This window comes from Alnus glutinosa, chromosome 12, assembly GCF_958979055.1.
Source record: "Alnus glutinosa chromosome 12, dhAlnGlut1.1, whole genome shotgun sequence".
Classification (NCBI taxonomy): domain Eukaryota; kingdom Viridiplantae; phylum Streptophyta; class Magnoliopsida; order Fagales; family Betulaceae; genus Alnus; species Alnus glutinosa.
Window position 1 is genome coordinate 23,573,921 of NC_084897.1, and position 71,500 is coordinate 23,645,420.

At 36.2% G+C, this 71,500-nt stretch overlaps 6 protein-coding genes and 1 pseudogene across 10 annotated transcripts in view; 4 read left to right on the forward strand and 3 right to left on the reverse strand.

Annotated features, from left to right (window-relative positions):
• Positions 1-9,082: 9,082 nt before the first annotated feature.
• LOC133851489 (uncharacterized) lies at positions 9,083-15,903 on the forward strand. 2 transcript variants are annotated; one of them, XM_062287929.1, is made up of 8 exons: positions 9,083-9,207; positions 10,383-10,464; positions 11,398-11,593; positions 13,421-13,575; positions 13,817-13,960; positions 14,071-14,174; positions 14,281-14,434; positions 15,575-15,903. In XM_062287929.1, the coding sequence occupies exons 2-8, from the start codon at positions 10,393-10,395 to the stop codon at positions 15,653-15,655; spliced, it is 906 nt and encodes a 301-aa protein (XP_062143913.1). In that variant the 5' UTR covers positions 9,083-9,207; positions 10,383-10,392; the 3' UTR covers positions 15,656-15,903. The 2 variants fall into 2 exon arrangements, with proteins under 2 accessions (XP_062143913.1, XP_062143914.1); XM_062287930.1 differs by lacking the exon at positions 9,083-9,207 and adding an exon at positions 9,307-9,327.
• Positions 15,904-15,938: 35 nt separating this feature from the next.
• LOC133851488 (aspartic proteinase-like) lies at positions 15,939-20,297 on the reverse strand. Of its 2 annotated transcripts, XM_062287928.1 has the most exons (14): positions 20,136-20,297; positions 19,380-19,717; positions 19,260-19,293; positions 19,044-19,138; positions 18,821-18,933; positions 18,548-18,716; positions 18,415-18,454; positions 18,074-18,138; positions 17,809-17,922; positions 17,309-17,373; positions 16,800-16,956; positions 16,588-16,707; positions 16,379-16,467; positions 15,939-16,282 (listed from the first exon to the last, which is right to left on the reverse strand). In XM_062287928.1, exons 2-14 carry the CDS (start codon positions 19,701-19,703, stop codon positions 16,198-16,200), a joined length of 1,470 nt encoding a protein of 489 aa, XP_062143912.1. In that variant the 5' UTR covers positions 19,704-19,717; positions 20,136-20,297; the 3' UTR covers positions 15,939-16,197. The 2 variants fall into 2 exon arrangements, with proteins under 2 accessions (XP_062143912.1, XP_062143911.1); XM_062287927.1 differs by lacking the exon at positions 20,136-20,297 and having other exon boundaries at positions 19,233-19,293; positions 19,380-19,724.
• A 3,836-nt stretch (positions 20,298-24,133) lies between these two features.
• On the forward strand, positions 24,134-25,876 carry LOC133852055 (uncharacterized). The gene is made up of 3 exons (XM_062288725.1): positions 24,134-24,293; positions 24,767-24,925; positions 25,515-25,876. Exons 2-3 carry the CDS (start codon positions 24,778-24,780, stop codon positions 25,655-25,657), a joined length of 291 nt encoding a protein of 96 aa, XP_062144709.1. The 5' UTR covers positions 24,134-24,293; positions 24,767-24,777; the 3' UTR covers positions 25,658-25,876.
• Positions 25,877-29,351: 3,475 nt separating this feature from the next.
• Positions 29,352-33,248, forward strand: LOC133851405 (probable L-cysteine desulfhydrase, chloroplastic). Its single transcript, XM_062287819.1, has 2 exons — positions 29,352-30,882; positions 32,981-33,248. The coding sequence occupies exon 1, from the start codon at positions 29,520-29,522 to the stop codon at positions 30,876-30,878; it is 1,359 nt and encodes a 452-aa protein (XP_062143803.1). The 5' UTR covers positions 29,352-29,519; the 3' UTR covers positions 30,879-30,882; positions 32,981-33,248.
• A 2,074-nt stretch (positions 33,249-35,322) lies between these two features.
• Positions 35,323-40,735, forward strand: LOC133851460 (uncharacterized). Of its 3 annotated transcripts, none has more exons than XR_009895808.1 (5): positions 35,323-35,524; positions 36,421-36,770; positions 36,855-38,821; positions 39,529-39,854; positions 39,947-40,735. XR_009895808.1 is itself a non-coding variant. In XM_062287895.1 (4 exons), exons 2-3 carry the CDS (start codon positions 36,424-36,426, stop codon positions 38,806-38,808), a joined length of 2,301 nt encoding a protein of 766 aa, XP_062143879.1. In that variant the 5' UTR covers positions 35,323-35,524; positions 36,421-36,423; the 3' UTR covers positions 38,809-38,821; positions 39,296-39,499. The 3 variants fall into 3 exon arrangements, 1 of the variants encoding a protein (XP_062143879.1); XR_009895809.1 differs by having other exon boundaries at positions 39,954-40,735; XM_062287895.1 differs by lacking the exons at positions 39,529-39,854; positions 39,947-40,735 and adding an exon at positions 39,296-39,499.
• A 1,048-nt stretch (positions 40,736-41,783) lies between these two features.
• On the reverse strand, positions 41,784-44,322 carry LOC133851120 (putative receptor protein kinase ZmPK1; annotated as a pseudogene).
• A 24,561-nt stretch (positions 44,323-68,883) lies between these two features.
• The window catches only part of LOC133851801 (putative receptor protein kinase ZmPK1), a 2,662-nt gene continuing 45 nt past the window's right edge, over positions 68,884-71,500 (reverse strand). The window contains exon 1 of the mRNA XM_062288382.1: positions 68,884-71,500. This exon is cut by the window's right edge and continues 45 nt beyond it. Within this exon, the coding sequence (XP_062144366.1) occupies positions 69,024-71,426 (2,403 nt within the window). The 5' untranslated portion in view covers positions 71,427-71,500 and the 3' untranslated portion in view covers positions 68,884-69,023.

The following is a 71,500-nucleotide window of genomic DNA, read 5'->3' on the forward strand; positions in this document are numbered from 1 at the left end:
CAAAGAAAAAACAGAACTTTTGCTAATTTCGATGGTCACCATTCCATACAGCTATACAAAGGGGGCATACAAGAGTGCCATTGTCCCACTACTAGTATGGCACCCCTCATGAGTTGTTTCACTTTGTTATACTTTGTGTTGAATGGACATGCATCCAAAAGATGGGGGAATCATGAGATTTTTTTTTGTTAATTGGAGGAACCATTCAGAGTACTAAGTAAAGTGAAAGAAAAAGGAATAATCTCCTAGCCTTGATCTTGCATGATCTGTATAAAAATGATTTAATTACTATTCCAAATATATATTGTTAAATTTTGCATGCATAAATCTTGTGTTCCAAAAAGCAAATTGAACATATATAATAGCTATATGATCAGAACATTTAGAACTATATGCAGGCAAAGTTAAATTCTGCCTAGCTTCTTGTTTAAAATTCCACACTCTTTAGTGATACAGTTTGATGTGAGTACTTCTTGGGCTAATAGAAGCTAATTAAGCAACCTCAAATGGTTGATCATTAATTAGGTTGTGATTAATTAAAGACATAGACACATTGAATGAGGCTTAAGAAAAGTAGTTTGTCCTTTCAACAATAGGACAATATTCAGCTACCAAACATTTCACAAGAATAATGACAGACATATATAGGATGATTCGTTTCAGGGGTCTAAGAGTACCTTGACATTCCAAAGTGATCACTTCATGTTTTATGGTATGATATATGCATGCCAACTGCACATTCTTTTGCATGATTGTCACTGTTTCAAAACAACCCTTGCCAATGGTTTTTTCGTTTGGCCAGTTCTATTCTTGATTTATTACCCAGATATATATATATATATATATATATATATATATATATATGTCCGTGACCCCATAATTATTCATTCATTCAAGAAAAAGGATGTGTACCGTATACGTGCCCCCATCATCCATCTTTATTCTCTTCTAGAAGATGGAGATTAATTGGATTATTCAGCAAAATTCATTTATATGCATGGAAGAAAAAAAAAAAAGGAAAAACTTCACTTAATCTTCTTAAACTTTTATTACATTTGCAATTACCTCTCTAAACTTCAAAAACTCTTAATTCATTGTATCCATATTTCAGTTGCATCAATTCATTAGGGTTTTACGTTAAATCATAACGGAGGGGTGTCAAAATGATTAAAATACATTCTTTTTTCTTTTTTTTTTTTTAATTCAAGGATTTAGGTATTGGTAAAGATTTAACGGAATTTGCAAAAATACCAACGCTTGAATCTTTAAATTTATTTTTATTATTTATAAAAAATGAGTATTTTGAAAATTTTGACAGGATTTAACGGAAAATTCTAACATATGGGTGAAATTGAAAAAATATAAATGACGAATACACTCATTTGAGAATTTTTGAAGTTTAGGAGATAATTGTAAAAGTGACTTATGCTCCATTTGTTTTGGCGTAAAATGATTTCGACATTTTCCGGTGTTTGGTGGGGGAGAAAATAATAGTCAACTGAAAAATGATTTCTGTTTGACAAAAAAAAATACTTAGTAAATTTCGGAAAATAATTTCCCCCAGATGGTAGACGCAGTCGAGCCGCTTTTAAACGACGCAATCGACCTGCATGCTCAAGCAGTAGACCATCACCTGAATTCGGCAACCATCACTGAATTCCAACAAGCCAGATTTCGGCATTGATCGGAATCGGGCCGGTGGCGGAATCTGGAAATTTCTGCCGGAATCTGGCAACGTCCAGCCACCGTCGCCGAATTCCGACAATTTTGTGCCACATTCCGGCCAGAAAGGCCGAATTTCGGCCATTTTGGCTGGGATTCGGTACAAATGGCCAGATTCCGGGCACTTTAAAAATAATTTTTTAAAATAATTTCAATTTGTAAAATATATGATTATTGTTAGTCAATGTGTATATTTTAGTTAAACATAATTTTTTAGTTGTTTTTTTTTTTATATATATATATTATTTTACATTAATATTTTTATGTTGTGAGTAAAAATTAATTTTTATAAGTTAATATGATTGTATGAAAATATAAAAAATATTTGTGATTTTTCATATGTGCCAAACATTGAAAATTGTTTTCTGCGGAAAACATTTTCTTGAAAAACTATTTCTCAAAAAATATTTTACGACGGAAATCATTTTACGTCGAAACAAATAGAACATAAATAAAGAAATAAAAACCTAAAATAAAGGGGATTAAGTGAAGTTTCTCGTTAAAAAAAAACACACACACACACCAAAAAAAAAAAAAAAAAAAAAAAAAAAAACCACAAAAAACACAAAACTTAATGAAGGAATAAAAACCTAAAATAAAGGAGAAAAAAGAGAGAGAACAAAAGCATGTGCCACGTACAACAATTGTTCAGAAGAAACCGCACCCCTCTTCTTGGAATTACGTAAGATTCCAAATTCTACTCTAGCTAGCTACTAACCTGCAGCATATTTTATTTTATTTTTTTGATCGGGATCCCTCCACAAGGCAGCCGTATGGCTACTTTGTGTACCAATTTGTGCCAAGTGCCAGTAAATTTGGGACTTATGTCTTGCATTTTTTTTTCTTTTTAGTATGGATCGGTTGAGTCGTGAGCATCGTCCGAAAATTAGTCTAAAAAATAGTTTGCACTCAGTAAAGTCCCGTGCTTCAACCAACTTACTGAGCCAATCCCATGGCCGGGTTGCTAACAAGTATCTTGCTATGCAAGAAAACTTATAGTAGAAGGGCATGAAGATACTAACTAGCATCTTGCTATACAAGAAAGAATAAATTAAGCATGCATGAAGATAAATACTGCATATTACTCGATTGTAATCTATAGACATAGTGGAGATCGAATACAAAAGCCTTGTAGCTAATTAAACAAATTACTGCTCACATTTTTGATTCAAACAACTTAATTCACAAACTAGAAGCAACACTAGGAGGATGAGGATCGAAAACAAATTACAGCATAAAAGAAAAGAAACAACAAATTAATGATCATGATCAGACGACATGCATGCATGGCCGGTTTTTTTATCACGCGCGCCTCTCCAGCGGGATATGAACCGTGACAGTTTGGTGTTTGCCGTGAGAAACTTCAGACGCCATGGCTTGGCTTTTACGGACTCTGTTGATGAGCTCGTCAGCTTTGGTGTCAACTTTGCGGTCAGCTACAATTCCATAGCTCATGTCATAATCACTTGGAAATACCCTTCTCCCTGAATCCTGATCCTGCCATGAATCGTACACGTCCCCTCTAGCTCCCTGAGTCTTCTTAGGCTTGAAGAAGCTAAAGACAGAGAAGATAGATTTTTTCTGCCTGTTGCCGCCCATGATGGATAATACAGCTTCCAAGTGAGATCGATCGATCGAGGAGCCTTAACTAGCTAGCGTCTAGCGAGAAGAAAGTAAGAATTTTGTGTGATCACTTGGGGTTTTAGTGCATGTAGAGATCCAAGCGCGCTTCGCTATTTATAGAGTCGAAGGTACCTTCTGCCTTTGCCCTTAAGGGCGGAGAATCTGGGAGTGGTGATCAAGACCACCAGACCCATATGAATGGTTGAGATCAAATGGCATATGGAATAGTAAGAAACGGCATCATGTTTGGTAAATTTAAAGCATATCTTCTGTGGTCCGCTACTTTCATAATAATTGACTGAAAAGCCTCGGGTGTTCTACTGTTGGTGTTTCCACGAACTTTCTCATCCTTAGGATACAACTCATTCATTCACACTTTTTCTCCTCTGGGCTAGCTCTAAGCGTTACCTCCATGAAGTTGTCTGATTTTAAGTTCTCGACTGTCCATTTAAAATTGCGATTTTGTAGATAAAAAATATGATTTTAAATTAAGTTATAGAAAATAAATTGTTTAGAAAATACGATTTGAAAAATACAAAAAAAAATCAGTTTTTTCAAATTACAAGTAAGTTTGTATTTTTTTTAAAACGCGAAATTTTAAAAGTTAATCGTACCTGTGCTTTTATAAATCACTTTTTCAAATCCTAAATTTTTAAATCACTATTTTTAAATCGCGAACTTAAACGAATCGGACTCATATATATATTAATTAAATTATCAAATTTATCATTTTTAGTCTGTTTAAACTTATGAGACAATAGATATATTATTAGAACAAATATTTGACGTTCAAATCTTGACTACACAATTAGCTAGTTATAGTACTATAAAAAAAAGAAAAAAAAAAGAAAAAAAAAAAGAAAAAGAAAGAGTGAGAGTAGAATTAAATCTAGATCGTTGTAGTTTTTTTTTTTTTTTAACAGCACATAAGCTAAATCATTTAAATTATTAATCAAATGATTAAATTCATAATTTTCTATGTGCTTAATTAAGTTTTTAGAATAAGTGGTTGTTTAACAATTTTTTCTAGCTTCTTATTTCTTTTTTTTTTTTTTTGTTCTCAATCATATTAGGCCAAGTGGATACTGGAATTTTTTTGTTACTCGATCTACTATATATTACGATAATTTTACCTCTAATTGGCTACATATAGTACTGTACCATATATAAAACCAGATACAAAGGAACATGAACGATCAATAGAAACTTCGAGTCCCCGGCCATAATATGTATATATAATATAAAAGTAACGATGGATCATGGATGGATGCTGGGCTAGCGTTTATTTCACGAAGTGTTTAATTTACTAGATACTACTATGATCTTGACATTAGGGAAATCAACATGTATTATTAAACACAGATTAATGATAGAACCAACGTGTACAATTTCACTGAATTAATAAATATAATTCAGTAGCCAATAATGTTTTTTTAACATGTTTTGTTGATGATAATTAAGCCATATCTTCTGTGCAATTAAACTATAATTAAGCACATATTTTATGGGAGAAAATAAAAGCAAAAAGAGAAGGTTTTATTAATTAAACAAAAGAATGAAGATGGTATCTAATCTAAAGAAGCTTCTAGGTTAGGGTTTCTTTCTGGATTTGGTTCGTGCATGCACTTGTTGGTGAGGTAGGTTGGGCCAGGGGACTTTTCCTCTCTCGAAGCTTCTCTTCAAACAGGAAGTTTAGGGTATATATGTGTTTAATAATGATTTTAAAAAATGTTTTTTTAGTTTTGGTTTGAAAAAGTGTTTTGATGTTGTTAATTAGGTTTTATGAGTGTTGGTAAATTCATCTGTTAAAACATGGTATCTGAGTTGTCATGTTCTAGGTTTTAAGTTAAGCTAATGTCAGTATATATATGTTAAAAAAATCATCTGACCCCCACTCAAACAGCCCATTACGTAGAAAATAAATGCATCCATCATATCCTATAACGTGGCAAGCATATCCAAATGTCATATTCATGAGCTTCACACGTTAAAAATTGTCACTCAATCTCTCTAAAAATATGGAGGATGCTTAGATACGTGTGCATTCAGTACATCAACTTAAGCATCAGAGTGTCTTCACTTCTTGGGGGCCAATAGATTTTTTGTGATAATTTTCTTTATTTTTCAAATAGCTTGTCAGTGGTCCGGTATCGAAAAAAAATCGCTTCAACAGTATAAAAATTAGTTAGAGATCGACGAACAAAAGATTTCAAGAAAATTTAAGACTTCGATTGATGCACGATCGACTCCCTATCAATCGAACCAGTGCAGTACCATTAATTGACGCTTTGATGTAGCATCGTCGATCATTCAAAAAGTAGTGCAAAAGATGGACGGAAATTATATATTTTCAAAACCGCTAGCTACCAAAGGAGGGCGGCGGCCACGAATGAATAAATTATAAATAGCTAAGATTCTGACAGAGCGACGGTCCTGCACATTATATGTAGAAATATCAGACAACTTTCCAAATCTTCAATGGTGTCAAGAGCTGATTGCAGCATTCAAAGGTGTTCGAATTTTGCAGGGAAAAGAGGAGTTTCCATCAACCTACGCCAACATTAATTGATTCATTGCTTGCAAGCTGTCTCGCTTTAAGGTATCTTTCTTTAATTTGAAACCCTGGCATTAGACATTTTAGGGCTATAATTAATTTGCATGCCAAACTTGCTCACCCGTCCACGGAACCTTAATAATTAGTTTTATTCCTTGTTGCTTTTAACATGTTTTTTCCAAGCTAAGTCACTAAGAAAATGTTTTCTTGCTGTATTCACAATGATTAAATTAAAGGCTCGTGTTTTTATTCTGGAAAACGAATAATGTGTGAAATTAGCTACTTGTTTAATGATCGATTGAAGCACGGGCTGGGCCTGCAAAATTATTTAGTGATTAGTTCAATTCAAAAGCATTAACTGGCTAATTATATTGTTAATTAACTAATCTCCAATATCTATCATGACTAATCGATTATCTTTTTTCTTGTTCTTTTTCTTTTCTTTTCTTTTCTTTTTTTTTTTTTTGAAGAGAATCGATTATCGATATAAAGTAGTAAGTTTGGTTCATTATTTACTGATAAAAAGTTAGGTCCCACACATATTTATATGTAAGGAAAGGGGTTCTAGAAAAGTAGTGCTTTTATTGGATTAGGATGCCCTATAATTTTTTTAAAAAAATTAGATTTTCAAATTATGTTAAGTCAGACCCTTTTTTACATCGAACGGCTTGAAAAATGCTATATATTAAAGATATGAGATGTTATTGAGGCAAAAAAAAAAAAAAAATCATTCCAAAATGTTTTTTTTTTTTTTTTTCATTCACTTTTGAAGAAACGCTTTTTCTTTAGTAAACAAAAAGACAATTTTATTTTTTTTTTTCTCAAAACTTTTATACAACATAAAAGTGTAAGAACTTGATAAAAATATACTTAATTCTCATTGTTAACATACCACATTTTAATGTTTTCAGTGCATGAAGCGACCTAAATTTATATAATTTAAAAATTTATAATTTTAAAAAAATTATAAGGAATCCGATCTACTTTTATGTATGTATTGTGACGTATATCTTGAATTTTGAGTAATGGGTAAGCACGGATCACACCATGCATGGATAAATGATATGAATTAATTAAGTAGAAGATTGTGAGCCAATCATATATAGGAGAGATAGACATGGCGTCTTGGCCATTGAACACTAGGAAAGAAAAAGAAAAAGAAAGAAAAAAGGGTAATGCTATTGTAGGTAGCATTTGGTAGAGTTTTCTTAATGACACTCTTTGCCAATAGAATAAAAGGTTAGCTAAAGCCCAAAAGTATCAGGAGACTAATTAGATGATGATAAACATCGTCCGCAAGATATGGCCTTGACGTACACTTCACTATAATGTATTTCAACGTCTCAATTTCAGTTTTAGTTTATCGGATAGGAGAATTCCATCAGACCCGAGCAAGGCCCATGGACCTCGGCCCAATATAAATACGCATCGGCCCACCAATCGTCTATGAATCAAAAGAAAGCACCGTAGGACTAGCTACCACGTCATCATAACCGCCCACTACAGGACAAGGGCAACAACGCATGGGCAAGCTCACCCAATTCAAAGGTGACACCTGACTAAGCGGTTAATTGACTCAAGGTGCCCCACCTAATATAAGAGAAAGGAAAAGAAAAATCCCTCTAGGTAGGAAATTATTCTAGCCATTTTCTTTACAAATATTAACTTAAGCATCAGATTGACCTCCCACTAGCACACCCGATCGACAAATTTCCTTGCTTACCTTCCTCTTTGTTGCAAGTATTATTGACAGGTTGTGCGGTCAACTATATCAACAATATATATAATGAAATATGAAAGGAGTTTGTTAAGTTGGCTTTTTCATTTTAACAATTTGAAGTCATCGTAACACTTCAAACAATTTTTAATTGAAACATATATGCATGTTATTTTGAGGTATTCACGTTTAATTCCATAGTGTTCAGCAAATGCAGCCTGATCTATCAAGTATTAGTTTATATGTTTATAATGTTTGCCCATTATACCTTCTTTTTTTTTTTCTATGTATTTTACTATTTTCGGGACCAAAACCTAGTTTTAATAGGGCACTTTGATTGATTGTATTAATCAATCACCAACCTGGCATCTGATTTGGAGCTTGCCCATCTCTAATGCGGTGAAGATGTTTTTTTGGAAGGCCTACAATAACATTCTCCCCACAAAATAAAATCTCATCTAAAGGAGAGCGGTGAGTGACAATCTTTGCTATATTTGTACTCTTGCTGTGGAAACCACCGCCCACATTCTTTCGCACTGTCCTTCAGCCCAAGATGTTTGGTGTTCGGGTCCTCTTAGTTTTCAGAAAAGCACTGTTGTGAGTTTAAATTTCAAATGTCTTTTTGAAGAAATGATTGACAAATTTGAGTACGAAGATTTGGCTCTTTGGACTATTATTGCTAGGACTATATGGTTTATTACAAATTTAGTGGTGCATGGTGGTTCTTTTAGCCCTCTGGAGAAGGTTATTAGAAAAGTTAGTATTTCAATTTAAAAACGTAAACACACACCAAAATCCAGTAACAAACAAAACCTAAAATTCTCAATGCAAATACCATATTAACAAACAGAAAAAAAAAAAAGAAAAAAAAAAGAATGGTCAAATAAGAGATCAAAGGGTTGGCTACCATTACCTCATCTCTATATTAACTATTTTTGTCTTTCTCTCATCCCTTTTTTTTTCCATTGTTTTTAAATTTTCAATAACTCTAAGAAAGGACTAGCATATTTTTTTTTGTATTATATTTAAAATTGTGAATACCGAAGGAATTTGTTTTTAAAATAATGTTTGGATGATTTAAAAAATTCGAGACAAAATTAAAAAAAATTGGATAAAATTTGAGTAGAATATGAGAACGAAAAGCCCTAAAAAAAATTAGTAAAAAAAAAAAAGCTAATAAATATGCTTTTAAACAAAAATAATATTTGTTTAAAATAATAAAAAAAAATGAAAAGAATATTTAACAGTCACATTTTTATTATAATTGGTTAAAAAAAAACAAAGGCTTTCAATATGCTGCTACTGCTGGAAAAAGCAGAGTATAAAAAGAAAACAAGAAAGATAAACGGGTTGAGCTTCAGTAGTCGAATTTGAATCGGCGCCCAAGAGCCCAAATGGTTTCAGGATGGCCCATTCATTAATAAGTGGGCAAACTGAGCCCAAATTTCCTTTGTTCCACATATTTTTTTGTATTGTTTGCCAAACAAGGCCGAAGCAGAACATCCACACGCCGAAACAGAGCAAAGATCGAGTTCCGAAGCAGAGTCGTTTTGCTCTTTGACCAAAACTTCTATGTTCTCTTAAAACTAAGGTAAAGTATGTCATCTAATTCGAAACCCTAAGTTAGGTTTTGTGATCTATTTATTCTCTAATCGATGATAACTCCCAATTAGAAGTTACTTTACCTGCTTTCGTGGTCTTATTAATCTAGGTTTTTTTATTTTTACTACGATTCAGTTTCTTATTCTTTATTAATTTTTTTCTTTCAAAATTCATTATGTTGTATCTGTTTTTATAATGGGTTCTGGTTTAATTTTATGAAAGTTGCCTTATTTTTGAATTAGTTATTTGATTTTTGATAATTCTGAGCTTGTATATGTCGGGGCCGGTGAAGAATTTGAAAGACGCATGCTTTAGTTTGGGCCTAGTTTAAGCATTTGCTGAATGTTTATCTTCCCAGTTGGAAAAACCAGATTTTTCTGGAGACCCATTTCTGAAATTCAACAAAAACCCTTGGAAATAGCGGTGACTTTGGACTGTATATTTTTTGATAAGTCATTTTCTGGTATAAGCTGAGTTTATCTTTACCAGTAATTCTTCCTTGTTGGGAAATTTGATGTCCTGGAAACCCATTTTCTGAGTTGGTCACAATCTGTTGAAAGTTATATATAAAAAACCGATCTTGTTGATGTTTGGAGCAATCTGTGAACATGATGTCACAATGACTAAGGCATTTTATATTTTCAGTTAATATTTGCAAAAATAATAGATTTTTCATTACCTTGAGTCTGATTAGAACTAGTATCAATCTAAAATGGAGCCTACACAGTCATGTATTATCTTTTTTCCTTGATTTTCATGGCAACCGAGAAGAGGGTTTGGTAACTGCAGATTTTTCTTTACTCTTGAATTTTTGTGCTGCTGTTTACTCTTCTGCCATTTGTTTTTTAAACTAATAGATTGATTACGTAAATTTTTGTTAACTCTATTTGCTTGCATTTGGTGCTATTGAATATGAGAGCTGCTATTTGTATTTCTCCCATACAACTCTTTAAAAATCAGCCATTTGATCTGTGGGACGCACACGGATGTGGGTCATCCAATGGCTGATTTTTAAAAAAGTTACATGAGAAAAAGACAGGAGAAGGACGTTTAGACTTTCTCATTGAATATTGTGCGTTCTTGAAATTGGTCATTGTTATGCCAAATTTCGGAGTAATTTAATCACCCCTTGAATATTGAACCTTTTGTATGCTCATGATTTAGGTGACTGAAAATGGACCATCGATGGGTCAATGGTAGACAGGAAATGACTGCGCGAGATAAACGGCGACTGGGGAAGGAGCATGTAGGTCATCAGTTTATGGATTCATTAGATTTCTTTCCAAGTTAAAAATTGTGTTTGTTAAGGAAATTATTTCGACATATGTACTTCCTGACATTTAATTCGCTCATTAAACTTATTTTTAGTTTTTTAGTTTTTGTTTTTTTAAAAAAGGGGGGAAATTCACAACAAAGTCCTGAGTTTTGGCCCTTCCAAAGTAGGACCTTAGTGTTTTTTTTTTTTTTTTTTTGCCAATTAAGGAGCTCGACTTGGGTCATTCTGTTCAATTTTAAACGGGGCATCTGTCAGGTGGCCTTTTTTCCACGTTAGTCCAATAATGAGAGGTTATTTGTAAAGAGTAACATTTCAGATGTAAAAGCAAATTTTGAAAATAATTTTATTTATGTTAAAAAACAAAAAGATATATAAATAATTTTGTAAAAGAAACAAGAAGGGGGAGAGCGGGGGTGGAGATCCACCCCTTTAAAGGAGGCGGCAGGGGTAGATCTCCACCCCCTCCCCCTAGCCCACCCTCTCCATTCTTTCTTTCTTTCTTTCTTTCTTTTTTTAAAAATAAAATTCTTTTTGTGTTTCTTTTAAGGATAAATAAAATTGTTTTTAAACTTTTTTTAAAATCTGAATGTTGTTCTGTACATGTGGCCTATCATTTGGTATGACGTGGAAAAAATATCACCTGGCAGAAACCTCGTCAAGAATTGGACACAATGACCAATTTGGCATTTGGTCATTAATGAGGTCCTTATTTAGTGAAAAATAAACTGGGGACCTGATATGGTGAAAGGTTAAGACTTAGGGGCTTGGTGGTGAATTTCCCTTTTTTAGTGCTAAATCTTGTTTGCAATGACAACTATTTACTTCTTTGCCAAGACATTATGAATTCACAATAATTTTGTTAACTCCAGTTGTTGAGGTCCGTATCTTAATTTTGTGGTACAGACTTATCAGGACACCCTTATTGATGATTTGGCAGAGGATTTTTGCTTGCCAATCAATCACAAGCCAACAGACAATGTTGATTTGGATAATGTGGAACAAGCTTCGTTGGACACACAGTTGACGTCATCTAATATTGGTTTTAGGCTTCTCCAAAAAATGGGATGGAAGGGGAAGGGTCTTGGGAAGAATGAGCAAGGTATGCTACTAGGGAGATGCTAATAATTGTATTATATTTACATCCTGTACTATGTATTCTTATTTTATTTTGAATCATTGGATGTTAAAACCTTTTTAGCAAAAAAAAGGCACTTATCAAAAAAAAAAGTTCTGAATCATTGTACTTAAAAAAAAAAAAAAAAACCATTTGTCTTTTTTTAGCAACAAATCTTTCCAAACTTCTTGCAATGCCTTAAATTAAACCATTACCCTTCCTTTTTTTAACCTAATATTGCTGCCTCTCAGTTTCAGAATCAGTGTTATTTTCATTCATCTCTTTTCTTTCCAACTCACATCCTTTTTATAGTTGGTGTGATGAATAAATTTTTTACATTCCTCAAGGTTCTTTTCTCATTTGGTTCGATTTATGTGTGTAGGGTAGTAGTCATGACAGAAGATGAATGTTGATAATCAAAATTAAACACTGACCCTTGATAAGAAATTATATGTTAGACCAACTTATAAAAAAAAGAAAAAAATAAATTATATATTAGACCTTAGAGCATTCCTAGTAGTCTCACCAAAATAGCTTTTTAATTATTTTGGTGAGCTAATTTGATGAAAACACTAAAAAATCACTCCCAGCAGCCTCACCACTTTAACCAAAAAGTTTTGGTGAGTGAAAATATTCAGCAATTTTGATGAGTAATATTCACTCACCAACTCCCTCACCAATTTTACTTCTCCTTTCTCTCTCACATGATCAACACACTTTTTTCATTTTTTCTCTCATTTTCTTCTTCCATCTCTCATCTCTCTCACACGATAATGTCCTTATTTCAAGGATATGAATGTTTAATTTTCTTTGTCCTTGACATAAACTTTGTGATTCTTTTTTCTATCTTTTCTTTCTTTCTTTCTTAAATTTGGTTCTCACCACTTTAACCAAAAAGTTTTGGTGAGTGAAAATATTCAGCAATTTTGATGAGTAATATTCACTCACCAACTCCCTTACCAATTTTACTTCTCCTTTCTCTCTCACATGATCAACACACTTTTTTCATTTTTTCTCTCATTTTCTTCTTCGATCTCTCATCTTTCTCACACGATAATGTCCTTATTTCAAGGATATGAATGTTTAATTTTCTTTGTCCTTGACATAAACTTTGTGATTCTTTTTTCTATCTTTTCTTTCTTTCTTTCTTAAATTTGGTTGAGAAGCAAATGAAAACTTCTGTGAATTTCTTAGCAATGATCTAATCTCAAGATAAAGGTGTATGGAATTCAAAAAAAAAAAAAGAAAAAAAGAAAGAAAGACGAAGGTGTATGGTAGCTTGTTGTATAAAAAGATTAAATAGAAAAAGAATATAGAAATCTGAAAAAATGGAATTTAAATGGAATAACGATAGTGAATAGTTAAAATGGTGAGGCTGCCGGGAGAATTTTAAAAAAGTGGCTCACCAGAATAGATAAAAGTGATTTTTAACTACTTTGATGAGTAAAATTTGATGAGGCTACTAGGAATGCTCTTAGAGCTCTTAAAGAAACATATGTAATAGTGTTGCTTGGCTTGCTTTGTGTCTTGCAGTTGAATGCTATAGTCTGAGATTTCATTTTACTAGTTTCTCATCTCTTTTCAGTACTCCTAATGGTTTCATATCTATTGACGGTTTTGAGTCTAGGATTCTGTCTCTTAGTTGATGCAGTGCTTTTTATATGCAATAGTTGTTTCATCACAGCAATCTATACTCATATCTCTCTTTATGACAAATCCTTCTTCTTCTTCTAGTTTTTAGTTATCATAGCTATGTTATTCTAGATTTGACTGTTTTTATTTTTTTTGGGGTGGGGGGGTGTTAATATGCAGGAATAGTTGAGCCAATAAAATCTGGTATCAGAGATCCAAAATTAGGGGTCGGAAAACAAGAAGAAGATGATTTTTTTACTGCAGAAGAAAATATCCAGCGAAGAAAGCTCGAAGTTGAGGTAGATGAGACTGAGGAGCACACAAAGAAGCGGGAGGTATGCCTTTGAACTGTAGTTGCTATAAAATTTTCAATTATTATATAGTATTGAGGTTGATGCTTTACTTTTCCTGGAACCCACACCAATTAGCAGAAGGCTGCATATAGCATATGTGTGTGTCTTTTGACGGGAATGGTATATAGGGGACCGTCAAGTTTGGAGGGTCTTGAGAATTTCCTGCAGTTTTTATTACCTGGTGGCTTCTACTGCCTGCTTCGTGCACATTATGAAAATCCAGGTGTTAGCAGAGCGTGAGCAGAAAATTCAAACTGAGGTGAAAGAAATACACAAGGTGTTCTATTGTGATCTATGCAACAAGCAATACAAATTGGCTATGGAATTTGAAGCTCACCTGAGCTCATATGATCATAATCACAGAAAGGTAAATGGTTTATTTTGACCTGTTACGCTTACTGTTGGCACTCAATTTTGTTGCTCGTGGCATACTTGTCAATTTTGTCTGATTTGGAACACCCTCAATGAGATTTTCAGCGTTTTAAAGAAATGAGAGAAATGCATGGCTCTAGCAGTCGGGATGATCGGCAAAAACGGGAGCAGCAACGTCAGGAGAAGGAGATGGCTAAGTTTGCTCAAATGTATCCATTCTCATACACTTTCCACGAGTTACATTTATTAATTAGGGGAGTCACACGTTAGTTTCCTAATTGCCCTTTTGTTATTTTCCTCCTTTTGGCCAAGTAGGGCAGATGCTCGTAAACTGCAACAGAAGCAAGAAGAGTCTGTGTCTTCTCCGGTTCCAGTTCCCACTGAAGTGAGAGGTGCTACTGCACTTGCAGTTCAGGATCAGCGGAAGGCATTAAAGTTTGGTTTTTCTTCTAAAGGCGGCACCTCCAAGGTATGCCTATCTCTCTGCATCTTGGATTTGTGTTACTGTAACATTGTAGTTTTAGTTGTCCTTTATGCTATGGAGAATGGAAAGAAGGATGACTTCCCATGCACGTGTACATACATAATGTTCATACACAGGTATATATAAAACTGTAATTCGGTGCCAGATTCATCTAATTCATGAGTCTGGTTAATGGTGCACAACTAATTTATCAGCCCTCGGGAAATTTTCTCGGTTTCTGCTCTCTACTCATTTTCTCAGACACATCTTGTCATTTGTGTCAAACAGCTTCCTTTTGGACCCATATCTACTTACTTTCAATTTTACTGGAGCACTTCTTTTTTCCTTGTCCTTCTCGTTTTCATTACCTGCAGGAAGTGTGCAAGTTATGAACATCCTAATGACTCTTAGCATTGAATATACATCTAACCTTTAGTGCCTTTGTATTAGAATACATTTTTTTATTCAACTTTGAGTGTCTTCATTGAAGCAATGATACAGAAGAGCAAAACAAAGTGAGAGGCCAGGGGCAGGGCTTGATGACTGGGAGAAGCAAAACAAAATTAGGAAAAAGAAAATCTCTGAGTACCAATCACCATTTATTATGCTTGATATGACTGTTTTCCCTTACTGCACCAACATATCTACTACCTTATTCACCATGATCATTATTATGGCTAAAATCACCGTCAACATTTCCTTCTATTGTAATGCATGCTTAAAATGATTTCCTGCTTTCGAGGTGAACATGCTTATTATATATATACAGTAATAAATGACAATTGATTTTTTTCTCACCTTTTGAGTATATTAGTGCAGATAACTTAATGGTGGCTGGGGGTTGTATACCAAAATTTGCTGTTTCTTGTTACGTAAAAATGCATGTAGGTTTTACCCATTTGAACAGTGGGATAGATTTAATATGTTAAACCATAACCAGGATGTACAACTGGCCATTCCTTAGGGTAATATGAAGGGCTGTCTATTACCACTATTTCCTTTTCTGGCATCCATTGCTCCTTTCTAGCCCCATGGAGTTTTGAGGCTTGCGCATGTTAACGACGCAAAAATGATTGAAACTAGTTCCAATTCTGGTTAATTAATAGTCTTCTGACTAACTCATTGCTTTTCTTTCTCATTGTGCAGAACTCTTCTAGTAGTGCTGCAAAGAAGCCGAAAGTGGCAGTCGCCTCTGTTTTTGGCAATGATAGTGACGAAGAAAAGTGAAAAGTTAACCCTTGCAGCATCACACTATTGTACCTTTTGTATTGTTGGCCTTGCCTTCTGTTTAACGTCTATGTGACCCATGCCCAGAGTTTTTTATAGACTTGTCTTGGTTAGGGGTAATTCCTTACTGGATTTTTTCATTGAACGAGAAAAATATTGATCCAATGAAATTACCCGATATAAAGGAACTGTCCTTTGGTACATTTTTAACGAAATGTCTCTAAAAAATTAGAAGAATTTAGCCTGAATATTTGATATTTGCAGGAATTTAAATCTTAGATGATTGAGACGTGAAGGCCAAACTTTTGCTAGATATATGAATCCCTCAATATATCCAAGGAAAATTGTTCAGCATGTATATAGTACAGGATAACTTGTATTACATTGCAAATATATATACATAGGCACCTCAACATATTCATAATCATTATCTGTTAACCGTTATGGAGTTGCATAAATTACATTATTTAACCACAAACTAGGATACATGTAGATTTCTTGGAAGTATGATCACCGCCGCCAGAACACGACAGATGCAAACTCTAAGCAGCCTCAGCAAAACCCAGCTGAAGATTACCAAAGTCAAACACTGTGTGGTAAACCCCCATAAATACATCTCCAAGAATCCTGCAAGTATGAGAGATGAAACTTATAGGAGCATGAATCATGCATGTAAGGCATATATGTTATATATAAGCATCAGCAATGGTTGGGATAAGATACCACAGAGGACCCAGTGGAGGAGCGATATCTATAGCCATAAATCCACTGATGCAAACAGTAGCAATGCCGTCTCCAGTTCTCAGAATGTACTGAAAGTCAGGCAAGTACGTAAAGAATGAGGCAAACAACTCAACAAATCGATCTAACAAGAACATCCATGTATCAAGTACGTGGAAAAAAAAAAAAAATCTGTGATATCAAAGCCTAACCTGTTCTGGAGTGAGGACAAAAGATTTGTTCCCAATGGTGAATGCAATGTCTGGCATGTTTGAAATGCTATCACATTCTATTACTGATTCACCCGATGGACTTGGCAGGCTCTCACAGAGCTGTGAAAGATCAAAGCCAATACTTAACATTGCTTACAAATTTATAGCTGGTTTGGCCTTCTATTGGTGTCTGTGGTTTTAGAAAAAGTCACCTCATTCACATATTTAAGTACTTGGTCCTTTGTTCCCTTTTCCCTTAGTTGATTCTGGATCCAAATAACAGCCATCTCACAAAACGCGCACGACAGATCATTCCCAGGCGATGATACCTTCCTGTTTTCCTTTTCAACCACTGTTTCAATTCCAGAGCTGCATAGAATTGGGTTTGACTATCAGTTAGATGTACTGTTTGGGTGGAATACCAATTGCAGCAATATATGAAGCCTTCCATTCAAACTCGATTGAAATGAAAATCAAGGTACATTTGTGGGAAAATTTCCAGAATATTTGCCCTCTCAAGCTATCAATTTTCATGCATTGTTTTCACATGATAAACCCTCCATGAAATTGCTTTACTAGGAAGAATTTCCTAAAAGGATGTAGAGGCAAATATTGAGAAGAAATTGCTTTACTAGGAAGCATTGTTTTCATGCATTGTCATATGGAGTCTAGAGGCAAATATTGAGAAGAAATAACTAATGAAGAATATAAACTCCCTGACCTGACACGCTCTACCCCATTAGAAAGACACAAACCGAGCTGTGAACATATTTTGCCGGGTCGTACCTGCAAATCACATAAATAAGTTGAGATCTAAAATTGGATATGTACATGAGTAATTCTATTTTGTAGACTCCTGTAAAACTGTCATACAATTAGATGACGTGGCAGTAAAAATTAGACATCTGATCAGCACTAGGTTTTTTTTTTTTTTTACAAAGTGCTGATCCAAGGGTAGATTTTTACTGCCACGTCATCCAGTTGTACAACAATTGTACACAAATCTACTAAATAGCATTATTATATGTAGGAAAATGTTAGATTTACAACATCAATACAACAACTGCACAACAACCCCTCACATGAGGGTGGGCCCCACACACTGGTGCCCACCTTCATGTGAGGGGTTGTTGTGCAGTTGTTGTGATGATGTAGTGTAAGAATCAAATCCCTTATATGTAATATAGAGTAAAAAAAGTAGGTAATATAAAAGCAACCCACCTCAGATATCAAGAGATCCCAAATTAAGTCTCCATAATGAGTTACAACTTCCTTACATTCGGCGCTCACAATTCCTTCAGCTCCAATAGCGTGGTTGATTTCAGTCACAATAGACTGGAAATCCCAGTCAGTAAATAAGGATTTAATCCCAAAAGTAACTCACAAAAAACATTAGGAAATGTTATAAGCTGAAAAAAAAGAAAAGAAAAGAAAGATGAAGGTCCTTTTGAAAATAATGTGATTTTCAGAAGATAGAAGTACATACAGTTGGACCAGCAAGTAAGGACGTTCCTGAATCCACAATAGCAGCACATCCCCCCTTGCAAATGCCTGAAGTGAAGTTACTAATTTTCAGAATTTATCAATACTGCAGTAAGGGGTTTAGATGTACACTACAAAAGCAGAGATCAGGAACAAGTTCTGGTTTGTTTATATAAAAAGCCAATCTAAAGTGAGAAATTTTCTGTGCAAGTTTAAGCACCAATTTCCTGCAGCTTTTTAAGCAAAGCATATACCATATAGATATGTATTGGAAAGGTATCTCCTCAAGTACTTATTTATATAAAGATTGTCAATGCTCAAATAAATAAGGTGCTACAAAGTCACCTGTTGAATGGTTCCCAACTAGAAAATCTCCCATTTCAAACTGAAATCAAAGAAAAGAAATTTTGGAAAAAAAACAATTCATCATTTCCAGGGAAACAAGCACATGAAAAGGGACAACTTTTCCTAACATTACCTGCCAGTAGCCCTTTTTAGTGACTGGAATATAAGTATGAGTTCCTTTGAAGTGCTTATGATCAACACCGCCAAAGACAATTTCACCTCCCTCTTTTGCATCCGGATCACGGTTAAGCCAGAATGAGAAAACCTCCTCCTTTACAAGCCCTTGCTGCACCATATTGTACCTGTTTTCTAATCATGAATCAGTCTAACCAAGGCACCAGAGATCTTGAAAAGAGCAAAATGCACTCTTCTTTATTCTGAGGAAACAAAATCTACATAACTTTACCACACTGGCACAGCATTCCCAACCGAAATCTCCTGGAATCCAAGCCCTAGTATTCCATCAAACCTCGCTAACACAAATGTGAAACTGCCCTCTCTTGTAGCCTCAATGAAAGCCTGAATTGAAAAAGGAACAGAGAAAGAGGATTACATGTGTGCCAATACTGCAGCCATAAGAAAAAGCAGTTCGAGAAAAACTTCAAAAGGTTAAATAAAGAAAAACCAACTTGATCCTTGACAACAAGATCCCCAACTTCAACATTGTCTTCACTGAAGAAACCCGAAATCGATCCAGACCCATAATTTATTTCGCAGGATGTTCCTGGATAATGGGTCAACAAGAACAAGAATATCTTCAATTTCATATTAGGAATTGTGTCTGAAAATTGTAAGCAGAATCAAAACTGATTAGTTACCATTCTTTTTGTATGTACTGGACTTACTTGACTTGTACCTAATATGGAAATAGCAAGCAATCTGAAAATTGTTATGGGTCAATACATAATCTTCTGTATTAGTTGCTACTGGAAGATGACAGAAAAAGATCAAGCAAAAAAACTCACAGAAAAATAGCATTTTGATGATGGAACCCACAGATTGGAACTGCCAGTATCAAATATGACTGTGAATGTCTGAGGGGGCGTGCCAATTCCAATCTCTCCGAAATATTGAGCATCCAAATAGTTCTTCAGAGGTACTATATCTTCATTCGAACGACGCATGTCAATTACACCCTCTGCTCTTACCATTCTGGCAGCATTGATACTGTGAAGGTCCAGGCGGCGCTTCTTCAAACCAATCCTCACAAGGCCATCAGAAGAAGCAGGAAGAAGTGAGCATGTTAAAGCCCATAAAAAGAAAGCCACAGAAAAATACTTATGCCCCATGTTCAGTTAAATCCCTGCCATAAGAAAATACCATTTAAAGTTACTTTTTTGAATCTTTGATACTATATTTTAGAGCAAGTAAACAATCATCATATAGACTCAGATGCTTTCTAGAAATAACAAAAGCTTGGTTTTGTCACTAGATCGAAGGCATAAAAGAGGAACAAAATCTGATTTCTAGAAATAAGGGCATCAATACAGTGCTGTGAGCCTGTGATTGAGGATCATCAAACCATGAAGATAATATTGGGTACTAAAACAACTAAAGATATACCCAACCCAAGCCTGCGAAAATTCTATCACGAGTGGAAAAGAAAGAAAGAAAGAAAAAAGGTCAGAAAAATATCTCCCAGAACATATAAAAGATCATTTTATAATCACTTTGCCCATATGTTTCTGTTGTTGATGAATTCAAAAGGGTAGAAGTCAAACCTTACTAAGCTTGAAGGAAGTAAAGATGCTGCTGCTAAAGCCTAAAGCTGAGATAAGAAGCACTGTGAGTATTTTCTAGGCACTCTATCGGCATATATTGGTGAGCCTTCAGGCTTCAAGCCTCAATTTTTTATCTTCAACGACAACCATAAATATCTTCATGACTGTTCAAAAAAAAAAATCTTCATGACAAACGTACGGCTACTTGTCTAGCAAGGCTTTGCTTCCTGATAACAACCTTCTTGCAATTGTCCCAAAGTTGGGACTATACCCATTAATGCGGCGGATATATTCTTGAAGATCATGGATCATGTGCAATATATATATACATAATATTATTTCTTTTCTTTTCTTTTCTTTTCATTTTTTTTTTCAATATTATTTCTATTTTGATTGTGAATGTCAGTTTGGGGTAGGGGCAAAGTTCCCATTCAAATAAAACGTTGGAAAAAGTATACATATTTTCTTAAATTATTATTTAATTGTTAATATCATTTCTAAATTATTAATTGTATCAATTTTCCCTCTCAAGTTTTCAAAAAATTCTATAAGACCAACAAAAAGGCAAAAATGACCCTAAATTTTTTTCAATAAAACAAAAATGTTCTTATAAATTCGAAAAAAAAAAACCTAAAACTCTTGTATATTTTTTGTTATTTAGATATTTTTTTATACTTTTTTTAGTTTTTTTTTTTTAAAAAAAAAAAAATTAATAATTTTATGAAGGGTATTTTTGTTTTTAGAGAGACTGACATTTTTTTATAGTTTATGGGAAACATTGAGACAATTTATAATTTGGAGAGGGACACTAACAACGAGACGATAATTTGAAAAAGTTATATGTACTTTTTCTTAAAATACACGTTAAAATCACGAGACATGTTATATACACATTTTTTATACATTTTTTTTTCTAAATCAACCATTAAATGACTCACACGTGGGTTCTTGTACAATTGGACTGACTCAATGATTAACTTGGAAAAAAATTGTATAATAAATGTCCAATAATCATTTTTCTAAAATAACAAATATTGTGAACAGATATTAATTTAATAAACTGAATGAGAAGAATTTCATGCGTCCACGGTTCGGAGAAAAACTGTTTTAGGGTTTAAAACAGGGATAACCTTGTTTATTTTGTTGTAGGGTTTGGTGTATGTGGCGAAGCAATAGTACTATACTGACAACCGAATTTACGTAGAAGTTTCCAGTAGATGTGAAGATTAATTTGGACAAAAGAGGAACAGGGACCAGGGTGGCATTCAAATGTAGCTCCTCTCCTCTCCTCGCTGTGAAATTGAAAGAGAAATTCTTTGAGAGAAGTTGTCGAATAATGATTGTACTCTTGGAAATTAGGACATGATCTCCTTCTTCTTTAGTCTTCTCCGTCTCTACCATCTGTGCGCCTCGATCTCCTCTACGTTTACCGGTTCCGGCTCCACTATCGACTAGTCTTCGCCCCCGCGCGTGCACCCTACATGCCGCTGTGACGCGCATGGGCTATACGTGTTGATGTCCCTTTTGGCTCTTGCGGCAAATCTCCTCCGTCTCACCTCTTCTTGCTCTTTTCTTTAGAGCTCTTTTGGTTTGTAGGAGCTTCCAGATCCAAATCTTGGGCACAAAAAATTATAATCTTAATACTTTTTCCCACATCACTTCCTCTCTTCTACTTGTTTAGTTACTATTAAATCATATGGTTGAAGGATGAGATGAAAATAATAAAGAGACATAAAAAAATTAACTTACGTTTATAAAGTAAAACCATTTTTTTTTACGAGATCTTTCTTCTTTTTTCACTTAATAGAAACCGTACAATAAAATGATATATTTATTGTTGAATGAGGCTATGAATATAATAAGGGCAGAGCCAGAGTTTACAATTTGGAGGAGGGCCAAATTGAAAAAAAAAAAAATTGGGAGCCAAAACTATAAAAAAAAAAAGGGATAAATTTTTATTTATTTTTTACATTTTTTTTTTTTGGAAAATCCATGGGGCTTGGGGGGCAAGCCCCCTTGGCCCATGGCTAGTTCCACCCTTTTTTTTCTTTCTTTTTTTTTTTTTTTATTTTTTATTTTTTAAATCAGTGTAAATTATAAAAGCATAATCAGGTTGTACATTCATAATCTACTACAACAGCATTTTGGATAATATTAGGACATTCATCTATCCAGTGTTGTTTAGCAGTTGAGAAATAGCATATTTAGCCAAAACATGAGCTACCTGATTTGCACTCCTGCGAACATGTTGCACCTCCACCGACAAGAATTGAGAGAACATACTTTTGGTGTCATTCAAAATTTGGCCATAGGCTCGGAGGCTAAGCTCCCTTACACTCAAAGCAGAAACTGTAACCGAAGAATCTCCCTCCAGTAAAATCCGACTTCCCCCCACCTCACGGGCAAGAACCACAGCTTCCCACGCCGCTAGAGCTTCTGCTGAGGTAGGATCGGTGATGTAGAGAGTCACTTTCGTCCTGGCTGCCAAAACCCAACCAGTAGCATCCCTAATAACCACCCCCACCCCCATTCTATCCGTCTCCTTTGAAATTGCAGCATCCCAGTTTATTTTTCAAACATCTGGAAGATGTTTGGTCCATAAAGAAGGGGATTCCGCCAAAGCTTTGACAGGATTAATCAATATGTAACACATGAGAATTATGAGAGTAATGCACAAGAGTTACAAATGGAATTCAAAATAGCTATTGTACGTTGTCTTCATATGTCTCAATAGTTACCTCTTAATCTCTATAGCTCCCTCAAAAGTAGGATCAAAGCTATAAATAATTTTTTGAGTGCCTTCCGTTATACCCACAACATTCGCCCGCAACAACCAACTAGCCAGCTTTCCCACTTGTTTCCTCCCCAACAAGAATTTCTACTGGGCCTGTGGAAAAGGACCTGCTTTGAATTGCTATAAAAAAATATAGCTCTTTTTTTTTTTTTTTTTTTTTTTTTGCTTTGCATTCTAAAAAATAGAAAGAAAGAAAGAAAGAAAACAAACGGACAATTTTTCAATTGCTTTGTTTCTTTTGGAAATGGGAGAAATGGACAATAAGAGTGATATCCACAAGGTTGTATGATCGTCCCCGTGGCATTTAGGAAGTATATATGATGAACGACTAGATAACCATTACACTCCTGTTATTGGGAAAGACCCATCTTTATATATATATATATATATATATATATATATATATATATATATATATATATATAAAACCCATTACCTGTTAACTTGCGGGTTGGCGGGTCAATTGTTTATTTATTTAAAAAAGAAAGTCTAGTGCACGCCGGATCTGTTGGAATTGGATTGTAATAGCTGTCTCCAGAGAGCGATAGCGAGTCTATTTCAGTTTGCCACTGCGTTATTCAAGTCGATTTGTTTAATTCCTTTTCGGCTTGCCTCTTAGTATCTAAGAAATAGAGATCAATCCCTTGCGGCTTGCAGCAACAGATTGCGACTATGAAGCAATCCCTCTTTGCTGAGGTTTTCTCTTTTGCAAAGAAATATTATTATTTCTAGTTTCACTTTATTTTAAACAATACATATTGTTAGCGTTAATTTTATTTTTTATTTTTCACTTTATTTTAACTAAATATTGCTAGGATTTACGACACCATATATCGGAGAATTAGCATTTAGCAATCATAAGATTTAGTTTTGTGTTTCTGGGTATGGGGTTTATGATTCTGCATATTTATTTTCACCATCAAAAAATTGGGAGGACAAAAAAATCTTCTCATCCAGCCGTCCAGGAAAAGAAAAAAGGAAAAAAAAAAAATTTAAAAACAGTTTTTTTAAAAGAAATGGAAAAAATCTTCAAAAAAAAAAAAAAAAAAAAAGGAAAAAATCTTTAAAAAAGTTAGGCGTCTCGGTTAATATACCCCTTTAACTTGATCGTGTTGAATTTGGATTGGCCTAATTGAATTGGCAGGTGGTCAAGTAACTTGTGAAATCAGGCCTGGCCCATAAATAGGCCTATTTGCAGCCTCGCTACTAAAGACGAACCTTCTTCAAGTCGGATAGTCTTTGACCCGACCAACCGCCCTGTACCCACTGGCATACAACTTCCCATTCCTATACTGAGAACTCAAATCTGTAACTAGGTATAAAGGCTATACAGTCATCCACAGAATCGATCATAGCCCAACAAGGTATAAAAGTTTCTATTCTATCTTTACTAGTTTGTTTCTACTCGTGCAATTTTGAATTTTGTTCGAAATTTATTACGGGAATGAAGCTGTGAAACTGAGGTTGCCATCCAAATGTTTGAGAAAATGCCGCAGTGCGTAAAATTGAAGAATAGATTTTTACTCGAACTTAAAATCAAAAAAACGTTTATTTTTCGGTGTTTCCGATGGTTGTTATTCTTGGACTATGCTTGTAAACCATTGAATATTACAAGTTTTCCCAATTTATGACACTGTGTGTGTTTGTGAATAAGTAGAAGAATCAATAATGAGGAACATATTCAGCTAAGTTGATATTTAATTGCACATAAATACATAATATGACCCTTTAGTGTACTTTCATCTGGGTTTGTGTCAGTTTCCCTTTCCGTCTTAAAAGAATTCAAATTGAAGTTTGGGCATGTTGTTGGTGTGATATAAGCTTTGGTTTGCATCAGGAAAGTGCTAGATGGCATTGAGGCGGTTCTTTGGGTTTTCTGATGGTGAGCTAATGCGGTCGGATTCAAAACCATGTTCCAGATTGACTAGACAGACGGCTGGGATTTTTACCGTTGGAGGAGGATTAGCATTTTGGATTCTTTGTAGATTGCACTATGGTCTGTCCTACATTTTCTGCTGGGTTTTTTCTACTTGTTTATTTATACTTTGTTCGTTGATCTTGAATGCCCTATTATGTTGTCTAACATGATTCTTGTCCTCTACCTAGGGGGAAAATATGAGTGGCTATTATTTTTGTTGCATGAAATGCTAATACTGCTCTTTTTCAATATCTGGTCTCCACTAAGTTTGATAGTTTCATTAGTGATTGGTCTTCAATTGGCAATCTAGGTGGATAACCTGTTTACTCATGTTCAATTTTGGTATGGATTCTCTAACCTTTGCATAAAAGGTAGTTCAAAACTGAATACCTCACAACAAAAGAAATTACAAATGATGTGAACGTATTATCTTGCTTTTGGAGAGATGTTTATAACTCAAGGGACCATTTATGATTTTGCAATGAGGCAACGAGTCTGGATTACTCTTACTATAAAATTCCATCTAACAAGATTAGTCCAATATGGTCTACAGTAACTTTTAAGGTCAAATGCATTTGAAAGGGACTTTCTTATGCTTTTCATTTCCTTCTTCTCTCTTGTAATGTTTGATAAAAATCACAATATTTGTTTTTTTATGCTCATGCAGGTCCCAGAATTACGGTTCCAAGGAGTCTTAGGTGGGCAGCTTGTGGAGCAGTATCTGTTAGCTCAACCTCTGCTTTACTCGTTCGCTTATTTAGTCCTGAATGTGAACCCCAAAACATAGCTGCTTATGACAAGGGAAAGTAGTGGTAGGTTGTTCATGAAGGTTAAAGCTTGTCTTAATCTATTTTCTGAGTCTTTTATGCAGGACCAATCTTATTACCCGTTCCCAAGATAAGCTACCAAGATATAAATTCATGGCATGCTATGCTGTTTGCCTAGAAGTGCATCTGTTAATTACATTATAAGCAGGTTTCTAAAATGTTTGTCTTACATGAGAAAGTTGTTGTCTTTAATTTAGTATAACCCCGTACAATTTCTTTATGCATATTATTCACCGTTGGCTTCTGTTATTAGAAAAAGAAAAAAAAATCCCCTAAGAACACAATCACTATGGCAACTGTTTCCTGAATGATCACTTGACTTTAAATCTTGCACACTTCACCCCTCTTCAAGTCAAGAACTACTAGCCAAAGGTTGTTTTGCACACTGCATCCTCTATCATGGCCTTGAAGCAGCGATTGCTCAGATTTAACAATTGCATACACAAAACGTGACAAACAAACATTTTGTTGTGCTTTCCGCCTTGCTAAAAAAACTTTAGGGTAGTGGATGAGAGAATTAGAAACACCCTTTTGTAATAAATAGAGATATCCTTGTCTCTGTTTACAGTTTACCTTTGTAATGGACTGTAAATTATTTGGGCATTTTAGGTGGCTTGTAAGCCAGACCAGACCTTCTCATTTTAGTTGGGTTGTGTTTCAGTGTAAAGAGAGGACCCAATTGTTTGTTCATGTAATTTTTGTTTGTTGCTTAGGTAGCTACTTTAAGTTAGGTTTGTTCCTAGCTTAGTGGTTAGGAATTCTATATCTCTACTCACTATCTTGGGCCTACGGGCGTGTGCTTGTAGCTATTGGGCTGGTTGTTTGCCTTCGGGCTGTTGTAGTTGCCTTTGGGCTTGTTATCAATGAAAGTTCCAGATCCCGTTCAAAAAAAAAAATAAAAAAAATAGAGATATCAACGTTGTCATAAGTTATTGTTTCCCTCTTTCCAGAGTTTCTTACCAGGAAAGTAACGTTCCACGCAATGTATATTTGAGAGAAGATGCGGTCCTGGGGAAGAAAGTTGATAGGGATTCTTAACAATTTTTCTGTCCAGATTGCTAGCAATATGGATAACAAATGTGTATTTGTTGGGGCATGACTCTACATGGACTCTCTCACATTTTGTGCTCAATTTGTTGAAGATCCCAATTCGGCCTTCCTAGTTTGTACAAAGAATCTTCAATCCCAGTTATGGCCCAATCTTAAGACGTTAAAAATTATCTTCCTCTATTTTTTTTTTTTTCCTGGTTGTTATAGTTTTTCTTTTTAGACATAATCACTGCCATCTATATCATTGTCCCAAATTTCATCCATAAAATGAGAAATGGGACCAAGTGACCAACCTAGATGTAACCTTTTACCTGTCCACTTTCTCGTGTGGACGTTTGAAAAAGCCAAATGATATGCCAATGGCAAAAGTGACGGGTAGAATGAGAAAAAATAGATTGGCTTAATGCCAAAGTATATATGCGGACGGGGTCAACATCAAAAGGCCACAACTAAAATAAACATCATCCTTCATTTATGGAATTTTTTAACACATAAAATAGGATTTGGTTGCCTTGTATTACATGTGTTTGGACCACCATTTTCATTTGCTTTTAAATCCTCCACCGGTTCTTGTCTCTTCCTTGCAACAATGAACCAACATACATTCTATTGGTTAAAGGCCTAGTGGAGTAAACATCTTTCCCTTTTCTTTTTTTCCTTCTTTTTTTTTTTTTTTTTTTTTTTTTTTTTTTTTAAATTTTTATTTATTTATTTATTTTATTTTTTCGGGTTTTGTTTTGTCAAATGTCATAATGGGAACATGGATTCTTATTTGATACGAATGTCATCTAGTGTTATATTGGATGCTTTTAGTAATGAACAAAACCGTCACAATCAATTCTAATGAGAGATTCTCCATTGAAGACATGCATGACTCTTCACAGGCAGATGGGCCATTAATGTCACGTTGCAAGCAAATGGAGTCAAAGTCACCTTACTGGTTTTCTTCAATTTCGCATCCTTTAGTTTATAAGCCACTAAACAAAGCACCAAAAACACACTTCATCCTCAATATGACAATATCCATATTGATGGTATAGTGGATTGCACGACCATATGTGAAAGAGAAATATGATAAGATTGGAGACTTATGGGAGCGTTGGTGGAGTGGCTTCGATGCTTAAGTTAGTAAGGATAAGGGGAATATAGTTATGTATTACTTGCATGGGTGGCATGACTTCCTTTGTACGGTAGGTTTACGGGCATCGTATGGGGTTGGACAGGTGTCACTGGGTGATAAGATGTGACCTTGATCGGGCATAGGGTCTAATGCGTGTCTTTTAGCAGGGCATGCCCTTGGCCAAGCTTCGCTTGTTAAAGGGTGTATGACTTTGACTGATTGTGGCGTTGAGTTTTTTTGCCTCTTGTCAGGTGATAGCCATTATCCGTTGTTGTGTATGAGTGTGTGCCAAATTGCCAATTGAGAGGTTGTGGGTGTTGCCTATTATTCTACTAACAATAATGGGACAATTAGAATGAAGCAGTAAGAGGAGATTTTCTACGATTTCCTCTTGTTGCTGTTTGTGTAGCAAACATCCGGCTCATCGGCTGTCACAAACCAAACTTAACCTTCTCGAGCTTGGGCTTATGTTTTTCCTAGGGTCAATTGGGCGGGCACTTAGTGTTCCCACACATCTAACGTCATATATTCAACTCATTTTAATTCTTTTCATCAACTAACTCACTAATCTACTAGAGTCTAAAAGAATTGAATACATAATTAAGCTTTTTTGGACTTATCGCAATGTGTATCAACATAAACCCAAGTCATATTATAGTCTCACATGAAAACCCATTGACCCACCAAAAATAAGGGCACATTTGATATATTGGAATGATGATTACTTGCGAATAAAAATGGGTATTACCAAAAATATAAGAAGTTGAAATGAAATGATCATTTCTATTAATTCGTTTGGCGACAACACATGAATAAAACCCTTCGTATAGTTTGGTGCAACATGATAAGATACTGGAATGGAATCAAATTTCAACCAAAATTGTACCCACTCCTTCGGGTCGACATAGCCTCCAACCACCCTAAAAAGTATAGTTAGGGGTGGCCAAACACCCAAACAAAAGTACGAACACTGAAAAAGTTCATTAACATTGTAAAGTGACCAAAAGATTTTTGAGAATATTTATTTTTTGAGTTATTTCGTTATTGGGAAGACACGTAGTACAAGCTTTTTTCTTTTTTCTTTTTCTTTTTTTTTTAATTTTTTTTAATTTTTTATGAGTAACTAATTTAAATATGGAAGGGATGGGCATAGATTGAAAAGCCCATCTTATTTAGGTACAAATAGATTCAATTACATTTGTGTGTTATCTTAACACAATTAAATATGTGAAAAAGATATAATTAAGGTAAGAATTAATCATTATAAGATAAAAGAATCATATTCTATCTAATATTACGAAACTCTTAAAAAACCAGAAAAAACAGAAAGTTGTTTAAAAATAATAATAAAAAATAAAATAAAAAAATCGCAATTAAACATTGACCTAGTAATACCTTTGACATGCCCAAGTACACGTGCATGTCACGTGTGAGAGAGAGAGAGAGGGGGGCAAAAACTAAAGTATATGTAAAAATATGGTGGGAGATGAGTAGTTTATTCGGTATTCAGTTAATGGGAGGAGCTCCCATGGCTCCCCACTTGTCCCCATCCCCACTTATTTTTCTCTCTCCTGGCTCCCTATCACTTCTGACCCTTTGCCCTGTTTCTTTCTCTTCATTCACAGGCAGAGCTAGTTGGCCACACCCCCCCCCCTCCAAACCCTAACCCCACACCATGGCCACTCACGACAACCACCTCAACGGTGAGACCGACACCAATTCCAATACCCACCTCGCCAAAAAACCCAAACTCTCTTCTCCCTCTTCCTTCATCACCCTCTCAGAAATCCAATCAGAATTCTCCCACCACGACCCCGCTATCGCCCGCATCAACAACGGCAGCTTCGGCTGCTGTCCGGCCTCCATAATCGAGGCCCAGCAGCTCCTCCAGCTCGACTACCTCCGCCAGCCCGACCACTTCTACTTTAACAACCTCAAGCCTGGCATTCTCGAGTCCAGGACTTTCATCAAACAGCTCATCAACGCCCACCACGTCGACGAGGTCTCCATCGTCGACAACGCCACCACCGCCGCCGCCATCGTCCTCCAGCGCGTCGCCTGGGCCTTCGCCGAGGGCCACTTCGACAAGGGCGACGTCGCCATCATGCTCCACTACGCCTACGGCGCCGTCAAGAAGTCCATCGAGGCCTACGTGACCCGCGCAGGCGGCTGCGTCATCGAGGTACAGTTGCCTTTTCCTGTGAATTCCACTGATGAGATTGTCCATGAGTTTAGGAAGGCCTTAGAGAGAGGGAAAGAGAATGGGAGGAGGAGAGTTAGGTTGGCTGTGATTGATCACATCACTTCCATGCCTTCCGTGGTGATTCCTATCAAGGAATTGGTTGGGATTTGTAGGGAGGAAGGTGTGGACCAGGTGTTTGTGGACGCAGCCCATGGTATTGGGTGCACTGATGTTGATATGCAAGACATTGGGGCTGATTTCTATACGAGCAATTTGCACAAGTGGTTCTTTTGCCCGCCTTCCGTTGCGTTTTTGTACTCTAGGAGGTCACCCAGTTGCTTAGACTTGCATCATCCCGTTGTGTCCCATGAGTATGGAAATGGGTTAGCCGTGGAAAGTGCTTGGATTGGGACTAGGGACTATAGTTCTCAGTTGGTGGTTCCAAAGGTTTTGGAGTTTGTGAAGAGGTTCGAAGGCGGTATTGATGGGATCAAGAAGAGGAATCATGATAACGTTGTGGAGATGGGGCAGATGTTGGCCAAGGCGTGGGGGACGAATCTCGGGTGTCCTCCGGAGATGTGCGCGAGCATGATCATGGTTGGGCTGCCGGCTTCTTTGGGTATCTCAAGTGATTTGGATACTTTGAAGTTGAGGACACATCTGAGGGGTAATTTCGGTGTGGAAGTACCGATATATTACCGGGCACCAAAAGATGAGGAGGTTGGGGTGACTACTGGGTATGCACGAATTTCATATCAAGTCTACAACAAAGTCGAGGATTACACCAAGTTCAGGGATGCAATTAACCAACTTGTTTGCGATGGGTTCACTTGTGCACTGCTTTCTAAATGAAGAGGTATGGTTTGCTTTCTTTAATCCATTCTAATTGTTTGTAAGATGTTTATATTGTCCTACATATTACAATTTCTTGTGTCAGGTTCATCTGCCCTTTTCTTTTCTTTTTTTCTTTTTTTCGTGAAGTAGTTGTTAGTTCTGTGAAATGAGTGTGGTTGCAGAATTTGTATATGTTATTTGAAACCATGGACGTGGAAAGATTGTCTTGTAATCTACAAACAACTCTGACTCATCTGTTAAACCTGCAAATATCACTCTTCATGCATGCTCATTACCTATAGAACAGTACCACCAGAGCAAAAAAGGAAGATTTTGTAGTGTTCTCATAGAAATAGTAGTTTAGGGCCTTTTAAAAAGCAATAGCATTAATATTTGGATTTCATTACTTATGAAAAAAATTATGTTGCGTGACTGGGAAGTCAGTAATTGCTAATTTTTTCCCATAAACCATATAAAGTGTTTTTTCTTTCAAGGTATATGAAAAATGTAAAAAAGGCTATTTCTTGCAATTCAAGTTATTATGCTGCTTATGCAGCTGACCTGTTAGCATTTGCTTTCATTTTAGGAAACTCATTTATCCTTCTCCACCTTATCATAATTGAATATTTTCTTACTCCCCACCTTTAAAAGTTTTTGTGGGCTCTTTCTAATTCCCGGACCCTCCACTTGTTCTGTACCATGTCCCTTATCAATAAGATTTTCTCCCTTACTCAGATATGTTGACTTTAGATTTACTAGTTCATTTTATCCAGCTAACTTACTTATCAAAAAAAAAAAAAAAAATTTATCCAGCTAACTCACTTTAGTACCTTGGAAAATCAAAGCCCTTTATCAAATCTTTCTTAAAAGGAGACATATCTAGTACAAATGTATTTTATACCAGGACACTTTGTCGATGAGATTCAAGAAAATGTACATAATTACTATAATTGAATTTGAGAAACTACTAATGAAGGTAAGCATTGATATAGTCACCTCCTTCAGCACCATTCTCAACTCTATGGATTAAATGCTTCTGAACGAAGAGGGAAACACATCTATTTGACATGATCACTTACCCTGCCCCCTAAGTGTTTTTGTGTTTCCAATAATTGCAATGAGGCAAAACCCGTCATCTTTATCATCAGAAGAAATAACTGCTTAAAGGCCAGAATGGTTTCACAGGATTCTTTTTCCTGCCCGTGCAGCTGCGTAGCACACAGTTAATCTCATTAAATGTTTAATTTGACAGTCTTTTTAAGCACCATACTGTGTTTTTCTTCTGTCACCACTCCGACCTCCTCTCGTATTTTGCCTCAGTAATATCTATCCAACTTGCTGGTAGATTTTTATGTCACCATGTCTTTTTTAGTCCAAAATCTCTTAACCTATTCCCTTTTTGTTATCTTATTGTGTAGGTGTTTTCTCATTTCTTGAATTTATTATGTTCTTTTTTTTTTTTTTTTTTTTTTTTTTTTTTTTGTAAGTAGAATTTATTATGTTCTTAGTGCCTGTTTTGCTGTCTTAATTTAAAGCTATCACCAGTTTCTGTTCCCTTCCAACTTCCTAAGGTTCAGTTTCAAGAATCGTGTTTTTTCATTTCGATTAACTGAGATTGAAACTCCTTTTAATCCTGCTATGTATAAAAGCTCAATATTGTTGTCATTTGGTTCAACTAAGAAAATAAGTTTTCTTGCTTTAGTAGTCAAATTGTTTTTTATGAAGTTTCTGGTGATTATGTCAGAATGGTTTGAAATATTTCATGTTTGCTTGTATTTCATGTGCGAAACCGATGAAATATAGCGATCTTGTTAGCCACATTAAATATGAGGCATAATAATGATTAATTAGTTTCGTTATGGGATATGCTGTATATCTCCTAGAAATGCCCTTGTTGGCATGGAGCTAGTGACATGCACGGAGGAAACCTTCTGTGGTGCTTCGATATATTCCCTAAACATAACTAGGTGAGCAATATGTTTATTAGATGCTTGGTGAATTCGTTATAACTGAGGGAATGAGAATCTGAAAGTTATTACTTCTTAGTTGTTTCTGACATGTTGTTTTCTATTTGTCTTTACTTCAATGAGACACTAAATAAGTCTTTTTATGAATAACAGCCGTAGTTCTCTGGGTGCCTTGCGGGGTTTTGACTATTTCTCATGGTTTTGGTACCATGAACTCCCAAAATTGGAGAAACAAGCTGCAGAGGTGCAAATAACAGAGCAGATATAGTTGGCTTTTGTGATTTGAATTGGTAGAAGAGAACTGCGATACAGTTATCTATCTGTTTGGCTCTAGAGCTATTTGTTTTTGTTGTTTTCTGACTGTTTGACATATGCATGCTTTTAACTTTTTAGCTGCCGATTGAACTCTGAGCTTACCTTAGTTGCTTGTTTGTGCCATCCGCTCTGTGAATTGACATAATCTTCTCTCGCAAAAAGAGAGCTGCGATATACAGTCATGGGCATTAGGGCTTAAAATTCTTCTCAAACATATTATGATCTAAATCCAAAAGTGAGTAAATTCTCCAAATAGAAGATGATTTGGGCTGGTTCAAATTAAGCCGCCAGAGTCGAAGATTTGTGCTGGTAAACCTTATCCAAGATTCAAAGGAGGAGAACAAGGGTCCAATGGCAAGGGAATTATTGGTCGGGGCTTTACACTATACTACTATCTATTCATTTTGAATCTTCAATTTGAAAAAAGAAAAAGAAAGGCAAAAAGAAAGTATCATTTTTAACTTCAATATCGATTTGTGACGAGTACAATCATTCCATTCACGCATTAAGACTAAGATAAAACACCAAATATATACGCATGCGTATAATCTTGATAGTTGATCCGCCTTCGTTGGCCATAATAAAAGCATTTCCATTTCGTCTTTGCCTTTGTCCCCCCTCTTTTTGCCTTTTCTTTTGTTTTTGGCCGGTTTCTCTTGTTTTCTGTTTGTTCTCTACTTTACCCAGGAAAAAGAAAAAAGAAAAAAGAAAAAAAAGAGGATTAAAGACATATTTGGTATTTATGGTTTAAAAACTTTATTTTTTGGTACCTCAATTTCATTTCGTTTCATAGATAGTACTTGAATTTTGGAAAAAAATTGACTTGGTACTTCCGTCTATTTTTCCGTCCAAATTTTAATGAAAAAAAAAAAAGGAGGTTTTTGGCCCTCGGAGGTTCAAAGGAGTGGATCAGCCACCCTTTTTTTTTTTTTTTTTTTTTTAAATAAAAAATAAAAAATTAAGTTTTTAATATTTTTATTTTTTAAAATTTTGTTAATTTTTAATTTTTAATTTTTTATATTGCGCCACGTGTCAACTCTCATTAGTTGACACATGCCGTTAAAATTTGGATGGAAAAATAGACGGAGGTACTAAGTCAATCTTTTCTCAAAACTCAAGTACTATCTATGAAACGAAATGAAACTGAGGTATCAAAAAATGAAGTTTTTAAATCACATGTACTAAATATATCTTTGACCTAAACAAAAAAGATACAAAATATGATACGTGGGATTTTTTTTTTTCCTTCGAGCAAATGCAAATTAGAGGAAGGGTGTTAATACCAAGTTTGCCAGCTGGTATGACCTAAAAAAAAAAAAAAAAAAGTTATACCAATTGGTATGGTGGTATGGTAGAGGAATTCTATAAGTTTCTTGTGTCATTTTTGTGTCCATTTAAAAATGATATAACTTTTAAAATTATCAATTGATCAAAATTTAAAATAGTGATCAATTACAAATTTAATGATAATTTTAAGAATTGAATATATATATATTTTTTTAAAGAACACAAAAGAAAGTTAGAGCATTCCTAGTAGCCTCACCAAATTTTACTCACTAAAATAACTAAAAATTACTTTTTTCTATTCTGGTGAGCCACTTTATTAAAATTCCCCCAGCAGCCTCACCATTTTAACTAGTCAATATTCACTATTCTATTTAAATAATAATTTTTTTATATTTTTTTATTTTTTCTCTATATAATCTTTTTACAAAAAATCATTCATATCCATGAAATAAGGACATTATCGTGTGAGAGATGGGAGATGGGAGAAGAAAATGAGAGAAAAAAGGAAAAAAGTGTGCTGATCATGTGAGAGAGAAATGTGAAACAAAATTTGGTGAGTGAGTTGTTGAGTGAAAATGCCTCATCTAATTTGGTTAGTAATTTCAGTCATCAAATTTTTTTGGTTAAGATGGTGAGGCTGCTGGGAGTGGGTTTTTCAGGATTTTCTTCAAATTGGCTCACCAAAATAGCTAAAAAACTATTTTGGTGAGGCTACTAGGAATGCTCTTATAGCACTATTTTATATGGAAATATAGTTACCCCGTTGCAAGTAGCTCTTTACTTTTTAATCCAACAATTAAAAAAATAAAAAGAGAGGACGACTATTTAGCAAACTTCGTGATTGGTCACGTTTCCAATCAAAATTGTACTACTTCATTAATCCCATTTTAAGGAAAAAAATAAACGAAAAAATAAACCCCAATTTTATCCATCTCTCCCTCTCTCTTTGTCTCCCTCTTACTCTGTGTGTGTGTGTTTTTGCGGGACATGTTACGTATATGTGAGCGTCTCGTAGCGAGCTGTGGGTGAGAGAGCCCAATTCGATTTGGGTACTGCACCGAACACCTCTGTTTTCGCTTTCTCATTGCCTCCGAGGTAAATTGTTCCTATCCTTATAGTTTAAAGTATGTATGTTTTTTTTTTTTTTTTTTGAGTTTTATACTTAATCCGAGGATTTTGATTGACCCTCTATGCAATTTTGAGGTTTCTGCTGAATTTGACGTTTTCATGGGTTGAGTATCTGAAATTTTGAAACTTTTTGGTATCTAGGGCGAATTGGGTGTTCTTCTGGGTTCCTGTTTTACTGATTTTTTGCGTGCCTATCTAATGTTTCTGAGCTTTGTTTGTTTTTGTTTATTGTACTTTTTGGGGACATTGGATGATTTGTCTGTGTATTCTGTGGTTATGAGAGTCCCCATTATTTGCCTAATAGCTGCATCAGATTCAATATTTATTATTATTATTATTTTTTTATGGGAAATACTTGGTAAAAAATTATCGTTTAAAAGATCAATTTTTAAAAATTCGTGTTTTTTTTTGGTCCTGCATTTCTCAGCAGCAAAAGAGCTACAGGGGTAACCATCCAGTTTTTTGGCTAGAAGAGGAGGATTTTTCTAAGACAAATTTTGAATCTTATTCGCATGTTAGTTTATTAACGGTCCACTCAATTTAAATTAACATGTTGAATGATTTAATTATTATTATTTTATGCTTTCAACATGTTTCCAACATTTTCTTAACCAAAAAGTTGTTTCTTTTTTTTTTTTTTTTGGGGGGGGGGGGGGGGGGAGACGTTAATTTCATGGCTTCCTTGAATGGAGAGGGTTTAGGATCATAGTGAACTTGTGTGCAATCCAATTCACTGCGTCAGAAACCAATGGCTTCATTTATTTTTCTTTTTGAAAGTTCTTAAAGTATGAAATAAATAGCTTTGTTCATTTGCCTTTTGAATGATTTGAAATAAGTATGTAAGTTCTTTTTAACTGATCCAGATCATGACGGGGAAGAAGATTATAGCGATATGTCAGTCAGGGGGAGAATTTGAGACAGATAGAGATGGTTCGTTGTTGTATAGGGGTGGTGATGCTCACGCTATAGACATTGATGACCAAATGAAGTTTAATGAGTTTAAGATGGAAGTGGCAGAAATGTTTAATTGTAGCATTGATACCATGTTTATCAAATACTTCCTTCCCGGAAACAAAAAGACACTCATTACGATTTCCAATGACAAGGATCTAAAGCGCATGATAAAATTCCATGGGGACTCTGTCACTGCTGATGTTTATGTCATTATGGAAGAAATTGTTACCCCCGATGTGTCAAACTTCCCTGCCAGTAGGTAGTCTTCTTGATGTCTTAGCTAATATTTAATTGTTAATTTTGGATTTTTTGGTTTGGATCTAGAATTTCCTTGATTTTGTAGGTCAAGCAGAACAACTTTGTCAGAAACTGTTCTTCCAGTTGATGCCCCCCTTGCTGTTGTTGATGATATTGTGGATGATACCACCCAGCCAGAAATCCCCCTTGATGCTCCTCTTGATGTTGTAGATGATACCAACCATGTTGATGCCCATATTGATATACCCTCTGAAATTTCTCCCATTTTAGCTATCACTGGTTCCAATGACGAGAAGCATGCTAAAGGTGCACAGCAGTGGCAGAATACTATTACAGGAGTGGGGCAAAGGTTCAGCAGTGTTCATGAATTTCGTGAATCATTGCGTAAATATGCCATTGCACACCAGTTTGCATTCAGGTACAAGAAGAATGATAGTCATCGCGTGACTGTCAAATGCAAAGCAGAAGGCTGCCCTTGGAGAATCCATGCATCAAGGTTGTCAACCACTCAATTAATATGTATTAAAAAGATGAATCCAACACATACATGCGAAGGGGCTGTTGCAACAACAGGGCATCAGGCGACTAGGAGTTGGGTGGCTAGTATTATCAAGGAGAAGTTGAAAGTTTTCCCAAATTATAAGCCCAAGGATATTGTCAATGACATCAAACAGGAATATGGAATACAACTGAACTATTTTCAGGCATGGCGCGGGAAAGAAATTGCAAAGGAGCAACTTCAGGGTTCATACAAAGAGGCATATAATCAGTTACCTTTCTTTTGTGGGAAGATAATGGAGACCAATCCAGGAAGTCTTGCTACTTTCACCACTAAGGAGGACTCAAGTTTCCATCGTCTCTTTGTGTCCTTCCATGCCTCATTATATGGTTTCCAACAAGGTTGCCGGCCTCTCCTTTTTCTTGATAGTATACACTTAAAGTCAAAATATCAAGGCACCTTGTTAGCTGCAACAGCAGCAGATGGGGATGATGGTGTTTTTCCTGTTGCTTTTGCCGTAGTTGATGCCGAATCTGATGATAACTGGCATTGGTTCTTGCTACAACTGAAATCTGCTCTGTCAACATCTTTCGTGATAACATTTGTGGCCGACAGACAAAAGGGGTTAAGGGAGTCCATTGCTGATGTATTTACGGGTTCGTACCATGGCTACTGCTTAAAATACTTGACCGAGCAACTTCTTAGAGACTTGAAAGGGCAGTTTTCTCATGAGGTGAAGCGACTCATGGTTGAGGATTTTTATGCTGCTGCTTATGCACCTACTGCAGAAAGCTTTCAAAGATGTATTGATAGCATTAAAAGTATTTCTACAGAAGCTTACAATTGGATCATACAAAGTGAGCCCCAGAACTGGGCAAATTCATATTTTCAGGGTTCCAGATATGACCATATGGCATCGAACTTTGGGGAGCTATTCTATAGTTGGGCGTCAGATGCACATGAATTACCAATAACACAGATGGTTGATGTTATAAGGGGCAAGATTATGGAGTTGATCTACACCCGACGGGCAGAATCAAACCAATGGCTGTCAAGACTAAGTCCATCCATGGAGGAAAAACTGAAAAAAGAAAGCCATAAAGTCCATTCCCTTCAAGTGCTACTGTCAGCTGGTAGCACATTTGAGGTTCGTGGCGACTCCATTGAAGTGGTTGACATTGATAATTGGGATTGTAGTTGCAAAAGGTGGCAGTTAACTGGTTTACCGTGCTGCCATGCATTTGCTGTTATTGGTTGCCTTGGTCGGAGCCCTTATGATTATTGTTCCAGATACTTCACAACTGAGAGCTACAGATTAACTTATTCAGAGTCTGTACATCCTATTCCAAATGTGGACATGCCTGTGCAGAGAGATTCTTCTCAGATCACAGTAACTGTAACCCCTCCTCCCACCCGCCGTCCACCAGGGCGACCCACAACAAAGCGGTATGGACCACAAGAGGTAGTGAAACGTCAACTCCAGTGCAGCAGGTGCAAGGGTCTTGGGCACAACAAGTCCACTTGCAGAGAGCTCATTTAGAGTGTTAGACATTGTAAGCATCAGCTTCTCGTTTATAATGCATCTTTATATTCATTTCATGTTGGGGGATAATGCTTGTATTTGCTTGATATCAGTTGTCCTGTTGCATGTCTTTATCTTCACTGGTTTGGCTGATGAGCATATCTTCTGGATGTATTTATATTTTGCATGTGCACGCCCCAGTCCATAAGTATTCATTTGCATCCTTGGGTGGTTCTCCTTGCACTCTGTTGTCCATAGGAGTATATATCTGCGTTCCATCTCATGTATAATCTTCACTGGTTTTGCTGATGAGTATGTATATTGCATTTGCGAGACTGTGTAAGTATACAGTTGCATATGTTGGTTTAGCCTCCCTTGCTTTCCTTTGTTGATCATTTAAACACGCGTGTAAATTACCCAGATGTCAATATAAACATGTGTATATAAATTACCCATTTACATTTCAACTTGTCAACAGACTGATCATGCCATTTTTTGCAATCAGTTGGTGACTCTTTTGTCTATGCATGTCGTGTTGCACACCAAATATTGATGGACAATGTTGATTGATGTTGATCACATGCTGATATGTAGCTCTAGCACCGATCATTTTAGATGAGCCAACAGGGTTCCCTAGATGCAATGACTCTGCAGGACCTCTCTCCCTCTCTCCCTCTCTCTGTTTTAACATATTTAGCTTACATTTAATTAATCGATTTCCTTGTGTTCTTTTAATAGGATTGCACTGAAGGACAACGGGCATCACAATCTTGTACATTTAACAACTGTATTGGAGGGGCTGAAAGATAAACCTGTAATTTAGTTTTAAATGACCAAGTCATGAGATGTATGTAACGGTAGTTTCTCTTTTTGTTCTTTCTGTCTTTCTAACTTCAATCTTTGCTAGTTTGAATGACATTTAGCGACATGAAAAGAATGTCTTAGGGTTGTTTGAAAGGTTTATACAGTTGGAGTCACCTTGCTGATGTAAAACATCAAGTATTTTGGTTATTTGGGTTTTACCGTCCCCAAGTTTTGAGGGCAAGAGAAATAGGAGTTTACTGGTATGTATTTCAATCCTTTATTTCTATTTTTTTTGAGAATGATTGGTGGGTTTAGCACTCATGTTCTATATTATTTTCTTTCCATGTGATAGAGTACAGTCCAAATGTGGTTTGCTGAGGATTACGTGCTGTTGATACTGATGGTGGCATCTACTTCGAACACTATCCATTTTGTAGTGGGGACCAAAGGGCCTGTATAACTTTGGTGTGGTGTTCTTGTTGGCCACAGTAATATCAGCTACGAAATACCGAAGATCAGCACTACATGGCTCCGCTGGATTGGAAGTTCTCTTTTTTTCTTATGGGTAAGTAAAGGGGTATTAAAAGCTGAAAAGATGTAGAAGATCAGAACATGTGATTCTCATATTTGCACGAAGTTGAAAAGCGTCTTGTTCTGGTTCTCAACCTTGCTTATGTCCAGTCTTACAAAAATGAATTCTAATGTTGGGCGACAAGGTAATGGTGCCTTGTGAACATTTGCCGGTGATCGAACAGCCTAATAGGCATTCCTCTTGTAGTGGGGGTGGGTCCACCCTCTATGACTGGAGAGCTGATATGCGAACAGGTCAGAGAACTTGTTGAATTCAGCATCAACTGTGTACGTTTTGAGCTCCATATTTCTCTTTGTCACCATCATTGGACGAAAAAGAGATACGACCACAGACTGCAACAAGGCAAAAGATGAGATGAACTAACGGTCAGGTAATCTGCTACGTGGAGTGAAAAACCCAGATCTCGTTCATGGCGTGAGCATAAAACTGTAGAATGCGGACCTGATATTGTTGTTCTTGTGCTTGATGGAAATAGAATTTAGGACCAGTTGCCTCTGGTGACAGTTTTCAAAGAAGCCTTTGAGAGATTCTTGGCTTTGTTTGGTAAAATTTTCTTCTCTCTCTTTTGTTTTCTGTTTTCAAAACAAAAGCATTAACAAACATTAACCCAAAACACAAAACATTCACCTTTATGTCAAACACTTTATTGGTTTTCTGTGCTAAGGATCCATGTGCCATGAACTCATAAACCAGAATCCTGTGGTTTCCTTCTGCACAGTATCCCCACATCTCTATCAAGTTCATATGGTTGAGCTTTCCAGTGGTGCTAAGCAAGGAATTCTGCTTTTCCTTGGTTAGCTTCGGTGAGTCTCTTGATTGCTGCAACCCCGATCATCGGACGATACACCTTTATATACAAACCCTCCCGCTCCTCGTCCAATCTCTTTCCCGAATCCCTGTGTGACCTTTCGTAGCTCATCAATGGGAAGCTGGGTTGGAACGTTTGTAAGTCCTAAATAAGAAAAACCATACCACGAAAATGTATGTAACCCTCTACAGCTCCCACTGCAGTGGCGAACCAAAAAACAAAAGCTTCACGGTCTAATTTCAATACCTTTTATTTTTATTTTTATTTTTATGTTTTTATTTTTTTATTTTCTTAAATAAAAGGGCGGGAGGGTGCGACTAATTGTGACAATTCTATCTGGGCGTTGCTATAGTAGCACCTATTCGTTGGGAATTGCTTAGGAGGGGCCTAGATGATAAATAACCATCGGCGTTTCCTAAGGCCAATTGAGTTATAGTTTGATCCAGTTTTACCAAGGCATCAGCAGGACTCAAGGCGGCTAATGCTAATTAAGAATTATTGATTTTCATTGCGTGATTTTAACCTCATGGAGATTCTCTTGAAATCACTGAACTACCATCGCTGGTGGTATACGATATTTTTAGTTGCTTAGGAACTTGCCCGATCATTTTAAACTTGATTTGTTATATGGCATCACGTATTTTTCATAGGGTGAGAGGAAAAAAGAAAAAAGAAAAAAAGTTATGCCATCAGAAAAGTTGACATAATCTCTTAATGTATTATATTAGCACTAATCAAAGTGTGCATAAAGCTTAAAAAAAATAAATATATAATCTTATATTTCATTTTTTTAACATTTTTAAAACAATAGTCTTCACCACAACATTAGGAAAAAAAAATAAAAAAAGAAGCCCTCACAAGTTAAATTACAGAAAACTTATTAAGTTATTTTCCAACTACATTAATTAATCTCATGGCACAGAAGCATCTCCACAACTTGGCTCATGGTGGGTCTATTATCCTTGTCTTCTGCCACACACTGCAAAGCCACTTTGACCAGAAGTTCCATCTTGGCATGGTCATATTTGCCAGTCAACCTGGGATCAACAAGTTCTTCAATCCATGACTCATTTGCACTAGTACTGTTTCCATTAATGTTGTTCATCTTCTCCCTTACCAAGGTGGCCAATCTCGTATGCTCCCTCGCCCCCCCACTGTTCGAGCTATGCATACCTGTTGGGCTCTTTCCAGTAACCATTTCCAACACGACGATCCCGTAACTGTAGACATCCACTTTGGATGTGATAGGAAGATTGTAAAGCCACTCAGGAGCCATGTAACCTCTAGTCCCTCTCATCTTTGAGAAGCTTGAATGATGAAGCTCACCTCTATTTAGTAGTTTAGACAGACCAAAATCTGCAACTTTCGGTTGGTAATCAGAGTCTAAGAGTATGTTATGAGGCTTCACATCACAATGCAGAACCCACTCCAGGCACTCCTCATGCAAGTAAGCAAGGCCTTTTGCTGTGCCCACTGCAATTTCAAACCTCCTTTCCCAGTCAAGTGCATTAGAAGTAAGATTTTCCGCCAAGGATCCATGCTCCATGTACTCATACACCAGAAGCCTGTGCTTTCCCTCTACACAGTATCCCCAGATGTCTATCAAGTTCATGTGGTTAAGCCTTCCAATGGTGTTTACTTCTGCTAGAAATTCTGCTTCTCCTTGGTTGGCTTCGTTGAGTCGCTTGATTGCACATACCCGCTGATCTGGCAGTACACCTTTGTATACTGTCCCCCCCGCACCCCGTCCGATCACTTCATTGAATCCCCTCGTTGCCTTTCTGAGCTCAGCAAAGGTGAAGCGCCTAAATCTTGTTGTCAGGAGGCATCCTTGTTCATTTGGGTCTGAATGTTTGTCAGTCCTGAACAAGAAAAACAACACCAGCAAAACGCAAGTAACCTCTGCACCTCCAACTGCAGTGGCAAACCAAAGCAAAAGCATTACCTTCTCATTTTCATACGTTCTTCTTACTTGCTTTGGAACTTCGCCTGAACATTCCAACCTTGATTTATTATCTGGCGCCTTGTTATGGGAAAGGCCAGCTTTGGGTAGTCTTAAATATAAATCTCCTCCAAAATCGGGCGTAATTTGTCCATTGAGCAGCATAAACTTGGGGAAACAATAATAGACACCTTCCTCCGGGATAATCCTGTATTGGAACCCTTTGCAATCACACCTAAGCAGGCATCGTTCTTCGCAGTGTTGTAGAGTTACATTAGGTAAGGACTCTATATCAGAGCCATAGAACTCTACATCAGCGTGTTGAACAAAACTGTACCCATCGTTGTGATTGCAAGAGATACTGAATTCTGGCTCACACCCATAAGACCAGTCAGTTAAATTCTTCATCTTGAAGCCCTGTAAGCAAGAGCATCTCCTGCCAGAAGCATGATCATAACTACACACACTATTAGGTCCACATATGCCATGAATCTGGCATGGCCGAGGCATCGCTTGCCATGTTACAACCCAAATACCGACCCTCATTCGTCTCTTGCAGGCTATACAATCGAAGGTTGCCATCAGGATCAACCGTCAATCGTCTGGGAGTTACCACACCAAAATCTGCCGCTTTGAATGTAAAATTATCAGATGACTGGAAATAGCCTGAGACGTTTAGTACTGCATTTCTACTAGTGTTGTGCTTCGACCTTCCGAGTAGTCCAGGGTCATCAACCCATGGAGCTGGCCAGTAGAGACTGGATACTCTTTAGACCTTGGTAAAGTAGGCGGAGAATGTTTTCATTGTCAAATTGGAGCTTATAATAGCCAGAAGAATAGTCAGCTTCGCTCTTTTTGGAGATAAGGCTTGAAACCCTGGTTAGTTTTTGTAGAGGAAGAAGAGTATCTGTGGGTGAATCAAAGCTTTGCCAGATGGCATCACTCTGATCAGAATAATGAAGAACAAGATTGCCTGTGTCTAGGAGCTGTAGCTGCAACTTGGAGGCGTCTAATGAGGTCGAGGCTGGTGCAGTAGTTGTCCAAATGGTGTTACCAACAGAATTTGTTAGTTTAAGCTTGCCATCTTTCAAAAGTGAAAGCTCTGAACCTCTTCCATCAACAGGATCATCACGGTTAGCCACCCAAACAACGGTGGGAACCGAGGATCGTGTGAACCATACAGCAAAGCAGAAAGCGTTGTCCCCAATAGAGAAAAACCCGGCTGAGAAATCTCCATTCGCTGAAACCAAATTGTCGCTGAGTTTCTCAACAGATAGAGACGTGCCTCTGAGAATGCCAAATGTTTGACATGAAAATAGAGGAATTTGCAGCAGACACAGAAGAAGGGAGAAAATTGAGATATTCATTAGAAACGCAAGAGGTTGATCTTTCAGCTTGCTAAATCTTATTCATATATAGAGCAATCAGCATATGTATAATCGAAGAAAGAAAATGCACGCAACACGGCTGCATGTGATGGATCCCCACTTCCTGATAAATAGCTTAAATTAATAAGCTCTACATTGCGCTGACCTTCCTGCAACGACGCGCGTCATGCGGATGCTGATGCTTTGTAATTGGTCGGCTAAATCAGCCCTAGTAAATTAAGTTTAGTCAATTAAAGTATCATATCAAAAAAAAAAATAATGTATCATATAATTAATAAGCTCAATCATATATCCCCGGCCTGCTTTGTCAAACTGAATATATATATATATATATATATATATTAGCATGTAATTAAGAGTGATGAGGTGAGGAATATTTGTTTTTTTTGTTTTTTTTTTTTTTCATTTTTGAGAACATTGATGGAAAATTTGTTGCATGTACGTTGATCACATTCAATGATCAGATTGTATATAGTTTCTGAATCACCCTAATGGGGAGAGAAAAATGAGGGTACGTTCTTTGTACGTATTATATGACTGATCAATTTGTTAAAATTTTTGTTTTTGTTTTGTTTTTGTCTTTTAATTTGTTTTCTATTCTCAAAATAAAAATATTAACAAACAACAAAAACACAAAATACTACTAAAAATAAAAAAATAATATTCACCTCAATATTACATCAAAACATTAATATTTCAAATAAAAAAACAAAAAATTAACACCATCCAAAACATATTAACAATCAATTCTTGATCTGATATCTCAAAGGTTTGGATGACATAATTGACCATGCACTAATATACATTAATAGTATTTAATTTGTGCTTTGAGATGTTACAGAATGATTTTCTTGGTCGGTCGCAAATAAAATAATATATCTTACAAAATATTTAATTAGGGTAATATTATTTCAACTATTTTCTTTTTTACAAGATGATTTGCAAGTATACTTTCCATGTAAGCATTTACAATCTTGTAAAATTCTAGGTTTCTTGAATAATATGATTAGACGTACACTAGTATTTCATTCAAAACACACGTACACTAGTATTTCATTCAAAACACACACACACACACACACACACACACACACACACACATATATATATATATATATATATATATATATATATATATATTTTCGTCTTGTGTGAAAATTAGGAGGCCAAGGCTCCCTCAAAGTAGCACCCTTCCCAATTGTTTACCTTAGGGTGCGTTTGGGATTGCGATTTCATAGACAATAAGTGCGATTTTAAACCAAATCGCAGAACATAGATCGTTTGGGAACTGCGTTTTTAAAAATTGCGATTTGAAAACGCAGAAAATCTGCTTTTTCAAATCGCAGATCAGATGGTGTTTTTTTGAAAACACAAAATTTTAAAGGTAAATTCGCGATTTTAAAGACTAAACTGCGATTTTACCAAACGCTTAACTGCGTTTGTAAAAATCATTTTTTTCAAATCGCACATTTTAAAATTATTATTTTAAATCGCACTTTTTGAAATCGCAAACCCAAACAAACCCTTAACCTCTCCCAAAAATAGGTCCTAAATCTTCTGACATCATTGGATCAATACTGAAGTGGTATATATGAGAGCCTAGGCATGGAGATCGAATAGGGTGCAGCAACTTGAGCGTTGAGACAGGTGAAAGGCTTATGTTTTAAGTGCAATGAGAAGTATGGCCCTGACAATAGGTGCAAGTATTTAATTGTTTATGATTGAGGCTTACCAGGAGGACGAGGATGGGGATGTTGTTAATCAAGGAAGAATAAGCATTAAAATGATGTTTAGACTTGGTCTAGCTGTAATATTCTAGAGATTTAGACTTGACCTGTAATATTTTATATATGACTTGATAGCCGGTCTTAATTAGACCAAGACAATTTATATTACTTTTATATTATGGTATGTTATGATATTTTAGTTAAATATTTTGGCTATTATTTACTTATGGATGTAGAACGAATTGGATACTATCGATCTTATTGTATAAGTGACAAGTCTTCCGCTGTAAGTCCTTTTATGAGGGCCTCAAATCCTGCGTCCTATTCTTTGGGTGAATAGAGACGAGGAGACGTATCATGAGTTAATTACCGCTTAATTATTGTTCCAAGGTGTTACAAAAAAATGCCGGTATTTTTTTATGTACTTTTCAGCCTTTTTTTTTTTTTTTTTTTTTTTTTTTTTTGCTGTAAGAGGCTAGTAGCTAGCCTTATATATAGATTAGCTATTTGTACGTGTGTATTTAATTGTTTCAGTCGTACGTTGTTAATAGAAAAGCTTGATAGTTGTATTTCATGGGTTGATTTTGGGGATGTTGGGAGTTTGTGAGTGGCCTCTTTAACTAGAGAGGATTGAGCTCTTCAACCGGCCGGAGGGGGGAGTTTCTACGTGGTTTGAGAGAGAAACATTAGTTAAAATAAAAAATATTAACAAATATTCTTAATAAGGTAGACAAAGATTTAAATAGCTGGATGTAGGATGTTTAGAAGTATTAGACCTCGTTTGGTTTGCGAAATAGACTCCTAGAATGAAATAATTATTCCATAAGAATAGTTATTCTTTTGTTTGGTATGGGTCTATTCCTTGAAATAGTTATTCCCACTGGAATAGCTATTCTCTTACGAATAGGAATACCGATTCTTCTAAAAAATGAGAGAAATAGTTATTCCAATGAGAATGAACTACAATTTCCAAAAAAAAGAAAAAAAAAATCTTTATTTTTTATTATCTTTCATTTTTTTTTTTCAAAAAAAAAAATGAAAAAATGAAACCCTAACCCTGGGGTGGTTGGCCAATCACATAGGGCGTCGGGGATGGTCGTACCACCCCTGGAACGCCTCATGGTGGACCCTCGAGGTGTTCCGGGGGTGGTGCGACCACCCCCGGCGCAATGGGGGGTGGCACAAGCCACCCCCAGTTCTTTGGTGCCACCCACCATTTTTTTTTTAAAAAAACAATATATATATATATATATATATATATATATATATATATATATATATATGCGAGGGTTTTTTAGTAATTTTGATTGGATTCCAATTAAGGTGTATGCGTTGTTATCAAACTAAAGATTAGGAATAATTATTCCATTCCATTCCATTCCATTCTCTTTTATTTTTAGGAATGACTATTCATTTTCCTAATGAAATACCTATTCCGCAAATCAAACGAGGCCTTAGAGTATATATCTCCAACGTACAAAATAGGTAAATGGTTCATAATAGTCAAATTTGATTATTATATATGAGCCATTTTTTTTTTATCTCTAATAGAATAGGCAAATAGATTTTTTTTTTTCCTTCTGGTGTGAATAGTGAATAAGCTCTTCTGCCTATTCACATTGAGTAATGATTCATTGCCATATTTTTATATAACTTTTCACCACCTTGCTTATGTGGCAAGGTGGTCTCATACCTTATTTTATTTTTAAAACTAAAAAATTAGTAAGGGATCATCTTGCCAGATAGACAAGATGGTGAAAAATTGTATAAAAATGTGACAATGAATCATTACTCATTCACATTATAAAGAGTAACTGCTGAGACATTTTAATATTAACAGCGGAGAAATAATTGTTGCATAATTGTTGACACAGCTTTCGTCCAACTTTGTCTACGTGGTAGTTTATTTTTTATTTTATTTATTTAATTTTTTCAAGAAAATGACCCACCATTTACCCCACAGCGGTTTCATCATTTTTTTGAAAAAAAAAAATTGCTACGTAGATCGATAAAATTGGATGAAAATTGTATCTATATATGGTTGTATAATAATCGTTTCTCTTAACAACGATAGTTGAAAATTTCCTTATATATGTAAATGCTATATCTCCCTTTTTTCGAGCTTCATTCAACAATAAATATGCTATTTTGCTGTACAATTAATTCTACGCATAAGAAATTCAAACTGCTTGTCGATCTCTTTCTTCAACAATTATATGTTGGCAACTGATATCTGTACTCTGCCTCCATACTCCTTGTGGCCCTGTGGGTAGATTGGTTATAATAGTCTAAAGAAATGAAGCTGTACGTAACTACCCAACTAACTAATTAATTAATTAATTAATTAATCCGAGTTTAAATTAGGCTTGGCAATTTTGACACGATCCGCGAATTCGATATGAACATGACACGAATATATAGGGTTTAGGTTTAGGCTTTTACCCGTTTATGACCCGTCAACCCGTTAATGACCTGCCAACCTGTTTATGACATAATTATGACACGTTAATTACACATTTTTTACCAAATTAGTTAAACGGGTTGACACGCTAACTCGACGGGTTAACACGCCGACCAAATAGATTGACACGACAACTCGAATTGCCAAACCTAGTTTAAATGGTTTGATTTTAGGTTAGTATGACGGTAAGAAAGCATATATATATATATAATACAAAGAAGAAGAAGACATAAACATAAAACATAGGGCCTTTAGGGAAGAGATAAAAAGTAGGAAAAAAAATAAAAAGAATAAAATAAGAGTAAAAAAATTATTTAATTGATATAAATAAAAATAAGAGAATCCATTGTTAATTGTTTTTTTATAAGAAAATAAAAAATAATTATGTTTCCTAAACATAAAAAAAAATGGTTAAAAATTTATTGCTAGTGCTCTTACCATCAGCATAATATTATACTTTGGAACAAAAAAGAAACACGGTATACAGGGACGGAGCCAAAAGTTCTTATGAGCAGGAGCCAATGGCCGAAATTTTTTTTTTGGTAGGAGTCAAGTAAGCTAAATTTTTATTTCTACCTTATATTTTTTTATTTTTTAGATTATTTTTTTTTTCCTACCTTCAAATTTTTTTTTTTTTAAGAAATTGGAGGGCATAGCCCCTGCCAGCCCCTCCTCCCCCGTTCCTGACGGTATACTGTAGCCTGTCGCATTCCAAAAGCCAGTCGAGGTCTTAATCATTCCACGATCAACCGGCCCATTAAAGTGTCACTAATGGGATTGGGTATATGCAATTCTGAATGTTAAGATCGATTGAATATGTGTTTATATATTCGGTTACAAGATGGGGATCAGATCCGATCTCAGTAATTAAAGCCAACGAATCGACATGTGCATATATCCCTTTATGATATGTAACTCCATAATATTTCTAATGAGTAATGATTGAATACTACTCAAATATACAATTTTTTACCATTTTGCCTATGTGGCAAGGTGGTCCCCTACCTTAATTTATTTTTAAAAAATAAAAATATTCAAAAAGTAGTGAGGGACCACCTTGCCACATAGGCAAGATGGTGAAAAGTTGTATCTTTAGGTGGTATTCAATCATCTCTCATTCCTAAATATATATGTTAACAATTTATTGTTGGATGTCGACCAAAAGCATTGTGATTGAGATGCATGGCGGTCGGTTGAGTCCTGTGTTATATGCCCCATCCTTTGGTCGCGCGGGCAACTTTTAGAAGTGTTGTTGAATTTTCAAATTAATCACAGGGCTTGTTTGGCAAGAAAGAGAAAGTTCTCTCTCCTTTTTTACTTTTCTTAAAATTAATCAATTTTAAAACATTTTAACTTTATATCACATCAATAAATTTTTTATTACTATTTAAATAAAAAAAATCATTATAATACAAATTTTTTTCATTTTTTCATACAAAATCTTTTTATTTTATATCACATCTATTACTTCTTATTACTACCATCAATTCACACTCCCTTACCAAACATGGCCACTATATATTAAGAAAAAGGATTAGAGAAAGAAAATAATCATTATTCAAAGTACGTATACGAAACTTCTAAATTAATTTTCCAACAACATTTTAGATGAAAATGGAAGAGGAGCTTGGAGCAGACAAAGAAGAAGGAATAAAATTGAGATATCCATAAGATATTGATCTTTCTACTTTGTAAAATCGATCTCTTTCGTACTGCATATATACACTACAAAAATTACAGCAATTCGCCGCGTGTTTACAATAGCGGTTACTGTAGCCACGCAGCCATATAGCCGCGTGTCTTTATGACCACGTGGCTGACAGTATGTGGAAAACAATTGGCCGCGAGTGTATATTACACGCGGCCATATAGCCGCGTGTAATAAATCCACGCGTCCATATGGCCACGCGTAATAAATCCACACGGCTATATGGCCGCGTGTAATATACACACGCGTCCGATTGGACACGTGTATAAATACACGTGTCCATATGGCCATATGTATCAATACACGTGTCCATATAGACACGTGTATTTTTTACACATGTCCATGTGACCACGTGTGTATATTACACACGGCAATATGGCCGCGTGGAATATGGCCACATGGCCGTCTGTGGCCACGTGTAATTTTGACCCGTGGCCAATTGTTTTTAATCCAATATATATTAAAAAAAAAAAATATTATAGTTAGGGTTTCGTTTTCATGCATAATAATATTAATGTATACATGCATAATGACTCGTTTTGTACACTATGTATATAAATCATTGTATTTATTTATTTTTTTTAAAAAAAAAAAGAAAAAAAAACTTAAGTTTTTTAATTATATACATATATAATTAGGGTTTATGGCTATATATAGTATAACCACATACGGTTAGGTTTTATAGGTATATGCTATATATAAATAGTATACTTAGGGTTTACGTGTTGAGTTCCTTATATATGGTATACATATAAGTAAATTCTAACCCTAGTTAAGGGTAGCTTTTACATTTATGGATGTACTATAAATGTTATACTAATTTGCATATTGTACTATATGCTTTTGCATATTGCATATGCATACTATATACAAAACCAAACCTAATTTGGTGCTATATATATACTATATATAGCACCAAATTAAGGTTTGGTTTTGTACAACATCTACGTTTATTTATTTTTAAAAAAATATATATATATACACATAACAAAGTTTAAAAACCTATAATTAATACTATAAATATATATATATATATATATATATATAATATGCATGCATGTAAACGGTTGATGTAATTATATACATTCATAATGACTTGTATACACCATAACCTTTGGGTTTATGGCTATATATAGTAAATGCACTTATTGTTAGTGTTTCGTGCTATATATAAATAGTATACTTATGGTTTAGTCCATTATATAGCACATACACTTATGGTTAGAGTTAGAGTTAGAGTTTATGGCTATATATAGTATATACACTTAGGGTTAGAGTTTGCGGCTATATATAATATATACATATATGGTTAGGTTTTAGGGTTATATGCTATATGTAAATATTATACTTAGAGTTTACGGGTTGAGTTCCTTATATAGGGTATACTTATAGGTAAACCCTAACCCTAATTAGGGTTAGTATTTACATTTATGGACGTACTACAAATAAGTTTTGCCTTATTTTATACTTTAGCAATTTAGTACTAATTTGCATATTGTACTATATGCATATGCATATTGTACAAAACTAAACCTAAGTTGGTGCTATATATATACTATATATTACTATATATATATATATACCCTAACTCTCTCTCTCTCTCTCTCTCTCTCTCTCTCTCTCTCTCTCTCTCTCTCTCTCTCTCTCTCTCTCTCTCTCTCTCTCTCTATATATATATATATATATAACACCAAATTAGGATTTGGTTTTGTACACCATTGCCTTAAACATTTCTACGTTTAAAAAAAAATTAAAATATACATAAAAAAGTTAAAACTATATACATATATGCATGCATGTAAACGGTTTAGAAACTATATACATTCATAATGACTTGTATATACCATAACCTTATGGTTTATGGCTATATATAGTAAATGCACTTATTTTTAGGGTTCTGTGCTACATATAAATAGTATACTTACGGTTTATGACTATATATAGTACATACACTTAGGGTTAGGGTTTATGAATATATATAGTATATACACTTAGTGTTAGGGTTTATGGTTATATATAGTACATATATTTAGGGTTAGAGTTTATGATTTAGTTTTAGGGTTAGGGTGTCGTTTTATGAGTTAGAGTTTATGGAGCTGTTTGGTAACCAATCCAAACCATTTCAATTTCCATTTCACTTCTCCCAAAAAAATCAAATAAAAAACATTTCAACTTTTTTACACTTTTACATCACATCAATAATTTTTTATTACTATTCAAATAAAAAAACTCACTACAAAACAAAACTTTTTCACTTTTCTATAAAACATTCTCAAATTCTATATCACATCAATCATTTATTACTACTATTCAAATAAAACATCCCATTTTCCACAACTTACCAAACAGGTCCATATAAATTTATATAAACCCTAAAACATATTTGTGTTTATATAGTATATACACTTAGGCACGGGTTAGGGTTTGTGTTTATATATATATATATATATATACACACACACACACACACACATATATATATATATATATATATATATATATATATATATATATATATATATATATATATATATATATATATATATATATATATATATATATATATATATATATATATATATATATATATATATCAAATATATAATAATAATCTACAAATGGAGACGTGTATTAAAATTACATGTCTCCATGCAGGGATTGGCCACGTGGATTTAGGCCACGTGGCCGAAATTCGGCCAAGTGCACCACGCAAGACAATTCCCGCGTGCCACCTGGCCAAATTACTTTTAAAAAAATTACTTTAATTAATAAAAATTAAGAAAAAAAATTATTACTTAAATGGCTAGCTTCCTCTGGAAGCTACCCATTTTCGATAGTCACTCTCTCTCTCTCCGTCACAGCCGCACTGGCCACCGCCCGTCCGCCCTTCCCGCTGGTGACACGCTCCCTCTCTAGCTCTATCTGCTCGGTTCTCGCTCTCTCTCTCTCTAATATCTCGCTCTATCTCTCTCTCTCTCTCTACCTTTCTCTCTCTCTCTCTCTCTCTCTATATCTCTCACTACCTGTCTAAACTCCGGCCAGCCATCACTTAGGGTAAGGGTTCAGTAACCCTCTCCCTTTCTCTCTCTCTCTCCCCCTCTCTGTAATGTAACGTGTGGTTTTGCTTTTTTAATTTTTAATTTTTTCTGTTATTATTAATTTTTTTCCTCCCAAAAAATGCAGGTACAAAAACTACAAGAACCATATATTACACTGGAGTACTTTTAACATTTAACGTGTGAGTATTTTTAACATTTTTTCTCCATTTTTTGGCTATAATAAATTTGGTACATTTTAATGTATTTGTTTAGATATTTTTCCTAATTGTTTATCATTTCCAGTACATAGATATATTGTTGGGTTTGTATATATATTGTTGTGTCATTTTTTTGGTTTTGCTGTGGTTGGTTATTATGCATGAAAAATATGCGTACAGTTTTATGTTTTTTGGTGATATATTTTACTGTGCTACGAATTTGTGTTGTTATTATCATTTTTGGCAATTATCATATTTTGGTTTTTTGGCAATTCTAAAAAACCGAAATATGAAAAAAATGAATTCTAAAAATGGTCCACATATCCAAAATCACATTTTTAAAATAAAATTGTAGAATTGTTTAAAATAAAATTGAAACAAGTATGTCGTACCTATTTCAAAGTTTTTGGCTATAAACAAAAAAAATAAAGTTTAATTGATCATTTGTGTTGGTATTATACTTTTTGGTAATTTTTTACAAAAACCATTTTAAAACAAACTCTCGATCATTTTATAATAAAATGATCGTATCCGACAATTTCAACCAAAATTAAAATCTATAATTAATGAAAAAAAAAACCCTTCAAAAAAAAAAAAAAAAAAAAAAAAACCTTAACCCAAAACCCCAAACTCTCAAACAAAACAAAAACCCTAAACCCTGTAAAAAAAGCAAACAAAAGCCCTAACCCTAAACCCCAAACCCTAAAACAAAACAAAAACCCTAACCCTAAACCCTTTTAAAAAAAAAACCAGAAACTCTAACCCCTTTAAAAAAAACAAACACCCTAACCATAACCCCTAAATCCTAAACCTTTTACAAAAAGCAAAACCCTAACCCTAAACCCCAAACCTTATAACAAAACAAAAACTCTAACCCTAAACCCTTTTTTTTAAAAAAAACCTAAACCCTAACCCTAAACACTAAATCCTAAAACCATAATCGTAAAACCGTAAAACCCTAACCCTAAGCCCTAAGCCCTAAACCCTAAACCCTAAACCCTAAACCCTAAACAATAAACCTTTTTTTTAAAAAAAAAACCCTAGTCCCATTAAAAAAAAGAAAACCCGGTACCCTTAAAACAAAACAAAAACCCTAACCCTAAACCCTAATCCCTAAACCCTAAAAAAAAAAACAAGAACCCTAACCCTAAAACAAAACCCTAACCTTAACCCTAAACCCCGAACCCTATAACAAAACAAAAACTCTAACCCTAAACCCTTTTAAAAAAAAAACCTGGTACCCTTAAAAGAAAACAAAAACCCTAACTCTTAAAACAAAACAAAAACCATAACCCTAAACCCTAAACCCTAAAACAAAACCCTAACCCTAACCTAAACCCCAAACCCTATAACAAAACAAAAACTCTAACCCTAAACCCTTTTTTTAAAAAAAACCCTAACCTTAAACCCTAAACCCTAAATCCTTAAAAAAAAAAAAAAAACAAGAACCCTAACCCTAAACCCTAAAGCAAAACCCTAACCATAACCCTAAACCCCAAACCCTATAACAAAACAAAAACTCTAACCCTAAACCCTTTTAAAAGAAAAAACCCTAACCCTAAGCCCTAAAACCTAAACCCTAAACAATAAACCCTTAAAAAAAAAAAAAAAAAAAAACCCCTAAACCCTTTTAAAAAAACCCGGTACCCTTAAAACAAAACAAGAACCCTAACCCTTAAAACAAAACAAAAACCCTAAAACAAAACCCTAAACCCCAAAGCCTATAACAAAACAAAAACTCTAACCCTAAACCGTTTTAAAAAAAAAAAAGCCTAAACCCTAACCTTAAACACTAAATCCTAAAACCATAACCGTAAAACCCTAACCCTAAGCCCTAAACCTTAAACCCTAAACAATAAACCCTTAAAATTTTTTTTTAAAAAAAATCCTAATCCCTTTAAAAAAAAAAGAAATAAAAGAAAACCTGGTACCCTTAAAACAAAACAAAAACCCTAACCCTTAAAAAAAACAAGAACCCTAACCCTAAACCCTAAACCCTAAACCCTAAAACAAAAACCTAACCCTAACCCTAAACCCCAAACCCTAAAACAAAACCCTTATCCTTGGCCTAAACCCTAAACCAAAAACCCTAAACCCTAAAACCCTAATCCCTAATCCCTAAACCCTAAACTCTAAATAAACCCTAAACCCTAAACCCTATTTACAATACAATATCATTGGCCATGTTATTAATAATTATTAAAAATAATTTAAAACAATACTCTGAATCAACAGTTTAAAACAAACATTAAATTTAAACAAGATCAACGACTACGTTAAATTCTTAAGAAGTTCATATTCTAAGGAATTTAAGCACTTTAATTGCTGAAATGAAATAACTGAATTTGTTTCAGCCTGTTAAATCACGTACAAATAAATATGGACAAGTCTTGGATGTCAGCACGTAGGGGTACGACACAATATAATGACGGGTGTAGAGCGTTTGTGGAATTTGCCATTTGTAATTGTATGACCGCTGATGGCAAAATTTATTGTCCCTGTAAGTGCTGCCGGAATAACCAGCAGCACGCCCCAGATTACGTTCTTGCCCACCTGACAGGGGGTAAGGGAATGACTCCGGGATACAGTTTGTGGTATATGCACGGTGAGACCGTACAAGGGTCAGCTGTTCCTGGTCGGTGTCCGAGTCATCCCGGTGTCACAGATTCGGCTGTCAGTAGCACTGAACCAGTTGAATGCACAGAACAAGACGGAGGCCTGGAACAAGGTGGTGACATGCACACCATGTTGCGTGACGCCTTCGGCGTGCACGAAGTAGGTGAAGCCTTCAGTAGCCAACCGCAAGAAGTTAATGAAGGAACCTCTGGAGGGGACGCATTGAAGTACCACGAGTTGTTAAAGACTGCCGAGAAGTCACTTCATCCTTGGACAAAGCATAGTAAACTGAGTGCTACTGTACACATGTACAACTTGAAGTGCGTTGAAGGTATTAGTAACAATTTTTTTTTTTTTTCAGGTATTCTCGAGCTTATTAGTCAGTTATTGCCTCATTGTGATGAGATCTTGCCAGTTAATACATACGAGGCGAAGAAGTTCCTCAGTTCCATGGGTCTCGGGTATGAAAAGATTACGGCGTGCCGTAATGACTGTATGTTATTCTGGAAAGACAATAAGGAATTGGATTCATGTACCGTATGTGGAGAATCTAAGTGGAGGGCTGATATACATTTAGATTAGGATGGTGAGGTCATATTGTCTAGGAGAAAACATCCAGTGAAGGTGTTGAGGTGGTTTCCACTCATCCTACGGCTACAGAGGTTATTCATGTCGGAGCATACTGCGCACTATATGAGATGGCATGCAGAAGGTTGCACCAAGGATGGCGTATTGAGGCACCCCACCAACTGTGAGGCATGGAGATCATTCGACATTCTACATCCGGATTTTATGGCAGACAGTAGGAACATGTGGCTTGGATTGACAGCTGATGGATTCAATCAATTTTGGGAACATGAGTACATCCCACAGCACATGGCCCGTATTGCTTGTATCGTACAATTTACCTTCTTGGATGTGCATGAAACAGACGCCGTTCATCCTGTCACTGGTTATCCCTGGACCGAGCTCACCTGGTATGGATATCGATGTCTACCTTCAGTCATTGATTGATGAGCTGTTGGAGCTGTGGAACGTAGGGGTACGGACATTAGATGCTTCCAAGATGGAGAATTTTACTATGCGAGCTCAGTTGATGTGGACAATAAATGACTTGCTGGCGTATGGAGATTTATCCGGTTGGCTGAATAGAGGTGTGAAGGCATGTCCTTGCTGTATGCATTCGACACGTTCTAAATATTTGAAGAACGGAACGAAATTTTGTTACATGGGACATAGGAGATACTTGTCAACTGAACATCTGTGGCGGCTGAACAAAAAAACATTTGACGGGACTGAAGAATTAGAACGAGCTCCAAACGTGTCATTCAGGGACGAGATCCTCCAACAGTTGGACGGGATTGCATTTGGGGATGAGGACGCTAGTAAGAAGAAACGGAAGAAGCAGAAGACGGGTGCACGAAATTCTAATGATGTTGTATAGAAGAAGAAAAGTATTTTCTTCAGATTGCCGTACTGGAAGGACAATTTGCTCCGGCACAATCTTGATGTCATGCACATAGAAAAAAATGTCATGGACAATATACTTGGCACTATTTTGGACATCAAAGAGAAAACAAAGGACAACCTGGCAGCTCGGCTGGACTTGCAGGAAATGGGGTTGAGACCGAAGTTGTACCCGTTCACAGCCGCAAATGGTAAGACATATATGCCCGCTGCCTGTCACACGATGTCCAAGGAGGACAAAGAAATTTTTTTTAAGGTTCTTCGAAATGTGAGAGTCCCGGACGGATATGCCTCTAACATTTCACGATGTGTTCGACTCATGGAACGTACAATTTCGGGGTTGAAGAGCCATGATAGCCACGTATTGATGCAGCAGCTTCTCTCAATTGCATTGCACCAGTCAGTGCCAGATAAAGTGGTTAGACCTCTTGTGGAGATGTCTGCATTTTTCAGAGGCATATGCTCAACCAACCTAACACAAGATGAGATGGACCGACTGCAGAGTGACGTCTGTATCACATTGTGCAAGCTGGAACAAGTATTTCCTCCATGGTTTTTTACCAGCATGGTTCACTTGGTCGTGCATCTTGTGCACGAGTGTAGGCTCGGCGGGCCCGTTCAGTATAGGTGGATGTACCCGGCAGAGAGGTAGAATTTCACTATATATATATATTAAATATTTTGATGTAATTGGTTGTAATGCTCCGCCTTTTACAAAAATGCGTAAGTGAAAATTTCAATTTTCACGTGACATTACGACATCATCAGAATTATAAATTGGCAGCGGAATATATTTTTTCTTTAACAATAACACATCAGAGCTTCTAACAAAAATACTTCAAGTTAGATAAAAGAGTGTAACTGAATAATTACACAATAAAATAGTATTTTTGCCACATATGGCACGGATAATTTACAAACATTATAATCATAGCATCATTAATACATACCAACGAAAATATAAATATTGTTCACCGAATATAATAATAATAATGGACTAGACATAGTAGTCCACAAAAATGAGAGACATCCTAGCCTCAGACACTGCTACCAAGATCACCTAAAGGTCTGGACAATCTTGATGCTCCTCTTCTTCATAACCTGTATTAATATATAATATATAGAGAAATAATAATACAAAAATACCTAGTGAGTCCACTGTTTTCAATAATATGATGATTACTGATTTATTTAACAATATACGATGCAACGATATGATATAATGACAGTTTTATATGCACAGTCTTAATTATTTTCTTTTTGCACTCCTCTCATACCAGGGCTATTAAATCCATGTTCGTTTAAGCGGCTAATTATTGGAGCACAGACTCCCTTACCATGTTTTCTTAGCTTTTCCGCACTAGTAGTCAAAGTAGCATACTTAGTACATTAGTCATCCCAACAACCAAGTACATTGACCATCTTGACAGTCAATTAAGTAGCCATAACTTGTCTAGCACATTGACCATCCTGACAGCCAATTTGTACTTATTATTGTTTTTCGCACAGGCGGTATGCCTGTCAATTGGTCATCCCAACAAGTGCACAGGCGATATGCCTGTCCATTGGTCATCCCAACAACCAACTTGTTATTAAACCTGCATAATTTTTACAACAATATGCAGTATATTATTCCTATGCATATAATTAAATAAAGCAGAAATCACAACATTATAGAAAACAACCACGTATGATCCTCAGTGAGTAAGAATACTCACAGTTCTCTGCTACAAAGAGAAATCCACAGGAATAATGACTGCACAATTGTATACATTTGATAATATATTAGTATAAAAGACTAAAAACCTATTTTAACATTTTATCACTTTCGACTTCTAAATCACTTATCCCAATTTCTAATGTCGCTTAGATATCATAACGGCATAAAAAGGTTAATTATATTACCACATATTTTATGCGGACATTATTACGGCTTTTATTAATTAACGACTAAAATACCCTTTAATTAAAACGGCATTCTAAAAGCTTATCTATTTTTGTACCAAATCGACATAGTAATTCGATTAATATAATTAATGGGTTTTATATTTTAAAAGTACACAAGCGGTACAATATAAATAATTTTTATTTTAATCTTATAAATTTTGGGTGGAATAACGGCATTAGTGTTACTAATGCCTATAAATACTTTAAAATATTTGAGCGGCGCAACGACGCTTTTGTAAAATAGTGACTCTTTACTCGGGCATTATAACAGCGCAATTTATTACTTAAATTCGCCACTTGAAATACCCTGTTAAAACACAATTAAAAATATTAGAATACTTAATAACTTTAAAAATTACAATAACCGAGGTTTAGAAACTTACTCAGAATATATACAAAATATACCACTTTAAAAATATTCTTTTAAGCATATTACTAATAACTTAACTTTATAAAAACCATAAACTTATGTCTAATAACTAAAAGTTGTACATGTACTAAAATAAAACCCATGAGTAAAAGAAGCTTACCACACATACTGCCGAGAGACAAGTACAGGTTCTCTTCTTTGTTTTCTTTTCTTTTCTTTTAAGGCTATCCAAAGCTTCTTCCTCTTATTTATTGATTCATTATTCTTTTATTCTTTTCCTTTGGTTCACGAGAGAGAGAGATATCCTTTTTCCGCTTTTTCTTTCTTCTTGTTTCTTTGTTCTCTTATTATCACACCAGCCCAGCAGGCCAGCACACACACGCACACTCAAGATGGGTAGGCCGAACACACACAACCCAGGGGAAAGGAGAGGTTTTCCTGCTCTGTTTTGGGTTCGGGTGCTGTGGGTTGGCAGAAGATGGAGGTTTGGCTTGATTGGACCCACTGCTGGTTTGGAAGAGAATCAAGAGAGAGTTTCTGCTCCTTTTCTGCAACAGAGAAAGAAGTGAAGGGAGAGGGCGCTTGGTGAGTTTCTGCAGAAAACAGAGAAGAGAAATGGAGATGAAAGTGGTTGTCCAGTTTCTCCTTGCACAAAACCAAGAGAGTGAGAGTTGAGAGAGATGGAAATTCTGCTGTGTAATCTCTCTAAGAACAGTATTAAGTTGCTGCCCAGAGAGATGAGCAGAGGGAGAAGGAGTTTCTGCAGAATTTCTACAGTGAGAAGAAGAGAAGAATGCTTGAACGTGAAGAGGGGAGCTTTCCTTTTATAGAACCCATGAACGGATTGGATCCAATTGGGCTAAAACTAATCCAATGGCTGAGAGTCATGCTTGGGCAGCAAGTTGATGTGCTAGAGGAGATGAATCACGTGGGTGGAAGAAGGTTCTCAGCTTGGTAAAAATATCTCTTATCTTCAACAAACTAACATTGAGTTTTAGCTTAAGTTTCTAACTTAGTTTGCTGGCCGGTTCTCTTGTGATTACTAGAAGCTGGGTATTAACGTGAAGGCTGGGTATCTTCAACGTGGGCTGGACTAGGTTGCAACGTGGGCTGGATTAGGGGCTGGGTTCTTGGAGAATTAAAATGGCCCATTATTACTCATGCTAAATTTTCGTCCTATTCAGAGGTATAATTTCTCTCGGGTGTTTTTGGGTACTAAATGGAGTCAAAAAATTATGAAATTTGGAGGGTAGCTAGAAGACTTCGAGACAAATGTTTTGGATTTTGAATCAACCAAAACAGAGTTCGTTTGACCCTATTTCCATTATTTCAAAGTTTAAGGTCTGTTTGAGTTTTTATCAAATTAAAACTATAAATACTTCTAAATAAATGAATATTTATTTTCATAAATATTCATATTTATTCATTTGCCTTATTATTAGGTCTTAAATCATATTTTAAGATATTTTATTCAATATCTTAAAATACGGGGTATTACATTGGTTTCTTAAACGGGGACAATCTCTTGATGTGTATGTGTGTACACCAGGAGCCTTGAGGGTTTCAAGTTTAATGTGCGCAATAAAGAGGCCCCTGATGGGTGCATTGTGGAGGGTTATATAGCGACCGAGCTGGTAACGTTCTGTTCGAGGTATTTGGAAAACGCACCAACCTTCCACAACAGACCTCAGAGAAATCCTGATGGTTCCAAGGGGGCGGGAATGTGAGTTAGCTTGAACCGGTTGACAATGCACCAGATTCATCGTTATATTGTGTTCAACTCTGAAGAGTACCTCCATTTGCGGATGTAAGTAGTGTTTACATATTTAACAGGTTTCAAATAAAATTATTAATAATAATTACTACATAATTATATCCGCTGAATGTAGGATGCACAAAGACGCTCTCAGGCGATCATGCAATAGGGGTCGCGTCACGGATGCTCTTATTGAAGCCCAACATCATGAGTAGTTCTGCGAATGGTATCGTACATATGTAAGGAAATAGTGGTATTTTCGTATATAATATTTAAGGGTGTTCAGCCCCATTTGAAGACAGGGTTTAGCAATATGCCATAATTAACCAATGTGGTCTATAATATTTGAAATTATAACATAGGTCGATGGATTGGACGATCAACGTAGGGAGGAATTGGGTCAAAGTTGGTTATGCGTTGTAGATGGCTAAAGGAGACAGCAGTCAAGTATAACAGGTACGTGGTAAACGAAAAACTGTTTCACACGCTTGCCCCATGATGTGGGAAGGAGGACTCAGAACAGTGGCGTATGTGTGCCAACCGTTGAAGGCGAAACGTACTATGAGCAGTTAACCGATATAGTTGAGGTCAAATACTATGACAGGACTACGTACGTCCTATTCAAGTGCAATTGGCCGGACCCCACGATGGACAGAGGATTTAGAGTAGACGACTATGGCCTTGTGTTTGTCAACTTCAATCACCTCGTCCACAGGGGAGAACTGATTACTGACAAGCCATAAGTGCTTATATCTCAGGTAGACCAAGTATTTTTCGTCGAAGATGGAATGAATCCAAATTGGGTTTGTGCCGTGAGGACTAAACCGCGCAACGTGTACGACGTTGGTCAGGGGGAAGGGAGTAATGATGCAGGTACAACCTATCACGAGTGCGTACCGCTCGTATTAGCAATTGCTCACCTGCATGATATAAATGACGAATTCGAGCACGACAGGCCCGACATTGATCCGATTGAAGCTCCCGTTATACAATGATTGATATATTCACTGTTGGTATAATTCGCATAAACTCAATATACTTTTTTTATTTGCATAAATCTCATTGTTTAATTTGCATATTCATTAGTAATATATAAAATACAAATTTTAATTAATTTGTCTACATTTGTTCCCAGGTATAGATGGACCAGAGACCCCCTTCTTGTGCACTTCGGGCACCACGCCTACCCGTGCCCCCCACGACCACGCCCACAGCTTCGGCGCCACTATATACTGTGGGGTGGCCACACCACCTAGATGCTGCTTATGGACCATTGTTGCTAGGTACGGTGGCCGTGCCCACGTCAGATCGCGGGCGGACAAGCACAGCTGGATATTCTTGTTCTCCATATTCAGAGCCGCCGACATTATCGTAGGATGGGATCACCTCACCAGGTCACGTGACTCGATGGTGGGTGCGAGAGGGTTATGATGGGCTAGGCCAGCATGGTTATGCGCCTTACTGTCCGTATCCCTATACTGGACCGGCTCCATGTGGATCTGATAGTGAGACACATAATGATAGGTTTTCGCTGCCACAGACAGGAGAGATGCAGATGCAGGGTATGGGGTTGAGACAGATGCCACACCGGCAACGAGTCAGGGACCGGCTATGGGGTTGAGACAGTTGCCAGCATCGGCAGCGAGTTAGGGACCGGCTATGGGGTTGAGACAGTTGCCAACACCGACAGGGAGCCAGGGCCCGGCGCCTTGGGAGAGTCAAGTACCGCTATCTGGGGAGAGCCAGGTGCCGGTTTCTAGTGAGTCAGATGCCAGATTTTTTTTTTTTGGGGGGGGGGGGGGAGGGGCAGATTCCCTATAAGGGGGACGTTGCGATGTTGGGTCCCGATCAGTTGGCCCTCGATAGCCCACAGGATATGGTTTTAGATGACGATCAGCAGCCTCCTCCGGCGGAAGATGTTGGTGAGGAGCATGCAGGGGACCCAGCGATCCATCGCATATAGACTGACCAGATTCGGTTAATGAGTAAGTACATATTTATACATCATTAAAACTCATATAATGTTACTAATAATTAATATTAAGTTTGAAAAAAATATAAATTGAATTTAAAATTTATTAATATAATTAAGTTTTTTAGTGTTTGTTTATTAAATGTTGTATATTTTTTTATTAGGGTACAATCCAGACGGGAGCATCTATTATGAGGTGGTTAAGGACCCCGAGAGGAATTGGGTGCTCCCGAGGGGGAAGAAGATTGTGTTGCAGTACAATGCTGCAAGCGTTTTAGGCGTGTTACGGGCATGCTTATCAGGAGCAGGTCCTACATATATATGTGGGACGAATGAGCGAAGGTAGATAAGAACATTAAGAAGGCTATATGGGACGCGCTGATGGTATGTTTATGAATCTAATTTATTTATTTATTTAAATTAAACTTAAAATTTAGTTCTTGTTGAATTGTTAAAATCAATGCTTAAATTGAATGTGCAGGAGGAGTTTTATCTACCTGTATCTGTTGACGAGCGCAAGGCACAGCACGAAGTGTGGGTTGATATTGGCCGTAAGCACCGACTGTGGAAGTCGAAGTTTAAAACCAAGCTACATATTCAAGACGGTGACACGCCCGAGATTATGTGTTAGAGTGCCGGAGAAAGTTTTTGAGAAGTTTGACGTAGCAGATGTGGAGTACCTGCTGAGCGATTGGTGCACTGAGCAAAAAAAGGTATGTAGATCTTTGATTGTATTACAAAATTGGAGCTCATTTTTAATAACAGTTCATTTGATTTTATTACTACTTTAAGTGTGTCAAGGCTTACATTTTTTTGAAATGTTCAATGCGTAGGCGACTTGTGAACGGATGAAGCGGCTGCGGGAGCAGAATGACCTCCCTCATTGTCTGGGTTCCAAAAGTTATGCCAGATTTAATCACGATGAGATATAAACAGATATATGTATATGTTTTTCATACTTGTTGCTAATTATTTTTTTTTTACACTGTTTTCTCACTCTAGTGTTTGTTATATATTTCAACTTGATGGCGACAGGCATGTACATCTGGCACACCCCCCTCACTCGTGCCGAATTGGTCGTGAAGACACACACAAGGAAGGACGGCACTTACTTGAATGAACGTACACGGGTCCTATGCGTATGCTACTGATCTATTTTACTTATATTTCTAAGTTATGCGTGTGTTATGGCATTATTTAATACATGTGTACTTTATGTTGACGACGTACGTGAGAGGATGACGCAGGGTTTATCCAGTGATCCTGCCGCCACGCAGAGCGTCTCAGGAGACACGGTGCGTTGGGCACCGAACGACGCGTACGAACAGGCGGTTGGGAGGCCTGAGTATTCGGGGAGGGTTCGCCAGGTTGGGCCGAACGTTACTCCTGTTCATGGGATGTGTTTCTCGTACAAGGCTCGCTCACAAGGGGGACCATCTGAGGGAATATCTCAGGATTGGGCCGAGCATGCCTGGGAGATGGCGAAAATGCGGGAGATGCTACGTGCTGAGTGAGAGAGAAATGACGTTATGGAGCAGCGCATGCGACAGTTCGAGGCATTCATGTCCTCCATGCATGGCACAGTAGGTGCTTAGCAGTCTTCACCTGTAAACATAGGTAGTACGTCGTCTGTTAGTAGTGCATCTGCAGGTATGATTCATATTGTGTATACGACAAAATTATTTTCAATTTGTTTTCATTACTTGTTTAAATTTGCATTTACCTATATATATTTTAATTATTTTTATTACTTGCAGGTAATGCGATAACGATTGGTCCGTTGTCGCCTACACGACGACGGCTGAGCCAGTACTCCCCTGTCGCTACACCATTCCGTGCGCAGCAATCGCTGGTTGGCGAGTACACGCCTGGGACGATACCTCCTGATCCATAGGGACACCCTCCAAATCTGTAGATATTTTGTGTAATTATTTTTTGTTAGTAATGAATATGTTTATTTTTTGTAATTATTTTTTGTTTGTAAAGATTTGTGTAATTAATAAATACGTTATTAATTATTGACTTGTGTAATTTCATTTTGTGATATTTTGGGGTAAAATAGATTTTGCAATATTTTAGGCCGGAAATAAGAAAATTACCAAAAAAAAAAATTAATTAGATTAAAAAAGTAAATAACCCAAAAAAATTTTAAAAAAAAATTAAAAACTAAATTTAAAAAAGAATTAAATAAAAACACAATTAAAAATTTAAAAAAGAATTAAATTAAAAATACAATCAATAATTACAAAAAGAATTAAATAAAAAATTATATTTAAATTTTTTTATTTTTTTTTTTTAAAAAAACAAATTGCCACGTGTACTCTAATACACATGGCCACGAGTATTGTGGTACACGCGGCCGACTGTTAGCCGCGTGTACTAAATACACGCAGCTGACTGTCAGCCGCGTGTACTGTGATACACGTGGCATAGTGAAATACACGCGGCAAAATGTGTATTTAGTTACAACCAGATCTAACATGCGTCGCATACGTGTCCATTTACACGTGGCAAACTGTTCGCCACGTGTACTGTGTCCGTACACGTGGTGAAGTGCATGTGGCAAATTGCAATTTTTTTTTATCACTTCTCCTCCCCACTTGTTAATGAATGAACAAAATTAGTTTAATTTGCTCATTATTCCATGCCCAGACATAGACTTTTTGGCATCATGTATGACTGGAGAAGCAAAAATACAAGACGATCGATTCATATATGGTCCAATTTATAGTTAACGCATATATGCTCAAGACCTTTTATTACAATGGCTTGTTTAGATAAGCTTGTGGACCTGTTTATAGGTGTAATGAATGAATGTATACTACCTTACTCAAATATATATACCTTACAAAGTTAGCGTGACAAAGTTTAATATATATATATATATATATATATATATATATATATATATATATAGAGAGAGAGAGAGAGAGAGAGAGAGAGCAAGCAGGGACGGAGCCAAAAGTTCTTATGGGCAGGGGCCGGTGGTAAAAAAAAATTATTGGTAGGAGCCAATAGGTTAAATTTTTAGTTTTTTAGCTTATATATATATATATATATATATATATTTTTTGAGATTTTTTTTTTTTAACCTAAGAAATTTTTTTTTTCAAAGAAATTGGGGGGGGGGGGGGGGGGGGGGGGCCATGGCCCCTGCCAGCCCCCCCCTCCCTCCGTCTCTGAGAGAGAGAGAGTAATACTAAACGTTCTCTTTGTGTTCATCTAAAATTGATGTGGCATTTAAAATTACTATTGAATTAATTTGTTATAGATCATTAATGAATTGTCCTGAATGGGTAACTCAATCGACTAAGGACCACGCCTTATGAAGCGGAGGTCACTAATTCGAATCCCTCCTCCCCCTCTTATGTGGACATGTCAAAAAAAAAAAACTAATGAATTTTAATCTAATTGTGATTTTAAATATCACTTCAATTTTAAAGGAATATATACAAGACAAACAAGAGAAAACTTTTAACATTAATTACCTTTGTATATATATATATATATATATATAACAAGGACCGAACGAAATACTATTAGACCTTATCACAACAAATGTGTACATATTCATTTGGTACGTGACATTACCATTACTAATCCAACCAAGAGCTATTTTTTATATTGTTAGAATTTTGCCAAAGTCAAATCCTATTTAAGTGTCCAACATATGAACCTATACATCATGATAAATATACAATTTTTTTTTTTTACATCTCATGTACATTTTTTAAAAAAACTAATTATTAGATTTGTAAGACCTACGTATGAGACCTAGATATGTAATGATTAATTTAAAAAACAAATGTACATGGATATATATAAATTATATAATAAAATATGTAAAAATATCATTTATCGCCTAAAAATATATATCGGTTTATACTAGCCTAACTAATAATTAAGAGACATGATACACATATATCTTTTGTACATTTCTTTTCTAAATTAACCATTTGATCTATAGGACCTACATGTGAGTCCTACAAATTTGAGTAATTTTAGAAGTCTATCATGTGTCACTCTTGTGTCCATCTAAAAATGAGGTGACTTTTAAAATCATCATTTGATTAAAATTCAATAGTGATCAATCACAAGGCCAATGACAATTTTCAAAGCCACATCATTTTTAGATGGATACAAAGATGACACATGATGAACTTTTAAAATTAATTACTATACAAATTCAATAGTTTATATTTTTTTTAAAAAAAGATGTACACTATATATACGAATAAGAGATGTAAAAAGATTATTTCTCAATAATTATATATACTTATATATTTCTCAAACTACCCCTTAATTCATATTAATATTCTTCCCAAATTTTCATGGGCGGTGATCTTTTTACATTTTTTATATGTTTTCCTTACATTTTTTTAGAAATTAATTACGCACGTGGGGTCCTACATTTGAGGAAGAGGGAAAGAATTACCTGCATACGAGCCTTACGAAGGATCTGACGGTATTTTAACAGCGTACGTGGACTTTTTTAAAAAATGAGAGAGAGAGAATTACCCGCAAATCTCTCTCTCGTACCGGCCAACCTTTCTCTACTCGTCTTCTTCATTAATGTCGAAGGAGAAGATCGAGATGTTCTCGATCACGGGCCGACTTTCTACGCGGCGTGTACGACTGGTTATCCTCAGACCCGCGTGGCCATCACTCCTCCTCTCGATCTCATCAAGTGCAACAAGCAGGCCTACCTAGCTTTACCCGCAAATCTCTCTCTCGTACCGGCCAACCTTTCTCTACTCGTCTTCTTCATTAATGTCGAAGGAGAAGATCGAGATGTTCTCGATCACGGGCCGACTTTCTACGCGGCGTGTACGACTGGTTATCCTCAGACCCGCGTGGCCATCACTCCTCCTCTCGATCTCATCAAGTGCAACAAGCAGGCCTACCTAGCTTCTTTCACGATCTCTCTCTTATTTTCTTTCTTCTACTAATTTTTAATTAATTAATTATCTGTCTTAGACTCTTAAACATTTGCGCGCTTACCTCATTGAAAATTTTCTTTTCTCTCTCTTTTTTTTCCTTTAAGGGAAGAGTCGGAAGACTCATAACTTGTCAATTGTCACTAATGGGATTGGATGTGCAATAATTCTGAATAATATAATCGGTTATTTATTGTACGACCCTCCATATTCCAAAAGAAGTCAACCATTGTTGGCCTGGACAACACGAAAGCACTGTAATTGATCGATATGGCGGCCGGTTGAGCACTGTGGTATATGCCCCATCCTTTGGTCGGCAAAATTCTATCCTAGAAGTGTCGATGAATCGTCAAATTAATCCATTTATTACGGTATACAAATATAAGTATTCATTAAAAAAAAAAAAACGATTACAGAAAGAAAATAATCACAATTTAAAGTAGACAACTTTAAAATTGAGTTTCAAACAATATTAGATGACCCTAATGGCGCAGAAGCATCTCTACAACCTGGTTCATGGTGGGTCTGTCATCTTTGTCGTCTGCCACACATTGCAAAGCAACTTTGACCAGAAGCTCCATCTTGGCAGAGTCATATTTCCCAACCATCCTGGGATCAATAATTGCTTGAATCCATGACTCATTTGCACTAGTGCTTGCAATATTGTTGTTGATCTTCTCCTTCACCAACTTGACCACGCTCGTATACTCCCCCGCCCCTCCGCTGTTAGAGCTATGCATACCTGTCGGGCTCTTTCCAGTAACCATTTCCAACAAAACGATCCCGTAACTGTAGACATCCACTTTAGATGTTATAGGAAGATTGTAAAGCCACTCTGGAGCCATGTAACCTCTAGTTCCTCTCATCTTTGAGAAGCTTGAATGATCAAGTTCACTTCTATTTAGAAGTTTAGACAAGCCAAAATCTGCAACTTTCGGTTGGTAATGATCAGAGTATAAGAGTATGTTCTGAGGCTTTACATCACAATGAAGAACCCACTCCAGGCACTCCTCATGCAAGTAAGCAAGGCCTTTTGCTGTACCCACTGCAATTTCAAACCTCTTTTCCCAATCAAGTGCATTAGAAGTAAGATTTTCCGCCAAGGAACCATGCTCCATGTACTCATACACTAGAAGCCTGTGCTTTCCCTCTACACAGTATCCCCATATCTCTATCAAGTTCATGTGGTTAAGCCTCCCAATAATGTTTACTTCTGCTAAGAATTCTGCTTCTCCTTGGTTGGCTTCGTTGAGTCGCTTGATTGCACATACCCGCTGATCAGGCAGTACACCTTTGTATACTGTCCCCCCCGCACCTCGTCCGATCACTTCACTGAATCCTTTCGTTGCCTTTCTGAACTCAGCAAAGGTGAAGCGCCTAAATCTTGTTGTCAGGAGGTATCCTTGTTCAGTTGGGTCTGAATGTCTGTTAGTCCTGAATAAGAAAAACAACACCAGCAAAACGCAGGTGACCTCTGCACCTCCGACTGCAATGGCAAACCAAAGCAAAAGCTTCACCGTCTTATTTTCATACGTTTTTCTTACTTGCTTTGAAGCTTCGCTTGAACACTCCAACCTTGAATTTTCGTTATCTGGCGTGTTGTTGTGGGAAAGACCAGCTTTGGGTAGTCTTAAATATAAATCTCCCTCAAAATTTGGTGTGCGTCGCCCATTGAGTAGCATAAACTTGGGGTAACATTTATTGACACCTTCATCAGCAATAAACTTAAATTGGAACCCTTTGCAATCACAATATTTCAGGCATTGTTCTTCGCAGCTTCGTAAGGAACGATTCGATGGGGCCTCTATATCAGAGCCGTAGAACTCAACATAAGCAAGTTGGACAAAACTGGACTCATTCCTGTGACTGCAAGAGATGTTGAATTCTGGCATACACCCAAAAGACCAGTCAGTTGGATCCTCCATCTTGAAGCCCCGTAAGCAAGAGCATTTCCTGCCAGAAGCGTGATCATAACTACACACGCTATTGGGTCCACAGATGCCATGAATCTGACATGTGATAGACAACGCTTGCCATGTCACAACCCAATCCCGACCTTCATTCGTCTCTTGCAGGCTGTACAATCGCAGGTTGCCATCAGAATCCACCGTCAATCGTCTGGGAACTAGCACGCCAAAATCTGCTGCTTGGAAAGCAAGATGGTCAGACGATTGGAAATAGCCTGTGACGTTTAGTATTCCGTCTCTACTTGTATTGTACTTAGACCTTCCGGCTTTTCCGAGGTCATCTAACCATGGAGCAGGCCAATAGAGACTGGATACTGTTATGCCTTGGTGAAGCAGGCGGAGTACATTATCGTTGTCAAAATAGAGCTTATAGTAGCCAGAAGAATAGTCAGCTTCACCTTTTTTTGAGATAAGGCTTGAAACCCTGGTGAGTGCTTGTTGAGGTAGAAGAGTATCTGTAGGCGAATCAAAGCTTTGCCAGATGACAACGCTCTGATCAGAACTATGAAGAACAAGATTGCCTGTGTTTAGGAGCTGTAGCTGCAACTTGGAGGCATCGAATGAGGTCAAGACTGGTGTTCTAGTGGCCCAAATGGTTATACCAACAGAGTTTGTTAGGATAAGCTTGCCATCTTTCAAAAGTGAAAGCTGTGAACCTTTTCCATCCACAGGATCATCTCGGTTTGCCATCCAAACAACGGTGCGAGCCGAGGAGAGTGTGAACCATATGGAAAAGCAGAAAGCGTTATCCCCAACGGGGAAAAACCCCGCAGAGAATTCACCATTTGCTGAAACCAATGCGTCGCTTGGTTTCTCGACTGATAGAGATGAGCCTCTGAGAAGGTCAAGTGTTTCAGATGAAGATAGAGAAGAAGCTTGCAGCAGACAAAGAAGAAGGATTAAAATTGAGATATCCATAGATATGCGAGAGGTGGCGTAAAATCTTGTTCATACTGCATATATAGCCGACGAATTAAGAAAGCAAATGCTCA

Bases quoted from the DNA above. Each gene is read 5' to 3' on its own strand.
- LOC133851488 (XM_062287927.1), bottom strand. From the start codon at position 19,703: ATGGGGCATAAGTATTTTTCTGTGGCTTTCTTTTTATGGGCTTTAACA. The intron at 18,455-18,547 runs GTAATGTTAGGA...CTTTGATTTCAG, and splicing joins CTAAAAAGGGCTACTGGCAG to TTTGAAATGGGAGATTTTCT. The intron at 16,957-17,308 runs GTCAGGGAGTTT...AATTCTATGCAG, and splicing joins AATGGGGTAGAGCGTGTCAG to CTCTGGAATTGAAACAGTGG.
- LOC133852055 (XM_062288725.1), top strand. From the start codon at position 24,778: ATGGCATTGAGGCGGTTCTTTGGGTTTTCTGATGGTGAGCTAATGCGG. The intron at 24,926-25,514 runs GTCTGTCCTACA...ATGCTCATGCAG, and splicing joins TCTTTGTAGATTGCACTATG to GTCCCAGAATTACGGTTCCA.
- LOC133851405 (XM_062287819.1), top strand. From the start codon at position 29,520: ATGGCCACTCACGACAACCACCTCAACGGTGAGACCGACACCAATTCC.
- LOC133851460 (XM_062287895.1), top strand. From the start codon at position 36,424: ATGACGGGGAAGAAGATTATAGCGATATGTCAGTCAGGGGGAGAATTT. The intron at 36,771-36,854 runs GTAGTCTTCTTG...TTGATTTTGTAG, and splicing joins TCAAACTTCCCTGCCAGTAG to GTCAAGCAGAACAACTTTGT.
- LOC133851489 (XM_062287929.1), top strand. From the start codon at position 10,393: ATGGACCATCGATGGGTCAATGGTAGACAGGAAATGACTGCGCGAGAT. The intron at 10,465-11,397 runs GTAGGTCATCAG...TTTGTGGTACAG, and splicing joins GGCGACTGGGGAAGGAGCAT to ACTTATCAGGACACCCTTAT. The intron at 11,594-13,420 runs GTATGCTACTAG...GTTAATATGCAG, and splicing joins TCTTGGGAAGAATGAGCAAG to GAATAGTTGAGCCAATAAAA.